At 39.1% G+C, this 72,089-nt stretch overlaps 2 pseudogenes; one reads left to right on the top strand and one right to left on the bottom strand.

The window, feature by feature from the left end:
- Positions 1–33,610: 33,610 nt before the first annotated feature.
- LOC150019104 (MAP kinase-interacting serine/threonine-protein kinase 1 pseudogene) lies at positions 33,611–54,205 on the bottom strand (annotated as a pseudogene).
- Positions 54,206–54,644: 439 nt separating this feature from the next.
- LOC150019103 (histone-binding protein RBBP4 pseudogene) lies at positions 54,645–55,864 on the top strand (annotated as a pseudogene).
- Positions 55,865–72,089: the final 16,225 nt, after the last annotated feature.

Raw genomic sequence — 72,089 nt, 5'->3', positions numbered from 1 at the left:
AGTCTGGAACAGTGGGAGCAAGAGTAGTGATGCCAGAAAGAGAATGTGAGAGATACAGCTGGAGAGAGGCAGGAGCCAGACCAAGTTTGGCCTGTAGGATGGTGATTTTATTCCACGAGGATGGAAAATTTTTGGAGAGTTTTATGAAGGTGATTATATAAAAAGGTTAGCATTTCTGGAAGATAAATCTGAGAGCCTTGTGGAAAATGGATTGGAAGAGAGTGAGAGTGAACACAAGGGGAAGAGCGAAGAGGTTCTCAGAGTAAAAGAAAGGGGTGGGGGAGTTGTTGCAGTAAACTGATCAAGAAGTTATCCTAATTCTAACAGTGATGTTAGCAAAGAAAATGTAAATAAATGTACAGATTCAAGAGATATTTAGAGTAAAATACTAAAACTCCCTGATTGATTGACCATGAATGAAAGTAAAAGAAACAGTAATAATAACCATGGAAAGCACACTGCAACATAATACCTACCATATTGCAAACATAGTTCTAAGTGCTTTGCATACATTATTTATTTATTAGTACCTCCATTTTACAGATGAAGACACTGAGACACAAAAAAACTAACTTGCTCGAGTCCAGAACGAGTAAATGGTAGAGCTGAAATTTGAACTCATGCAGCCTTCAAATGTGATCTAAAGAATGCAGCCATGAACTTCCAGCAATAATTCATATGGCGCATCAAAAATCCAAACATGCTCTGAAGAAGAAATACCCACTGAAAATGATCTTTATTATATAACAACCTTCAATGTGCTGAGCTGAGGTTATCTGCTTAACCAATTATGTCCCTTCTCTTCATAATCTAGAACTGTAGAGTTAAAAAAAAAATGAGTACATGCACTCCAAACATAACCACATATACATATATGGAACAATCTCCAGACATAATGGTAAGTGAAGAAAAGCAAGGTGTAGGACTTTCTAGTCAGTTTACCAACATTCATGTCATAAAAATGGAAAGGGATATTTAGAAATATACTTGTACTTATACATAATGTCTCTGAAAAAAAAATGCAAGAAACAGACTAGTTTTCTCCAGGGAGAGGAACCATGGTCTTGGAGATAGGAGTAGAAAAATAATTTAAGTTTTGTTCAAATATTTTACCCTGCACATGTATTAGGTAATCAAAAATTCATTAGTTAAAAGTTTGAACCACCTTAGTACCTAGAGTGCAAGAGGCTGAGGGTAATAATAATTTTAGAAATTCCCATAAGTCTTCAGAATTTTAAAATTTCTCTTATACTTCAAAATTACCCAGAAAGTTTAACTTATTTTATCCAAATCAGTATCAATTTAGCCACACAGAATTTGGTTTGCAAAAATATTTATACAAGAAATTAAAATGTAATTAATAACCTTCACCATTTCCACATCACTACTAGCAGGTATGTTTTGTCAGTCTCCATTAATATCACCTTAACTTAGAGATATATTGTTGTACTTCTGTTTGCTTGCCAAATTTTATTTATTCATCATTCTTCAAAACATTTGCACGACTTACTTTATTACTATCTATAGTAGAGAATAAGATATTGTATTAAATATCTTATTAAAATGAAGTCATGACACGAAATTGGAATCTAAAGATTTGATTTTCTGTCAGTACCATTAAAATGCATAGCCTTGAAAATGAACCAGACTTTCCGAATATCAGGCTCCTGACAAATGTTCATTAAACATGTACCACACAGAACACAGTGTAGGAAGCACATTGTAAAAACTTTGAAGTGTCGTTTCTCCCTACCCAAGAAAAATGTCTTTGGGGAGATATGAGATGTGTATACCCATGAAAATAATTATATAGAACAGAGATTCATGAGATTAATTCAAGTGAATAATATGGTCAAAATATGTAAAGATAACTAAAAATTTTTCTGGCTGGGGAAAAGTTTTGTTGAGATAAAGTTTAAGCCAATGGATAATGTTTTTTCAAAAAAAACAGATAATCCATTTAATTAAGTATGAAATAGTTTACACAAGTCTATCATGGCCATGTTATTGCATTCACTTTAATGGTCAAATTAAATCAATCACCACCAGTTACCATTTTATAGCAAGAAATTACTAGGCAGCCCTTCCCTCACCTCCACTCATCACTCTTTTCTTTCCCTGCCCACACTCCATTTCTTATTCTCCTTTTTATCCTCTCACCCCACCCACCAGATAAATTATTGCTATCTTTACACGTTCTATCACAAGTGTTTACATAAATCAATATATAGTTAAAAGTGAAACTGCATGTTCTACACAACTTCTACATTTTGTTATAGAAATGGGATTTTTTTAATGCTGAATTTCACAGTAATGTCAGCTTGAGTTCTTCCAAGTTAACATGGAGAAAAGAACCTAGAAGAGGGCCTTTCCTTCACTTGTCTAAAAATGTTATTTTAAAAAACTCCCAGGGATCTGCTTTCACACATTTTCTCTCAGCCTCACATGTCCCCAAAGAAGGTGCTATGTGGAAGCATGGAGATGTATAGTTCAAGGGTCCAGTGGAGAAACAGCCTTTAGTAACATCAGAGATAGTGGGGTGCCAGACAGAACACCACAAATCCCTCAACCTTCTCAAAAGATGTTTTTGTTTTCTTAAAGTTGTAGTCCTTCATCCTGCTTTCCCAGAGCAACTGTTCTTTAGTTAAACAGATTCCTTCTAACTCTAGTTGCTGCCTGTCCCGAGGACCATTTCCCAAAACATGGGCAGCTGTGCTGCATTAGACCTCATGGCATTTCTGCTCCCAACTCAACCACATCAATTCAGCATCATATAATCATTATCCATTTATTAGTAGAGTTTCAAAGGGGACACATGGTCCCTTGTTGAAGAAAAGCTGTCACTCCAGAAACTTCTTGGTGGTCTTTTATCCTGTATTTGTTTACGTATATTAACATGCCTTGGGCTAATGCTGAAGATGTTTTGTCCAGAATTGCATCTGCTACTATAATGGTTCTCAAACTAGCGATCTTTTTTGGTTGTTTGAACACTAACAACACTTTTTTACAAATACTTGGGATGAGGGGTTATGGTGGTGATAAATGATAGTAGAGCTAAGAGCAAGAAATGCTGAGACTCTGACTAGCCAATCACCTCTTTTATGGTAAAAGTCACAAGGAATTTCTTTCACAAGGAGCTCTAGACAATTAAGGATACCCGAGCGCTCTTATTACTATTATCTGGGTTGGAACCCCACACGCCAAGGTTGGGCCTCTCTGCTAACCCAGGCTGGACCTCCAGGGTCAGGCTTAGGCTCAGGTCCAGGCTCCACAAAGGGCCTTTCCTCTCTCCTCCTAATTCCAGTCTTGCAATCAGAAGGTGACTGACCACAGCTACAAGCAGCATTCCCAAACACAGAAGCCCACACTGCAGAAGCAAAAGCAAGCTGTATGTGCAAGATGAGACTGAGCCTAGTGACCTCCAACCAAGAGAAGGTGGCACAGGGTCCTTACCTTTTGAAGCATGGTGACCAGGTCTACTTTAAAGTAGTCTACCCAGGTCTTAGAATGTGGTCAATTCATTACTGACACCACAGTTGGGAAAGAGGACTGAGGGGAAGGCAGAGACTCAGAATTTTTCTCTCCCTATATGACTTACAAATACCTTGGTGTAACATGTAATTTCTCCCCCATGAAATCACAAGCTTCTTGATAGCAAGAGTCAACAAATGTTGCTTGAATTTCTTTGAATCCTACCTCCAGGAACACTTGCACAGGCCTGGCTATAAAAGCAAACACTTACTAATCAGATTCCTTGATAAGCATGTGGTCTGGTTGCCACCCAAGGCGTTCCTGATTTCAATTTCCCCTTCCTTGTGTCCATGCTTCACTTAGTACACCCTGCTAAAGTTGTAGAGCCCTACAGTAGTTTTGTCAGAGTGGTCTTGGGCTGAAGGAGTCTTTCAGAACACAAGGTGGTACACAACCATTGCCTTCTTCTGTTCCTGCCCATGTGCGAAAACAGGTGGGTCTGCAAATCCTCTGGAGCACATGAGACTAGGCACTGGGATCTCTTGTTGCCTTCAAGGAACAAAGGCATACAAGGAAGATTTAATGGGGCAACAATTTTAGATATTTTAAATTTAAAAACAGATTAAGGCAAGGCACCAACCATTGATTTACCCAAAATCATCACAAGTCTAAATCTATTTAGCAGTGTAGAGAGATTGCTCACTGGCGGGGCAATGACCCATGTTCTAGTTCTTACTCATTCACTAATTAGCCCTTTGATCTCAGGTAACTTGGCCCATTTGGGCCTTCATTCCTCATCTGTAAATGATGAGGCACAAAGTAAGGTCACTTTTAACCTGACAAATTTAATAATGTTGAAGATATTTAATACTTTTAGCTTAAAGTATGATAAAATAATTTACTTTGTGCTTTTCTTTATTTATCTATTTTTTATTCTTTTTCTATTACAGTTGTCCCACATTTTTCCTCCATTGCCTCCCCAGCCCACCCTTTCTCCCACAGTCAAATGCCACCTCGATGTACCTGTCCATGGGTTATTTATACTAGTTCCTTTACTAAACCCCGCCCCTACATAGCCCCCTTCTCTTCCCTGCCGCCCCCCTGGTAACTGTTACTTTGTTACCTGTTTACATGCCTCTGGTTTAATTTTGCTCATTTGTTTGTGTTGTTCATTAGTTTCCTATATTAGGTGATATCATATGGTATTTTCCTTTGTTGCTTGGCTTATTTCGCTAAGCATAATTCTCTCTAGTTCCATCCATGTTGTTGCAAATGGCAGGAGTTCCTTCTTTCTTTCTGCTGCATAGTATTCCATTGTGTAAATGTACCACAGTTTTTTTAATCCACTCATCTACAGATGGACACTTAGGCTGTTTCCAGCACTTGGCTATTGTAAACAGTGCTGCTATGAACATAGGGGTGCATAAGTTCTTTTGAATTGAGGTTTCAAGATTCTTCCAGTAAAATCCTAACAGTGGAACTGATGGCTCAAAAGACAGTTCCATTTTTAGTTTTTTTGAGGAAAGTCCATACTGCTTTTCATAGTGGTTGCACGAGTCTCCATTCCTACCAACAGTGCACTGGGGTTCCTTTTCTCCACATCCTCACCAGCACTTGTTTGTTGATTTGTTGATGATTGCCATTCTGACTGGTGTAAAGTGGTTTTTATTTGCATCTCTCTGATGGCTAGTAATGAGCATTCTCTCTTATGCCTCTGGATCCTCTGTATGTCCTCCTTGGAGAAGTGTTTGTTCAGGTCCTTTTGCCCATTTTTTAATAGGGTTGTTTCTCTTTTTGGTGTTGAGATGTGTGTCTTATATATTTTAGAAATCAATCCCTTGTCTGAGGTATCGTTGGCAAATATGTTTACTCATATGGTTGGTTCCCGTTTCATCTTGCTGATGGTTTCTTTGCTAAGCAAAAACACTTTAGTTTGATATAGTACCATTTGTTTATTCTTTTCTTTATTTCCTTTATCTTAGGAGAAAATCAGTGAAAATATTGCTATGTGGGATATCTGAAATTTCCCTGCCTATGTTTTCCTCTAGGACTTTTATGGTGTCACAGCTAACATTTAAGTCTTTTATCCATCTTGAGATTAATGTGGTGTAAGTATGTGGTTTAGTTTCATTTTTTGCATTTCCCTGTCCAATTTACCCAAAAGGATTTGTTGAAGTTTTTCTCACTCTATTTTATGTTCTACCTCCTTTGTTGAATTTTAGTTGACCATATAGACCCAGGTTTATTTCTGGGTTCTCTATTCTATGCCATTGATCTATATGTCTGTTCTTATGCCAGTGTCAGGCAGTTTTGATTACAGTGGCCTTGCAGTACAGTTTGATATCAGGTATTGTGATTCCTACCACATTCTCCTTCCTCAATATTGCTGTGGCTATTCAGGATCTCTCTGTGTTCCATGTAAATTTTTGAAGTACTTATTCTAGGTCTGTGAAATATGTCATTGGTATTTTAAAACAGATTACATTGAATCTATAAATTGTTTTGGGTAGTATAGACATTTTAATGATATTGATTCTTCCCATCCATGAACATGGTGTATGCTTCCATTTATTTATATACTCCTTAATTTCTTTCTTCAATGTTATGTAGTGTTTTGAGTATAGATCCTTTGTCTCTTGGTTAAGTTTATTCCTACACATCATACTCAATGGACAAAAACTTAAAGCATTCTCCCTGATATCAGGAACAAGACAAGGAAGTCCACTGTCTCCACTCCTATTGTACATAGTCTTGGAAGTTCTAGCTACAGCAATCAGACAAAAAAAGAAATAAAAGTCATCAAAATTGGAAAAGAAGAAGTAAAACTGTCATTATTTGCAGATGATATCATAGTGGACATAGAAGATCCTATACTCCACTTAAAAACTACTCAACAATATAAGTGAATTTGGCAAAAAATCAAGGTACAAGTCAATATTCATAAATCAAAGGTATTTCTCTACATCAACAATAAAATATCAGAGATAGAAACTAGAAAAAAATCTCCTTACTATAGCAAAAATAAAAATAAAGTCCCTACAAATAAACTTAACCAAAGAGATATAACACCTGTACTAGGAAAACTACATAACAGTGAAGAAAGAAATTAAGGAAGATATAAATAAATGAAAGCATATACCATGTTCATGGATGGAAAGAATCAACATTATTAAAATATCCATACTACCCAAAGGAATTTACATATCCAACGCAATCCCTATTAAAATACCAATGACATATTTCACAGACCTAGAACAAATACTTCAAAAATTTATATGGAACCAAAAAAGACCACGAATAGCCACAGCAATATTGAGGAAGAAGAACACAGTAGGAGGAATCATAATACCTGGCACAAAACTATACTACAAAGCTATTGTAATCAAAACAGCCCGGTACTGGCATAAGAACAGATGTATAGATCAATGGAACAAAATAGAGAACCCAGGAATAAACCTGGGTCTATATGGTTAACTAAAATTCGACAAAGGGGAAAGGAACATATAATGGAGTGAGAGAACCTCATCAACAAATGGTGCTGGAGAACTCTACAGGGACATGCAAAAAAATGAAACTAGACCACCAACTTATACCACACACCAGAATAAACTCAAGATGGATCAGAGTCTTAAATGTAAGCTGTGACATCATAAAAGTCCTAGAGGAAAACAAAGGCAGAAAAATTTCAGGTATCTCACATAGCAATATTTTAGCTGACATATCTCCTAAGGTAAGGAAAATAAAAGAATAAACAAATGGGACTACATCAAACTAAAGAGTTTCTGCTCAGCAAAAGAAAACATCAGCAAAATGAAAAGGGAACCAGCCATATTGAAAAACATACTTTCCAATGATACCTCTGACAAGGGATTTATCTCCAAGAACTTATATGACTCAACACAAAGAAGACAGACAACCCAATTAAAAATGGGCAAAAGACCTGAACAAACACTTCTCCAAAGAGGACATACAGAGGGTTCATAGACATGGGAAAGAATGCTCAACATCACTAGCCATCAGAGAGATGCAAATAAAAACCACAATGAGATACCACTTTACACTAGTCAGAATGGCCATCAGCAACAAATCAACAAACAAGTGTTGGTGAGGATGTGGAGAAAACGGAACCCTAGTGCACTGTTGGTGGGAATGCAGACTCATGCATCCACTATGGAAAAGAGTATGGAATTTCCTCAAAGCCTAAAATGGAACTGCCTTTTGAACCAGCGATTCCACTGCCAGGATTATACCTGAAGAATCCTGAAACCTCAATTCAAAAGAACTTATGCACCCCTATGTTCATAGCAGTGCGATTTACAATAGCCAAGCACTGGAAACAGCCTAAGTGCTCATTTCTTGATGAGTGGATTAAAAAAAAGTGGTATATTTACACCATGGAATACTATGCAGCAGAAAGAAAGTAGGAATTTCTGCCATTCATGACAACATAGATGGAACTAGAGAGAATTATTCTTAGCGAAATAAGCCAGGCAATGAAAGAAAAATACCATATGATAGCACCTAATACAGGAGAATAAAGAACAACACAAACAAATGAACAATATTGAACAAGGAACAGAATAACTGATATCTTGGGGAAGGGAGGGAGGGAGAGAGAGGGGTAATACGAAAAGGGCTAATAAAGGAATAGTATAAATAACCCATGGACATGGACATGGACAATGGGGTGAGGAATGACTGGAGGAGAAGAGGTGGGCTAGGTGGGGTGAAGAAAAGAGGGAAAAATGGAACTACTATAATAGAAAAACAATAAAAATAGATTTAAGAAGTTAATTCCTATGTATTTTATTTTTCTTGTTACTATAGTAAATGAAATTTATTTTCTAGTTTCTATTTCTGATTTTTTATTATTGGTGTACAGAAATGCCATTGATTTCTGAATATTGAATTTGTACCCTGCTATTTTGCCAAATTCACTTATTAGATCATGTAGTTTTTTAGTGGGCTCTATAGGGTTTTCTATGTATACTATCATATCATCTGCAAATAATGACAGTTTTACTTCCTTTTTTCAATTTGGATGCTTTTTATTTCTTTTTCTTGTGTGATTGCTGTGGCTAGAACTTCCAGCACTATGTAGAATAGAAGTGGAGAGAGTGGACATCCTTGTCTTGTTCCTGATCTCATGGGGAAAGCTTTCAGTTTTGTCTATTGAGTGTGATGTTGGCTCCAGGTTTCTCGTATATTGCCTTTATTATATTGAGGTATGCTCTTTCTATTCCCATTTTGCTAAGTGTTTTCATCATAAATGAGTGTTGTACTTTATCCAATGCTTTTTCAGCATCTATTGATATGATCATGTGATTTTTGTCTTTCATTTTGTTTAGGTGGATTACTACGTTTATTGATTTGTGAATATTAAACCATCCTTGCATCCCTGAGATGAATCTCACTTGATCGTGGTGTATGATCTTCTTAATGTGTTGCTGGATTCGGTTTGCAAATATTTTGTTGGGGGTTTTAGCAACTATGTTCATCAGTGATATTGGCCTGTAGTTTTCTTTCTTTGTTGTGTCTTGACCTGGTTTGAAATTATGGTAATACTAGCTTCATAGAAAGTGTTTCAGAGTGTTCCCTCTTCTTGGAGTTTTTGGAATAGTTTGAGAAGGATAGGGGTTAGTTCTTCCTTAGATGTTCATAAAATTCACTTGTGAAGCCATCTGGTGAAGGGCTTTTGTGGTGCCAGGAGTTTTTTGATTACTGCTTCAATTTCACTTTTTGTTATTGGTCTGTTCAGGCTTTCTGCTTCTTCTTAATTCAGTTTTGGAATATTATGTTTCTAGAAATTTGTCCATTTCATCTAGGTTGTCAAGTTTCTTGCCATACAATTGTTTGTAGTAATTTCTTACAATCATTTGTATTTCTGTGATATTGGTTGTGATTTCTTCTCTCTCATTTCTGATATTGTTTATTTGCATCCGCTTTTTTTTCTTTCATAAGCCTGGCTAAAGGGTTGTCAATTTTGTTTATCTTTTCAAAGAACAAGCTCCTACTTTTATTGACATTTGAATTGTTTGTTTAGTCTCTCTTTTATTTAATTCTCCTCTGATTTGATGACTTCCTCTCTTCTGCTCACTCTGGACATTGTTTATTGTTATTCTAGGTCTTTTAGCTATAGGGTTAGATTTTTTATTTGAGATTCTTCTATACTTTCTGGTAGGCCTGTATTGCTATGAACTTTCCACTTAGGACTGCTTTCGTTGTGTCCCATAGGTATTGGGCTATTGTGTGTTTATTATCATTTGTTTCCAGAAGCTTTTTGATTTTTTCCATGATGTCATTGTTAATCCATTCATAATTTAATAGTATGTTATTTATTCTCCATGAGTCTGAATGCCTTTCAGTTTTTTCCTTGAGGCTGATTTCTAGTTTCAAGGCATTGTGTACTGAGAAGATGCTTGATATAATTTCATTTTTCTTGAATTTGTTGAGGCTTGTTTTGTGGTCTATCTTTGAAAATGTTCCATGTGCACTTGAAAAGAATGTATATTTTGCTTCTTTGGGGTGAAAAGTTCTATATATATCAATTAAGTCCATTTGCTATTGTTCGATGCTACAATATCCTTGATGTTTCTTTGGTTTGAAAACCTTTTCATTATTGATAATGGGGTGTTGAAGTCCCCTCTTATGAGTGTGTTTCTGTTGATATGCTTCTTGTAGTCTTCCAAGATTTTCCTTATATATTTGGGTGCTCCTATCTTGAGTACATATATGTTTATCAGGGTTATATCTTCTTGATGGATTGTTCCCTTAAGTATTACAAAATATCCTTCTTTGTCTCTTTTTATGACCTTTGCTGTGAAATCTGTTGTGCCTGATAGAAATATTGCTACCCCAGATTTTTTTGTGTGTGTTCATTTGCTTGGAATATTTTTTTCCATCCCTTCACTTTCAGTCTGTGTATATCTTTCATTTTGAGGTGTGTCTCTTTTAGACGGCATATATGTAGGTCATGTTTTTGTATACATTCTGCTACCCTATGTGTTTAGATTGGAGCATTTAATCCATTTACATTTAAGGTTATTATTGACAGGTATTTACTTATTTCCCTTTGCACCTGTGTTCTTCTCCCTCTCTCTTTTTATTCTTTCTCTTAAAGCAGTCCTTTTAGCATCTCTTACAATGCTGGTTTGGTAGAGATGTATTCTTTTAGTCTCTCTTTGTCTGGGAAATTCCTTATTTCACCTTCCATTTTGAAAGAGAGCTTTTCTGGGTAGAGTATTCTTGGTTGTAGGCCTTTGTTTTTCATTGCTTGAAATATTTTTTGCCATTTCCTTCTGAGTTGTAGCGTTTCTGTTGAGAAATCAACTGATAGCCTTATCAGAGCTCCCTTGTATGGTATTTGCTGTTTTTCTCTTGCTTCCTTTAGGATCTCTCTTTGTCTTTGAATGTTGCCATTTTAATTGTGATTTGCCTTGGATTGGGCCTCCTTGGGTTTATCTTCTTTGGGACTCTCTGTGTTTCCTGTGTTTGTGAGACATTTTCTCTCCTCATGTTCCAGAAGTTTTCTGTCATTACTTTTTCAATCAGCTTCTCTACCCCTTGCTCCTCTTCTTCTCCTTCTGGTACCCCTATGATATAGATATTGTTGCATTTAAAATTTTTATGAAGCTTTCTTACACCCTCTTCATACATTTTCATCCTTTTAATTTTGTTGCAGTGTCTGGGAGTCTTTTTCTCGTTTTTCCTCTAGCTCACTGACTGGTCCTCTATTTTAGTTAATCTGCTTTTGATTGCTTCTACTGTGTTCTTAAGTTCAGAAATTGTATTCTTCATTTCTTCCTGGCTCTTATTGATATGTCCTTTTTCATGCTGGTGAAGTTCTCAGTAAGTTCTTTGTAGTTTCCCTGGAGTTCTTTGTAGTTCCCCTGGAGATCTTTGTAGTTCTGCTGGAGTTCATTGTAGTTTTCTCTAAGTTTGTTGAGTTCATTGAGGTTTCTCATTACCATTGCTTTTAAATCCATGTCTGATAGTTTGCTTGCCTCTATTTTACCTATCCTTCCTTCTGGGAATTCCTCCTTTACTTTTGTTGGTGTGTTATTTCTCTTTATCCTCATTTTGGGTGGCTCTTCTTGTTGTTTCTGTTCTTAGACTGACTGGCTTTAATTTCCTGTCTTTGTGGTGTCACCTTCTTGTATACAGTTCTTGACATGCTGCCTCAAATTGATGACACTTTGAGGGGAGTAGTCTGCTTAAGAGATTTCTCCCATAGCATTGGGGATGCTTCTGTACTGGGATCTAGTCCACTACTCTCCCAGCCCCTTCTCCAGAGCTAGTGCCCACAACTTTTTACAAAGTACCTCTAGTTCACCTCACCCTCCTTTGGCCTCAGCCAGGGGTGTGCGCATTCACTTGCACAGGCCAGGGGTGAGTTGGCTGGTTGCACACCAGGGAGGGTGGGTCACAGGCTCTTCTGTGCACCAGCATGGAACCAGCAGTGGGTGGACTGGTTGTGTATGGGGTGGGAGAACCACCGGTGCTTCTGCCCACTGGATAGTGGGCCGGTTGCATGCCTGGGCAAACAGGCCTTGGCTGTTTCATGTGCACCCTCACACGACCCGGGGGGGGGGTAGCGGTATGGGTGAGTGTGCTTCAGCACCTGCATTCCTCAAGAATCTTGCCCCAACCCGTCTTTCTTCCCTTGTCCACAAAAAAGAAAAGAAAAACAATGAAAAGAGATAAAAAAAGAGAAAAACCCACATTCACACACACACACACACACACACACACACACACACACACACACACATGCTGTTCCTTGCCTCTCATAGCCAGATGCCACCTGGCCCACTCCTGACTCCTCTCAGGGGAAACCTGTGATCACTAAAAAATCTTTTCACACTGCCAGCCACAGCTTGGGGAGCCAAGCCATCCAGAAACCTTTCCATTTCATCCCTTTCTCCTCCACTATCCACAGCAGACAGGTTGCTCCCAGACAGACTTCTCTGAGCCAGCAGCACCGAGGCTCAACTCCTGCCAGTATCATGATGATAACTGAGATATTCTGTCCACAATTATCCTAAACTACTGACAGGCCTCTGGAGCAAACAGGCGTAGCCTCCCCTCACTCCTCCACGATCTTTGATTACTTTGTGCATTTCAACAATTATAAATGTAAACAGATCTTTAAGGTGAAGTCTTGGCTCTAGGAGTAAACAGCTTCTTCCATCATTTTCCTCATATGAAGTTAAAGACATTCAAACTCTTCACAAGACAATTTTATATGAATAGTTTTGACTTATTTTTTTCTTTCTTTTCCTTTTAGGAAATTAAAGAAATAAAAAACAAACAATGGGAAACACTGGCAATGCAATAGTAAAAATAATGCCAATAACATTATAATTCTTACTGTGACTTTAAGTCACTGACAAGCCATGTAAGCTTCTCATTAGAAAACACAAGAAGCATTATATGTTTTATGCAATGATGGACATTCACAAAAATTTGTATGCATATTAACTTCTGAATTTTACCATTGGTGAGATTATTTAATATACCTGACATACTGTATTAATTTAGAGGAAATTACATTTGACAAATGTACTTGTATAACATGTGTTTGGAGAGATTAGTGTGGGTAAGACTGGAAAATGGACTTTCTAAGTGTTATTCCAATAGAGAATGTTATCACATTCTGTCCTAAAGAAGTGTAAATTAACAGGTTTAATCCACAACAAAAATTATTAGGCCTCTATCTAAAACAGATTTTTAAAAATTATATGTCTACCTTAAACACTCTCCAACCACATCTTCCAGTGACAAGTGAGGTACTGTGAGGTACTTTGGGGGAGTCTAGGAGTCACCTGTAACCTTTATTCCACTGTCTTCTTCAGCCAGAGCCATTGCCTTCAACATTTCTGATGTATTTCTATCATCGCTGCAGGAGGAAATCATGAAATGCCATCAAAAGGGGTTTGGGGAATGCAAAGTGACAGCAGGAGGAGCAAACATTGTCACACAAGCCTAGAAAGGCAACCAGATCTTCAGGAGTTGAAAAGTTTTAGAAACTTCTCCCTTTTTAATTGAATTTATTGGGGTGACACTGATTAACAAAATTATACAGGTTTCAGGTGCATAATTCTACAACACATCATCTGTACACTGTATTATATGTTCACCATTCCAAGTAAAGTCTCTGTCCATCACCATTTATTCCCCCTATACCTTCCTCCACCTGCCCCTACACCGCCTTCTCATGTCTGTGTCCCTGAGCTCTTTCTCTTTTTTAAAATTTTTGCTCAATTCCTCCACCCACCCCATCGAGCCCCACCCACACCCCCAACAGCTGTCAATCTGCTCTCTGAGTCTGTCTCTATTTTCTTTGTTAGTTCAGGTTGTTCATTAGATTCCACAAGTGAGTCAAATTATATGGTACTTGTCTTTCTCTGACTAATTTATTTAACTTAGCATAATATTCTCCAGGTCCATCCATTCTCTCACAAAGCGTAATATTTCCTTATTTTATGGCCAAGTAATATTCCATTGTGTAAATGTACTGCAGCTTTTTTATCCACTCATCTACTGATAGGCATTTGAGCTGCTTCCAAATCTTGGCTATTATAAATAATGTAATGAACACAGAGGTGCACATATTCTCTTGAATTAGTGTTCCAGGTTTCTTTGGATAAATTCCCAGAAGCAGAACAAGACCAAGAAAACAAACAATCTAATTGAGAATTGGGTAAAGGACCTGAATAGACACTTCTCCAAAGAGGACATACAGATGACTAATAGACATATGAAAAGATGTTGAACATCACTAATTATCAGAAAAATGCAAATTAAAACCACAATGAGATATCACCTCACACCTATCATCAATAAACCAACAACAACAAAACAAATGCTGGGAGGATGTGGGGAAAAGGTAACACTTTTGCATTGTTGGTGGGAATGCAAACTGGTGCAGCCCCTGTGGAAGGCAGCATGGAATCCTCTCCTCTTTCTAATGTTGCACCTGCCACAACTAAGAGGTACTGATTTATTAGTAATTAAGTTGTTCTCTCTATATCTCTGCTCTTTCAGGTCACAGTAATGCTGGGGGATTATTTTGAAATTTTATCTCATCAGCAAACTCTGGGGAAGGCAACTAAGTAGACAAGAGTGGCTTCATGCAAAATCTGCACAATCAATAAGAAAAAAGGACAATAAGGCTGAGACAACCCTGAGAAAATGTTCAGTTAAAGGGTATAGAAACAGAGTGAAAACTGTCTCATCTTTCACTGTGCAGTGAGCAGTGGGAGTGTGGTTGGCAGCCAGCTGGTGGTCCAGTGCACACCCGTGGTGCTATGCACGCATGGATGGTTTAATAATATCTGCAATAAAAAGGATGTCAGAGAGTCCAGCTTTATCTCGCATGTTTTTCTATTTGCCGTACAAAAAGAACCTACCTTGGAGATCCAACAACTATGTAAAGCATAGTATAATGAGAAAAACTAGAGCTTAGGCATTAAGACACATACATCAGTGTTCAGATATTTCCTCCAAACTTTTGCAGGAATGCATAACTAGGGTTGTTATTCTCCCAGGGACACCCTTGTTTTTTCTAATAAGTAAGGGCCTGATTTTCTGAGGTTTTCTCTTAATTTTCCCATTTTGATCTCTCAAGCATGTGAAATTAATCTTAATGGGAAGAGAGCTGCTGCAGACTGAATGATGAACCTATTTTTAAAAATCTTTTAATTGTTGTTCAGTTGCAGTTGTCCCAATTTCCCCCCCTTGTTCTCCTCTGCCCTGCCCACCCCCTCCCCCTACTCCCACAAAGGACCCAGGGACATGGACAACAGGGTGAGGATTGATGAGCCTTTTGAAAAACTGCCTACCCAGGCTGGGGCTTTGATAACAGAACATCGGGCTGGAAACACAGCCTAAGAGTGAGCTCAGCTCCTTCAACCAAGCTGGGCCTCTGTCCAGTCTTCAACAATCTAAGAACAAGGTCCATCAGCCAATGGATATCCACTTCGAAATAATCCTTTCCATGTCCTCATCAGAGTCCCCAAGTGCCAGTCCTGCAGGGTACCTTTCAGAGGTCAAAGGACCCACACCTTGGGCTGAAAGACCACAGCCACTGGCTCAGTTCCTGTTACTCTCCTTCTAAGCATAGGTTGATGGGGTAGTGGACCCAGGAAGGAGAACTATGCTTTCCCCATGCTCTGCCTTTGGCCAGCAAATAGAGAAATGTCTGGTTTCACAGAAATGTTTGTCATAATAGCTCATAGCCAGCCTAGCCAAGTCACAGAAGGGACTTTGGATGAACATCTCTTGCAACTGTGGCTACTCTCCACTTTTAAGGTTTCACCTCCCCTTTTCTGTACTCCCTGTTCCCAGACTAAAGATATTCCCAGGAGAGCCTTTCATGATCATTCCCAAGCAAGTCTGACCCTGGGTATGTTCTCCCTGAAAGCTTTCTCATATGTCTGCCACATTGACTGACCCCATCAGACAGTGTGTTCCTGGAATCAAGGTTGGAATTATATTTTCTCTGAATCTTTGCACTTGGCATAGTTCCTGAATTAAAAATTATTATGTATCTCATATGTAGCTGACATTGTATGCATATAAAGCATTATTCTGAGTGATCATGTAAGTATTATTATCATCACTTTGTTACTTGGGGAGACCCAGATGAATTAAGTAATTTGTGTGAGATCATGCCAGTAACCTGTGACTACTTCCAGAGTGGGATGTTCCATTAACATCTGTAATTTACACATGTTAGGCACTACATAAATGATTGATAAATTAAAAAATAGATGCATATATGTGTTTAAAAATTATGTACTGAATCACACAGCACTTCATTTAATTTTTTTAACTTTAGGAAAATGTGCGAAGAGAATGGAATTACTCAGATATGGTTACATAATCACTTTTAATAATGACAAATATAAAGAGTGTTTTCCTTAAGACAATGCTGATGAATAGCTCCTTCTCACAGAAGAATAAAAAAAGTGGTAACACTTGTCAAATGAAGAAGGAAAAAGTCCTCTGCTGTGAGAGTGCTTAACCACTGAAAAGTGTTATTTTGGAATCTCCATCTCAAGAGATTTTCCAAGGCACAAATGAAGAAACCAGCATCCTGGATGAGCTGCCGTCAAGCTGGCTATGTTCACGGGGCTCAGCATTGCTCTCCCTTGGAGAGCTGCTGGTTGTCACTTCTCATCAGTGTCTGAAGCCTGAGAGAGCAGGTTCTTCTTTGAAAACAATGGGGCTTCTTGAGAAAGTGGAACTTTTCATTTGGAACTTCACACTCAACCACAGACCATGCCTGGTCACCATTATACAGGTTGGTTTGGGACAAAATTAACACATAGCATTTTGAATTTGTTTTATGATGTCAGTCTATTGCTGTGCCCTCCTCTTTTCCCTCACCTTTTTTATCACTCTTTTCTGCAATCCTCATAAGCAGTGTACATAATTTTTCACAGTACCTGCCTTTTAAATACCTGCCTTCCAGAGCTTCCCTGGCCTTGGGTCACCCACAGCTTCTTTTAGCACCAAGAAGCATTTTCTGTGATTGAGGATTCTTGCTATGACCACATTTTGTCACTTTAGAGTCAGCTTCCTAGAGATGACAGCAGCCCATGCACTCTAACACCTCACACATAACATAACCCAGCACTTTGTCACACCTAAGAAGAACAAAACCACATTCACTTTGGTAACAATTTCATTACCAAGGCAATTTTTATTTATTTAATCTGCATTTTTATGAATAGCACCTTACATGAATTATCATGCAGGGTCAGTAATCCAATTTATAAGAAAATATATAGATAACCACGGAGAGACAGAAAAGGCCGCTACATCGCAACGTGACCAGTAGGGAGTGCAGAGGCATGGAAGGGCTGACTGGGCTCCCACAGGTGGCAGCTGAAGGGACTGAGAAACAGTTCAGCAGCCAAGGGTTCCCCCTGAGAAGGGCAGGGTCTAAACCCCCAGCTGGGCTTCCCAGCCTACAGCAACAGGGTGGAAAGTAAAAGAGCATCCAGCTGTGAAAAGCAAAAAGTCACAGGGTTTCTTGCTGGCCTGAGAGAAACAGCTGAAGAAAAACAGCTCTTAAGTGGATCACATACAGAAATATTTAGGCCCCCACTTACCCTGGGGAGACACTTGGGGAGAGTTTGGCACGGTGGCTTTGAGGGAAGAACTTGGGGAGCAGCCAACTGGTCCCAGTGCTGACTCATCCCCAGTACTGCAGGCACACCATTCCCCTCCAAGTGGCATCAGCCTGAGGGGAAGAAAAAGCCCTGCCTAGAGGAATTAAGTTGCCACACCCACGGTCCTTAAGCCTGACAGCTAATCACAGATTAAATAGATTAACAACTAAAGAAGATAGACAAAGGCAGTAGATCCCTGGAAGTCTTCAACAGGCTGCCAAGGGCCAGACTGGTACACGATCTGACGATCTGACGCCACCAAAGGCAGATCCAGGAAGTGCAGATCATTCTAAGAAGCACCAACAAACAATAGGAGTCACAAAAATGGGGAGAGAGAGAAACAACCCCCCATCAAAAGGAAAGGTAGAATCCCCAGAAAGAATGCTAAGTGAAATAGAGTGCAGCAAACTATCAGATATGGAATTCAAAATGTGGATTATGGGAAAGATCAATGAGCTCAGCGGAAACTACAAAGAATTCCAGGGAAACTACAGGGAACTGCAGAAAAACTACAAGGAACTTACTGAGAATTACACCAGCGTGAAAAAGGACCTAGAAGCTATCAATAATAGCCAGGAGAAAATGAAGAATACGATCTCTAAATTAAAGAACACAATAGAAAGAATTAAAAGCAGGCTAGAGGAAGCACAAGATCGGATCAGCGAGCTGTAGGACAATGTAAACAAAAACTCTCAGACAGTGCAACAAAATGAAAAAGACTGAACAAGACTGAAGAGGTTCTAAGACAGCTGCAGAACAACATGAAACGTAATAATATTTCTATCATAGGAATTTCAGAAGAAGAAGAAGAAGAGCAAAGGATACAAAACCTCTTTGAAAAACTAATGACAGAAAACTTCCCTCACATGAGGAGAGAAAGAGTCACGCAAGTCCAGGAAGCACAGAGGGTCCCAATGAAGAGGAACCCCAACAGGCCCACTTCAAGACACATCATAATTAAAATGCCAACATTCAAAGACAAAGAGAGAATTCTAAAAGCAGCAAGAGAGAAACAACTCATAACATACAAGGGAGCTCCAATAAGGCTATCATCAGATTTCTCAGCAGAAACACTACAAGCCAGTAGGGAATAGCAAAAAAATATTCCAAGCAATGACAAACAACGGCCTACAACCAAGAATACTCTATCCAGCAAGACCCTCATTCAAAGTGGAAGGTGAAATAAGAAGTTTACAAGACAAAGGAGGCTAAAAGAATAAATCTCCACTAAACCAGCATTGCAAGAGATGCTAAAGGGTCTGCTTTAAGAAGATGAAGCAACAGAGAGAGACAGAGAGGAACACGAGTACAAAAGAGGAAAATGACAATGAATAAGTACTTATCAGTAATAACCTTAAATGTAAATGGATTAAATGCTTCAATCAAAATACATAGGGTAGTTGAATGGATTAGAAAGCATGACCCACATATATGCTGTCTACAAGAGACCCACCTTAGAACAAAAGATCTACACAGAATGAAAGTGAAGGAATGGAAAAAGTATTTCAAGAAAATGAACATGAAAAAAAAAAAGCTGAGGTAGCAATTCTTCTATCATACAAAACAGATTTCACACAAAGGCTATAAAAAGAGACAAAGAAGGACATTTCATAATACTTAAGGGAAAAATCCATCAAGAAGATATAACCCTTATAAATATATGTGCACCCAACTGAGAAGCACCCAAATATGTAAGGAAAAATTTGAAAGACTCCAAAAAAGATATAGACAGCAACACACTCATACTAAGGATTTTAACACCCCCATTGTCAACAATGGACATATCTTCGAAGCAAAGACACATCAAGGATATTGAGGCACTGAACAACACTCTAGATCAAAGGAACTTAGTCAATATATAGAGAACTTTACACCCCAAGAAGCAAAATATACATTCTTTTCAAGTGCACATGGAACATTTTCAAAGATAGACCACATGATAGGACACAAAACAAGCCTCAGCAAATTCAAGAAAATTAAAATTATATCAGGCATCTTCTCAGATCATAATGGCTTAAAATTGGAAATCAACCTCAAAGAAAAAGCTCAAAAACATTCAAACTCATGGAGAATGAATAACATACTATTAAATAATGAATGGGTTAACAATGACATCAAGGAAGAAATCAAAAAGTTTCTGTGAACTAATGATAATGAACACAACAACCAAAAACCTATGGGATATAGCAAAAGCAGTCCTGAGAGGAAAGTTCATAGCAATACAGGACTACCTAAAAAACCTAGAAAAATATCTAATAAAAAATTTAACCATACAGCTACAGGAACTAGAGGAAGAACAACAAGCAAAGCCAAGATCAAGTAGAAGGAAGGAAATCATCAAGATCAGAGCAGAATTAAATGACATAGAGAATAAACTAACAATTCAGAAGATCAACATAAGTAGAAGCTGGTTCTTTGAAAAGATAAACAAAATTGACAAGCCTTTAACCAGGCTCATTAAGAAAAAAAAAGAGAGAACCCAAATAAAATCAGAAACGAAAGAGGAGAAATCACAACCAATACCACAGAAATACAAAGGATTGTAAGAAATTATTACAAACAACTGTATGGCAAGAAATTTGACAACCTAGAGGAAATGGACAAATTCCTGGAAACATATAGTCTTCCAAAACTGAATAAAAAAAAAAAAAACAGAAAGCCTTAATAGACCAATAACAAATAGTGAAATTGAAGCAGTAATCAAAAAACTCCCAGCACACAAAAGCCCTGGACTGGATGGCTTCACAAGTGAATTCTACAAAACATTTAGGAAGGAACTAACTCTTATCCTTCTCAGACTATTCCAAAATATCCAAGAACAGGGAAGACTCCCAAACATGTTCTTTGAAGCCAGTATTACCCTAATCCCAAAACCAGGTCAAGACACAACAATATCGCTGATGAACATAGATGCTAAAATCCTCAACAAAATATTGACAAACAGGATCCAGCAACACATTAGAAAGATCATACACCATGATCAAGTGAGATTCATACCAGGGAATGCAAAGCTGTTTTAATATTCACAAATCAATAAATGTAATACACCACATAAACAAAATGAAAGACGAAAACCACATGATCATATCAATAGATGCAGAAACAGTGTTTGATAAAGTACAACAGCCATTTATGACGAAAACTCTCAGCAAGATGGGAGTAGAGGGGGCATAGCTCAACATAATAAAGGCCATATACGATAAACCTGGAGCCAACATTATACTCAATGGGCAAAAACTGAGAGCATTCCCCCTGAGGTCAGGAATAAGACAAGGATGTCCACTCTCTCCACTCCTATTCAACATAGTCTTGGAAGTTATAGCCATAGCAATCAGACAAGAAAGAGAAATAAAAGGCATCAAAAATGGAAAAGAAGAACTAAAACTGTCCTCATTTGCAGATGACATGATAGTGTACATAGAAAACCCTATAGACTCCACAAAAAACTACTCGACCTAATAAGTGAATTCGGCAAAATACCAGGGTAAAAAGTCAATATTCAGAAATCGAAGGCATTTCTGTATACCAACAATAAAATCTGAGACAGAAACTAAAAGTAAAATCCCATTTACCATAGCAACAAGAAAAATAAAGTACCTAGGAATAAACTTAACCAAGGAGGTAAAAGACCTGTACTCAGAAAACTACGTAACATTGAAGAAAGAAGTTAAGGAAGATACAAATAAACGAAAGCATATACCATGCTCATGAATGGGAAGAATCGACATCCTTAAAATGTCCATATTACCCAAAACAATTTATAGATTCAATGCAATCCCTATTAAAATACCAACGACATTTTTAACAGACCTAGAACAAATATTTGGAAAATTTATATGGAACCAAAAAAGAGCCCGAATAGCCACAGCAATTTTGAGAAAGGAAAACACAGTAGTAGGAATCACAATACCTGATATCGAACTATACTACAAGGACATGGTAATCAAAACTGTCTGGTACTGGCATAAGAATAAACATATAAATCAATGGAACAGAATAGAGAGCCCAGAAATAAACCCAGGCCTCTATGGTCAACTAATATTTGACAAAGGGGGAAGGAACCTAAAATGGAGTGAAAAGAGCCCCTTCTACAAATGGTGTTGAAGGACAGGACAGGGACATGCAAAAATATGAAACTAGACCACCAACTTACACCATACACCAGAATAAACTCAAAATAGATCAAAACCTTAAATGTAAGCCGTTACACCATAAAATTCCTAGAGGAAAAAATAGGCAGAAAAATTTCAGATATCCCACGTAGCAATATTTTCACTGATATATCTCCCAAGGCAAGAGAAATAAAGTAAAATAAACAAATGGGACTACATCAAACTAAAAAATTTCTGCTCATCAAAAGAAAACATCAGCAAGATGAAAAGGAAACCAACCATATGGGAAAATATATTCGCCAATGAAATCTCAGACAAGGGATTGATCTCCAAAATATATAAAGAACTCATATGACTCAACACCAAGAAGACATACAACCCAATGAAAAAATGGGCAAAGGACCTGAACAAACACTTCTCTAAAGAGGACATACAGAGGGTCCATAGACATATGAAAGAATGCTCGACATCACTAGCCATCAGAGATGCAAATAAAAGCCACAATGAGATACCACTTTACACCAGTCAGAATGACCATCATCAACAAGTCAATAAACAATTTGTGCTGGCGAGGATGCGGAGAAATGGGAACTGAACCCTGGTGCCTTGCTTGTGGGAATGCAGACTGGTGCAGCCACTGTGGAAAACAGTTTGGAATTTTCTCAAAAAACTAAAAATGGAACTGCCTTTTGAACCATCAATTCAATTGCTAGGATTATATCTCAAAAATCTTAAAACACCAATTCAAAAGAACCTATGCACCCCTATGTTCATAGCAGCACTATTTATAACAGTCAAGTGCTGGATACAGCCTAAGTGCCCATCTGTAGATGAGTGGATCAAAAAACTCTGGTACATTTACACAATGGAGTACTATGTAGTAGAAAGAAAGAAGGAACTTCTACCATTTGCAACAACATGGATGGAACTAGAGAAAAATACCTTATGCTGTCACCTATTACAGGAAACTAATGAACAACACAAACAAATGAGAAAAATTGAACAAGAGGTATGTAAACAAGGAGTAGACTAACAGTAACAAGGGGGGAGGTGGGAGGGAGAGAAAGGGGTAAGAAGGGGAAGGGTCTAGTCATAGAACATGTATAAATGAATCACTGACATGGACAACTGAGTGGAGACTGAATGTGGGAGAAGTGAACGACCGGGTGCAAGGAATCAAGAGGGGAAAAAAAGTGGGACAACTGTAATGGAAAAACAGAAAAAAAATTTTAGTGGGGAAAAAATGAAAATATGAAGAATGGAAATGCCAGTTCAGTGAATATTAGAAGGACAAGAATTTTCCTTCACACTGTATATTTTTCTTTCTATCTGATCCCTCCAAAGTTTGGCATTCTAAAGAAGTAAATAATGACTTCAGTTTCTTTGCATAAAAGTATAATACCAGTTGTTAATATAGGTTTTTTTGACCAAGACGTTGACTGGGATGTTAAGCCTAAAGGAGACATGCTTGGGCTCTGGTTGTTACCAAAAAGCCCTGAGGAACTGGGAATGACTTTCGAAGGTAATAAAAGCCCACGAGATAAATGGCCTGATACAGTGGTTGGTTGTGCGGTCCACAGCAATCTTTTCAGGGAAGGAATGAAGTTGTTTTCCTTAAAGATGGCTAAAAGGGACATTAAGGCACAATGGAAAACCAGAAGGACTTGGAAAAGACAGGTGTGTACAGGCAAGGCTGAATGCCAGGTATGTGGCTCAGCTTCTGTGCCCTGAAGAGCAGACTGAAGGTCACCCTAAATGTTCCTTGTGTGAGTTCCAGCAAAGCAGAACTAAAGATCATAAGTGATCATTTTCTGCTCTTGTTGTGTTTATGCAAGTGAATAGGATAAATTAAAAATGGACTTAATGCAGTCCCTTTAATGACAAGGAGGGTAATCTTAGGGAGAAAAATTGTTATTCAAGGAAAGTCACAATGATCAGTGGCAGACTATAAAGTAGTGCAGCTAAACGTCTTTAAAGTTTCTTTTCATTTAAATATGTTTTCATTTGAAAGTTAAACTATGTCTGTGGTATCATCAAAGATGTTTAATTTACAGGCAAGAAGAATGTCAAATGCTTTGCAACTGGATGTCTTTCCAATAAGACAGTCTTAGAGATTTAGAGACTAGTTTGTGGGTTATGTTACATAAATTAACATGTGTTTTCTGTTTTCAAAGGGCATAAGCCTATGATCTCATTACTTGAGTGATTGTCTGTACGTATAGGCCTCACTTAATCCTGTCTGCAGCGCTTCGTCCTGAGACTCAACTTTTTGGCTGAACTAAGTGGTTGGGTTGGTGAAGAATGGGGTAGTCTGTGGGCTTCACTTTAAAACTGGTTTCTCAGCGTTGGCCTGCGAGCCAAGTGTCACTGGTTCGATTCCCAGTCAGGGCACATAACTAGGTTGCACGTCAGGTCCCCAGCTGGGGGTGCAAGTGAGAGGCAACCATACAGTGATGAAAATAAATAAATAAATAAATAAAACTGGTTTCTCTTTTCTATCCTAATGGCTTGACTGAAAGGGCCCAGAGGTCTGAGAGGGGAAAAACCTAAAATATTTCCCTCAGCCCAAACTAAGTATAATGGGCAAAAAAGCTTTGGACAGGTGAGATGTGCCTGGCCCACCTTTCTCCAAAGAAGACCTTCTTTTCCCCTAATGTGGGACATTGAAAAATTAATCCCTGCCTTCTGTTATCTAGTGGTTATGGATTGAATGATGTCTTTTAAACCTGTTGCCAAATCTTTTACCCCCAGAATACAACAAGGATGCCAGCCTGTTAAACCAAGCACGCCATTTCCAGGGACAGCCAACTGACCTGGAGTCTGCACGATCCTATCCCATGTGGGAAGGCCATCCTCCCCTCCACACCCCAACTCTTATTAGGAATTTCTGGACCCAAGGGTAGGTAGGACGACGACCATGTCCTGCTCGAAGCACCTAGAGGGGCTCAAGACCTTCGCTCATTGTCCTTTAGAAGATTATAAAGGGTCTTAAGTCTGAGAGGGAGGAATTGTTATTTTTTATTGTTAAAATAAATAAATAAATAAATAATTAATTGAAGAAGAAGAAGAAGAATATATGAAAGGGTGAAGCAGGAGAGCTTGTATGTACGACCCATGGGCATGGACTTGGGCGGGATTGCTGGGGGAGGGGGGGTGCTGGGGGGAGGGGAGCAAAGGGGAAAAAATTTGAACTATTGTAACAATATAATCAATAAAATATACTTAAATAAATGTATATATATATTTCACCAGAAGTTTTTATTCTGTGCTGAAATCTTAATGAAGTGCTACCACACAAATAAGTGGTTTGAGATTGATCTGGCAACACCCGCGCTCCTGTTTTGAGATAAATTTCTCTACTGATGACTTATTATATTTTTTAAGTATAAAAGGTAAGAAGTGTATCTGCTGCTGCAAACAGGAGCCACACTCAGAGAGAAGCCTAATTTCGATTGTTGCTGCAATTTACTCTGCATAGGACCTCACTGGAGTTAGTAGGCTCAAGTGTCACTGTAGCCACACATTTAGAGGACCAGTGTGAGAAAGCACTACAAATGTATCTAGAGCTCAGCCAATGGCTCTGTGGCCACCAACCACATCAGGACTGAGCAACAAACAAGACGAGTGGCAGCACAGCCCTAGAAGCTGCTGGTTATTAGGCTCAGCAATGATAAATCACTTGTTCTGTTGTTACTGTTATGGCTTTGAATTTGTAACATCTTTATACTGGCAAGTCCCAGCTAGTACCAGTTTAATTATTTAGAGCTGCTGCTAGATTCACCTTTTATAAGACTTGAGCATATGTAAAATTATACTATAGTCAATGAAGTAAGATAATATTAGGTAGAATATAATGCAAAGGGGCTTTATTACAGTATAGAGAGTAGCTTTTTTGAAATTTAACCAACTGTCGGTTGTCAACTACTGAGTCTCACAATGTTTATCTTCCTAGTACAGCTATGGCCCAACATGAAAGAGTTAGTAAAAACATCTGGCAGCACCAATGAAACAAAGCACATAGATGAGAGCAGAACAATGTACAGGATTTTTGCGACAACAAACCTGGTAGTACTCTCCTGAGTCCCCATTACTGCCTGAAATGGCACAGCTGATTCTTTCAACTGAATCAATCTACACATTCAAATATCTAAATAACGGGTTCTTGTTTTTCATTCATTTATTAATGTGCTATGTGAATCTTCAGCATTGTTTTCAATGGTCATTGAGCATGCCTGATTATGCACTCTATGTATGCTACTATATCTAAAAAAATTTTCTGAAAGGGGTAAACATCATTTCATTTAGAAGTTCTAGTTTGAAACGAATGGGGAAAAATGATTACTGGTACTCAAACAGCATTACTGATTCTTGGGAATGAAATGGGATAGGTACCTATTTAAAATGTCATTTAAGTTGGTAGTATCCCTATTGTTAACTTTTCACTTTTTAAAATTGTTACATTTAATCTCTTTAATCTGTGACTAGGCCCAAAACCTAGAAAAAGAGTAAACACTCTGTTAGTTGATTGATTAATTTTTTTCCTTCAACAAATATTCACTGAGAATTTACTATATGCAAGACACTCTGCTAGACAATGATGGGACAGAAATGCATCAGAACTGAGAAACCTAAGACATAAAAATAAGGACTTAAAGAAATAATTGTATACATTGTCACAGAAACATGTGGAGAAAGCACCACAAGGACCGCAAAGAGAAAATATTTAGCTCATGCAGGGTATCCTACTGGAGGTAATCCTATTCACCTGGAAGACAAGGTTGGGTGAGTCAGTCCAATGAAAAGACATGCATGAGAACTTGCACTGAAAGTTGGAAGCTAGAACACATATGCAAGGACTGGAAAGTGTGTGCCCATGAAGAGTCACATTTCAACAATAAAGTAACAAAAGGGAAGAAAGGCAGCTATGCAGGGCATACCAGCCAGACATTAGGTCCTTAACTCTGAACAGGAAGGGAGTCTATTCTAGATTGTAAACAGAGTAGTAGAATACTCCCTTTTGCATTCTAGCAAGGAGGGGCAGATGACAGTGTTCAAGGTTGACTAGAGTGAGTGAGACAGAGAGGGAGACAGATTGGAGCTCAGATGAAAACTAAAAAGGCTCAACTAAAGGTCAAAGCAGAGGTGATGGCAAGAAGAGGTGGAACCAAAGGACTCATTATTACTCAGATATTCCAAGAAAGTGTAGCTCCCTTAATTTTTCTATGACTCATGAGTTACAACCTGTGTAGGAGGGACAATGAACTTTTAATTAAAAACGACACAGACTCTTACAGTGTAAATTCAAGAATCAACTCTTTGTCAGCCCTGGTTTAGATAGTCTCTTTTAGAGAATTCAATCCCTTTGGATATATACTCAGCTTTCTTAACTCTTCAAAGTAGAGTCTGGGTAGATGAGAGGAACCTCCCCATGGCAGAAGACAGAGATCTTGAAATTCCCTGGCCAGCTGCCCACATAGCCTTTGCTGGGTGCTGCTCATCAGGTCACATCACCTGATCCCCTCTGGCTTTTCAAATCATCTGCTTCCTCCACCTCTGCAGCTCTGGCCAATTGTCTTTTTGCAACAGAAGGAAAGACATGGTTTACTGATCCAGATGCAGATGTGGGGAGCAGACAAAATGAAGAGCAGTGAAATAAGAAGCAAGATTATCAGTTGAGTGAAAATGGCATGAGAGGGAAGAGGGTAGGAAGAGTCATGAACAAGGGCTAGGAGAACTGATAGACCAGAGGAATATAGTCTGATGGCCACATGAAGTGAAGGTCAACCAGGGGCTCATGGTCATAAGTTAAAGTTAGTCTGGTCAGCCTGGGCATATGTTTTTCCCTGGCCACATTTAGCTACTTGGTGCAGGTACAGAGTAAGTGGAAAAGAGATTTAATAAGTGTTCAGGTTTTTGCAAGGTAAGTCTGATTAAAAGAGATGGGGAAAATATTGGAGGTGATTGAGAGAAATTATTATAATGAGGAAGCTGGAATCTAAGTTGTATGGAGGGGAAGGATACATATGGAGATGAGGGACAATGAAAGAGCAACAGGATAAATGAGCTGTTGGGCCAAAGTATTGTTGAGGAAGGAGTAATAAAAGATACAATAAGAGTAAGTGAAAGGAGAGTGTCACTGGAGACTGAGATGTTTAAAATGGAGGGTTTGGAGTTATAATTATTGTATGGGGTGATGCAGAGTAAGAGACTGAGGTTGTGTCTAGCATAATGTTTTTGGAGAAGAGGTCAAGGAACTGAGAGATCATAATATTGAAAGGATCATATACATGAATATTTTAATTACCAAAAATTAAGGTAATACAGTAGTTGTGTTGAAAAGCCCAACAGTAAGCCACAGTAGCAACCCTGGGGTCATGCCATTTAAATTCAGGAATTCTGGAGAAGAGGAAGGATGAAGGGGAGAGTCTAGAAGAGGTGATGCAAGAGAAATAAGGAAATCATCTACCCCATTCATAGGCTCAACATTAAGAGTGTAGGAGACAGAAAGTTGCTTTTTGAAAAGGCAGCAACAAATTGAAGCATTAACTTCCAAGCTGTGAAATACAGCATTAGTACCAAGAAATTTGTTCTTTATTTGAGACATTTCTTCCCTCTCAGCAGACTGCCTTTCCCATTATTTGTAAATATTTTTAAAAGAATGCTGATTCTGAGGCCAAAAGGCAAAACATGTTAAATGTTGGCGTTGTGAAGGAGGGTGTTATCCTAGCTTATAGCAAATGTGGGAGTCTGTTAATGCTATACTCTGCCTGTTGTATTTGGCTTCAGAGGCAAGAAATCTAGAATGACAGATCTGAGTTTTTTATTATCGCTCACTTTAATCTTTGTCCTGAGGAAATAAATAGGCAGCTCAGAACAGTGTGCTATTGTTCATATCATATGGGCGGGAAGATTAAGCTCTTAATTAATCAGGGAATGGGTAATTGATAATTGTGAGTACCTGAAAGTAGTCACATCACCTATAAGTCTGTGAAGTTGATAATTGCCTTTTTTCCTGAAAATGGTCATGAAAATGGCCATGAAAATGGCTTATGAATTATTTTATAATACATGCTGAGTCATTGCCACTCATCAGGGAATGGTGATTTGGTGGACATCAGGTTTTTCTCAATGTGGAAGCCTTCCCACTATTCATATTAGGCTCTTTTTAGACAGGTATTATCAAATTTAAATATACCTGGAAGAATAAATGGACAAGAAGGGGGGGGAATTACAAAAAGAAATCAAACTTTCTGAGCAAAAGTGATTTGAATTCAATGCATAAGGAAATCTGGTGGCAAAATTACTTTATGGATAAGAATTTGGAATCACAGTGTTAAACAGTGTTCCTACTCTTCCCCTCAGCACCATCTTTCTAGGAAAGTATGAAGAGGAAGGGAAGTAATTACAAGTATGAATATAGAATAACTGCCAAAAAGATTTTTAAATTCACTTTCATTTCCTGGATCTAATCATCTCAAATTAAGGATTAACTTTATCCATGTTCTTCAAGTTATTGTTTTCCCAAAATTCTTTCTTGGCTATATTGAGTCAAGACCAGCCATTGCCCTGGTACTGAGAGCACCATATAAATCAACATGAATGAATGCAAGCACGTATTTTGCACACACAGACACTCCCAGTTATGTCATAGAGTGAAATGTAAAAATAAAGGTTCATGAGGAGAATCTTGATTAGCCACTGTACAAATGTTTATTCAGACGGATTTAGGAGGAGAATTACTTTTACAGCCAACAACACTTGCCTTCTTGGTCAGGCAGCAGTTATCTTGCATTGTGTGAGAAATTAGAGGGGTCTTCAGACTAGCCTGATCTGATAAACTAGACCTCTCACTGCACACAGCAGATTCCCCATGCTTGGTAGGGATCAATGCAGCTGTGCCCAGCAAACCTGATACAATGCAATAATGATTGACAGAGCAGATGCAGTCAAGTGATTCCTCACTTGATAATACAATGACAAACAATTGCTTCATTTATCAGAAATAAGTCATCACAACAGCTCTTTAAATAGTAACTTCTAAAGCAACTCAAAGTAGTTTTTATTAAAATTTTATCATGAACAATAAAGCATCCCTGTAACTAAGGATTAATCTGCCTTCACATCCCCAGTCTCACTTAACCCCCATTTGGGATCAGAAGTGACTTGAAACAAAGGTTGAATTTCCTTGTCTCCCTGTCTATGAACACAAGAATCCTTTATTTATACAAATACTTATCTAGTTAACACCATATAATCTTTTCACGTAGGTTTTGTTCAAGAATATGTTTTAAAAGAGGAAATATTTGGTTTGGGTGTCCCTTTTGCCTCTCTCTCTCTTTCTCCCCCCTGCTTGCTGCCCTTCATTTTGTTACAATTCCTTCACTTCTCACAGCTCCCCTGAATCCACCTACCCAATCACAGGAATTCCCACACAGGTCTGCCCCCTCTCGTCCCTGCCCAGACCCATGCTGGTCCTATAAAAATTATTAGTTATCTGCCTTGGTCAGTGTAGGTCAGTTGTTCAGAGCTTTATCCCATACACCAGAAAGGTTGTGGATTCTATTCCAAGTCAGGGCACATACTTAGGTTGTGCTAGGTTGTGGGTTTGATACTGACTGGGAACACGTATGGGAGGCAACCAATTGGTGTTTCTCACATCTATGTATGCCTCTCTCTCTCTCTTCTCCTCTTCCTCCTCCTCCCTCCCTCTCTCTCTCTCTGTCTCTCTCTCTCTCTCTTTCCCTCCCCTCTTCCATCCCTTCCTCTATCTCTCCCTAAAAAAAATTTAAAATAAACATCCTCAGCTGAAAATTTAAAAAACAAAAACTTCTTAGTTCTGTCAAATTCTTCCAGCTCCAGAATCTCTAAGTCTAATTTTGAAAACAAGTCCATACCTAGGCATTATTGTACAATGATTTTCTTATAACATTGACTCTTTTGTAATATATTTGCATTAAATTTGACTTGAAGCCAAAGAGCTGAAATCCAAACATCCTTCACACACATACATACACACATACACACACACATATTGCTATATTTCTTTCTGAGTTGTGTGCTCCACGTCAGAATCTGAAGCTGGTGGGCACATGTCATGGGTCATATGCAATGTTTTCATGGCTCCTGTACTCAGTAATGCCCACTCAGCTGTTATAGAATAAATATTGACATAATTCTCCTTATCAGACTGGTGACTCCAGCTCAGATGAATGATGATTACTTCTTAGGAAGCAGCCACCCTGAGACCTCTCTTCCCAAAACAGTTTCTCACATATAACAGTAGAATGGAGCATTAAGGGTTAGAAATTCAAAACAATTCCAGAGACGTGGTTTTTTTAAAAGAGATTGTGAGGGGAAGATGAATAAAAAACTGCTAAGAAAGTTCTAAAGAGGTCTGATCAAGGTGGTTCTGTGTGAGAGAAAGTCGATGTTGGAGGACAGATGAAGCCAGGTGGAGATCAGGATAGACTTCTCAAGAAGTTATTCCCTGAAGGACTGCTGACACCAGAAACAGGAATTCAAACCATGTAATCCAGAGAGACAGGTGATCAATAGAAACTCAGATGCAGAGCCAAAAAGGAAAAGGTGAGGGTGGTAAAATCTATAATAAAGAATAGGAAAGCTTATTCATGTTGGCTATTCAATCATTCATGTATTCAACAAATATTTCGTAAGCACCTATTATATATACAAAATTGCTTTAGGACTGCATATCATGATAAGCCCCTACTCTTGGCAAACATGATTTACCAAGGAAGATGCATAATAAAACAAGCAATAACATAAAATAGACGTACAGGTTACTCCATAGAATTACAAAATAAAAGCACCTAGCACCTCCATAGTAGGTAGGAACATATAAGCTCAGAGATTTAGATCAATAATTCTCAACTCAATCAGACCCAGTGCCCTTTTTGCTACAAATAGCTGCTAGCATACTCTTTATTATCCTGAAATGAAATCACAGGTAATGTAACCTTCCTATAGGTACTATAGGAGACTAAACTATAACAAATAAAAGAGAAAATATAAATTATTTATAATAATATGTAACTCAGTGTGCAAATGTATTGCTCATTTAATCAAGAAGTCATAAAATCACCATAAAAGTGACAGCCTTAAATCTAATTCAGGATTAAAGACCCAAATCCTGTGAAAGCATTGCTGTTGTTAAAGTAATTTTTATAGGTAATGAACAACTCTTGATAAAGTTCAAAATAAAAACAATAGTGTTGTTTGATATAGTAGTTGTATTTTTGGAAAATTCAATATATATTAAATGTTGAAAATAGAATACCTTGTATCATATATAAAAAGGAGGCTCCTAACAGAGAATGGTTTTCCCCTATAAAATTATCAGGAGGGACATTAGAAAGTCACAAAATGGGAACTATCAATAAATATGAAATTAGAGAACAATTATTTAGAATATCTTTGAGTGACATATATGGAATCGAATGAACAAACTGAACTAACAAGCAAAATAGAGACAGACTCATAGATAGAGAGCAGGCTGACAGCTCAAGGTGTGGTGGGGGTTAGGGGCTGGAGGGGTCCAGAAAAAAGGATGAAGGACTCATGGACATGGACAAGTGTGGTGAATGCGGGGGTGGGAGGGAAGGAGAGAAGGGGGATGGAGGTGCAAAGGGTATAAGGGGGATAAATGTGATGAAAAATACAATAAAAATAAACTATTAAAAAAATAAAGTCACACAAATACGCAGAACTCTTTGTTCTCTGGGACTGAACCATATGTTGCATTTATTTCTAGACTTCCAGGACCCCTCTCACTACATGTTAGCTGTGTTTCCCACCTCAATTAAAATCACTGCTCTTAAATACTGTCATTCCAAAATGAGATCGTATAACCTATGGCAAGTGTGTCTATAGTCCAGAGGCAGGCTTCATGGGCAGGTTTGTTCTATAAAACCCAGGCTCATTAGTTTAGGTGTGGCTGAACCCCTGCCCAATTCTGCACCTTTAGGAGAGCACAGAACTAAGGCCTCACCAGGGTATCCAATTTGCTCCTCATAGCAGGTGACTCGAGGATGGGGTTTGAAGTCCATAAGAAGCCTCTCCTAGATGCCTGCTTGGATTGTTGGAATAAAGTGCCTTCTTTTCTCTGTGAATATGAGTTGTAAGCAAAATGCAAAGCATTCTCATACCAAAGAAAACATACTTCTTGAGTCCATGACAAATGTAATGCCTTGAACATGGGTTCTCTTTCACTAAAATTTGTTAAGTTGACTCTACAGTGGATACAAAAATGTATGTGAGAGGAGGTCTGATTCTTCTTTTCTCCTGATTTTCCTTTCAGGAGGCAGAACTACACTGGTTGACTCTTTTTTTTTTTTTTTCATAGTCAAGTGCATGTCTTAAAAAAAGATTATTAGGAAAATTCACTTATAAAGCAAGCAAGTCTCAAGAGTCATAATTACAGTATATTGAGTATGTACAGAGATGTTTTAGGAAGAAGTGGCTCCCAGCAACACCATCTGGGCACAAAGTGTGAAGTGAGAGAAGCAAGAGGACAACTTAGCCACATGAGCCATATGCAGAGAGGCCAGGACCTGAATTCTCGCGGCAGAGAGACCACACCCTCCACCCTCCATCACAAGGTGATGCGCCATTACTTCGGCAGTGGAAATAGGACTCTTAGAGCTATCACGTGCTCATATGCCAGAGGGCTGGCCCCAGAGTGGTGTCTGTCTACCTGGATCAGGATCCAGGGCTTGGCCTGTTCTTACAGATATAATTCGCCTCATCACTGGCTGAGGACCCATGCCAAGCTAGAAGCTCTAATGTCAGTTTCATTAGTAGTTAAGCACTGGGGCAGGGAGGATGTTATCAGCACAAAGCAGTGAGCCAAATGACAATGCAGGCAGCAGGAAGAGGTGTAGATATGCTCGCTTCTCCTTTAGCCCTCTGTTCTAGACTCCAGAGCTTTGGATCAGGAGCACTCCAAATATACAGAAGCTCAGACGAAGGTGGCACAGGGTGTCCAGCCATACATACTGGAGTGGTCAACTCTGGCATGGTTATGGGGGTGCAGGAGTTATTCAGTTTCACCCCACTACCCAAGTCAAAGTCACATATTTTCACTGGAGACATCTTTTCTGAAGATTCACACAATATATTTTCTGGCTTCAGATCGCGGTGAGCAATGCCTTTAGTGTGCAGGAAGTCAAGGGCAGTAGCAACATCCCATACCACTCGGCTGGCTTCTCCCTCCCTCATTGAAGTGCTTCCGCTTCTGAATGTGGGCCAGGATGGAGCCTCCTTGTAATTTCTCAAAGACCAAGTAAAACCTTGTCTCATCTTCAAAGAGCTCAATCAGCTCCAAAGTGTTCTTATATCCTTGACACTGATAGAGCATCTCCACCTCTCGAAATACCCTACTCCGACTATGCCCTGCTTGTTTTTCAATGAGTTTGACAGCATACTCTTTGCCATTCTGCAGGCTCACGGCCCCTTGAACTTTGGCAGTGGCTCCCTCTCCAAGCAATTCAGAGGTCAGCTTGTACATATCTTCAAACTTTCCAGGCAGAAAGTCAGCAGCCTGGGCCTTTCTTTTCTTCTTCCTTGTGTCGCCCTCTGCAATGGGAAGGGGTTCACTGCTGTCCCTCTCTATAGTTTTGCCCAACTCTTGGAAAGAAAATCCTCTGTAAACTTGAAATTTCAAAAATAATGCTTCGGACAGAGGGTTGATGTCTTCCAGCCACAGGAAGTATGTCAGTGGTCTCTGTATGTGGCAGACATTCTTCAGTTCTCCTCTGCTTCAGGTCAGCTTCTGCTTCATCAAATCTTGCTGTCTTGTCTTTCCCTCAGCGGATTCACCACAGGAGCGACCGCGCGCTCCGGGACTTGTAACCAGCTCCACTGAGAATGCGGAAGAGGCGTTACTAGCTGGTTGACTCTTTGTACTTCTCTCTGAGTCTTTGCTTACTTTGTTCCTGGGGAGAGTGGTGCTCTGGAACTGATAATTAATATCAGGCAAAACCTGGCATATGCCTCTTCATCTTGGTGAGAAACACCTGTGCTCAGAGAGTCTGTGTTCTGTGTTCAGTGCCATAAGCTATACTGAGACCCACTATTATAGTTTGAATTGTGTTCTTCATAAAAAGATATGTTGAAATCTGAATTCCTACTACCTTGTAATGTGACCTTAATTGGGAAATCAAGCCTTTTCACATGTCATCAAATTAAGATGAATTCATTAAACTGGACTCTTAGTCCAGTGTGACTAGTATCCTCATAAGAGAGAAATTTGGACAGGCAGGAGAATAGTGAGAAGGTCATGTAATGATAAAGGCAGAAATTGTAGTGATGCAACTGCAAGCCAAGGACTGACAGCCACCATCAAAGCTAAAATGAAACAAGGAAACCCCGACAGGTTTTAGAGGGAGCATGGCCCTTCTGACATTTTGAGTTCAGACTTCCGGCCTCTGAAACAGTGAAACAATACATTTCTGTTGTTTTTCTACCCAATTTGTGACACTTTATTACAGTATCCCTAGCCAAGTAATACACTCACTCTCTAGGGAAATCTTCTTCCACAAGTGCTGCCCTGAGTGGTGAGTAGATCAACCTGCCTCTAGGTTCAATACTAGCAAGCTCACTTAGCTACCAGGCCTAAAGCCACATTTTCAAACTTTGCTCTTTTTAACTTAATATTTTGGCCCCCATATGTAGATCTTATTTTAATTTTTTAAATTTTTTAGACCTCAGCAATGTTGAGAGATGACAGTTATTGGGAACCCTTCAGAAACACCAATCACCCATAAGTAAAAAAGGTATACCACAAAAATCCACATTGTGGAAAATTTCTTTAGAGACAAAAATTACCATTTCAAGAGCACATTTCTTGTCATCATATAACTTCCCTGGGTATTCCATACATAGTTACAACAGCACTGCCAAATCGGAAGCTGTTGATAGATATAAAGTTATTAAAATCAATGAGCTGTTGAAATAAAGAACACTGACCACAACTGCTGTACTATGATATCTAACTACTTTTAGGCTGAATTTATTATTTTAACTGGCATTTGGGTAAAAGAACTGGACATACCAAAGTGTGTGAACCTTGAGGCCAAAGTTCAGTGCATTGTGAAGATCGCAGAGACAGCAGCAGAACTAGAGAGGAGATAGGCACTCCTACAATCCAATATGACACCTGCTTTTAGAGATGAGAACATAAGAGTCCCAAATATAGTAAAGAGCAGAGCTCATTTTCTGATCCTAAGGTTAATTACCTTTCTAAACCTTCACCCTGTGAAATGTTTCAATAACTTTAATGGAAATGGTCACTTCCCAGATTTTCCTGCAGCCTCAAAAAATGGTAGGAATGGTTCTACTCAGGCTCGCCATTAGGCCAAAGCAACAGATAGGGGCCAAGGAGAAAGATGCGGAATCAGCAGCCAGCTTCAACACTGACACACAGAAATAAATCAGCAGGGAAATGTGAGTCTACTAGTCTTCTTCCAGTGTTTAAGACAATATGTGCTTCTTCAAAAGCATCTCCCTTAGCAAACTGGGAAAAACGGCAACTCATTACTCTGCCCACAATGGCCCACCTTTGCAAGTAGAGCTCTGCAGCCTTTCCCATATACAGCAGAGGGGCTGATGTGTGGGTGACCTTAGAACAATTTTATTCATCCCCAAAATCTGCTCTTCTGTCAACAGAATTACCCTGAGCTCCTAGGGAGTCACAACAAGTGCATTTCTCTACTTTTCTGTTTCCATCATAAAAAATTATTAACAGCATCACATACAAACATATAGTTCAGTTTCAGAGCTATATAGATTTTACAAGCAACCTGAGAACACACTTTCTGGGTTTTGTATACTCCATATTTTAAGAGCAGATATCCTATCAAATAAACAATTGTTTGTTCAACTATTTGGGAGTACTCAATTTCTTGAAAGGGAAAAAAGCACCTATAATTAAAGTCAAATATGCATTTTGCGTCTCTCTCACTGTTTCCATCATTCCCTTAAACCAGAGAGATTTGGGAGAACCAAATGCTTCTCCAGTAAACCCATGGCCCCAGTCCCTTCATTGTCCAATGGTTACAAATAGAGCTCATAGTGTCAACAGCTCATCTCCACATGCATCTTAGTTGGAAGCTGGAACATTCTTTGAATTCAGACACATCTTGGTTTGAGTCCAGCCTCCACCAGTTGTGAACTTATGTGATATTTAAGCTTTCTGCATTTCAAATTTTTCATCTCTAAAATGTAAATAATACATATTTCCAGGGATTATTATGAAACTAAATAAGATGTCTAAAAAGCACCTACCCTTTGTGAGTGAATTTGTCAAATGTAACACTTGTTTTCCCATGCTATAGCATCCTTGGAGAATAATAAAGCATACAGATTGATGATGATGATGATGCTAAATGATTATGTAGCATTTAGCACTGTCCTAAACTCTCAATGTATACTATAATTCATGTAATCATCACAATGACCCCAAAAGGTGTTTTGCAGATAAAGAAACCAAGACCCAGGGAGATTAAGTCACTTGCCCAAGGTCACACAGCTAGTAAACAGTAGAGCCAGGGTTCCAATCCAGACAGCCACTGGAATTCATTGCAGGTAGTCATTCCCAGTCTGTGATCTTGGTCCCTACCTTATGTTCCCTCTTGCAGTGTGATGACATTCACAGTGGTCTTTGACTCCCAGTTTTCCCTTATACATAAGGTTCTTTAGTCTTCCTTGTTGGATTGGAGATGTTCTTGCAGTTTTCCATGTCTCTTGCAATTATTGCTCTTTCTCCAAGAGTTTGAAAGGTCTCTCCTGTCTCTTTTTCCTTCTAATAGTACAATACTCCCTTCCCTCTCTGCACTCCAACCACATTGACCTTCTTTAGGTTCCTCACACACAGTACACTCCCTTCTCTGCATGGAGCACTCTTTTCTCTCTTTTTTTCTTTAAATAACCAAATTAATTCCTCAGATATCAGCCCAATTGTTATCTCCCCAAGAAAGCCTTCATGAATCTCCCTGACCAAGTGGAATATGCCTAGCTCCATAGACCTCTCTTGAACAGCACCCATCTGTGAGAATAGGGACCATGTACCTATCTTATTTTGCTTACTTTGTGTTCATAAAGTATGTACAAATGTGACTCACATAGTAGGAGCTCAGTACACATTTACTTAATGAATGAATGAAACTACTCTATGGTTAAAAGTGACCAACAATGTGATCCCTCCCATAGCTTTTCCTAACTTGCCCTCTACTGCTTCCACTGGTCTTGGAAAGTTTCAGAAGTAGAGATACAGAAATTATTCTTCTTTTGCAGTAGAGGACCCAGGAGTCACCTCTCTTTAATTATTCAAAATATAACTCAAAATATTATTAGTCGTGACCTTTAAAGAATTATAATAATAAATATTTAAATGGCAACATGCACATACATAAGAAGCTATACCATTCTTATCTGTGGCCACATGGTAATAACTACATTTTTGCCCGACATTCAATCACAATTGTTCTGATTCAAAATTAGTTGAATATTTGCAAATCCTCTACAGGAGAGTTCCCTGCAGGCTTATATTCTCCCCCAATTTGTACCAGAATACTATAAATTTCAAGTCTCCTAAGCATGATTTAGCTTGTAGCAAGGCAGCTTTCTCTTCTGGTCAAATGCATGCCAAGAAAGAGATGACATTCCAGTTAAGAAAGTATTATAAATTTTTGTCTTCTTATATTTATCATTCTCTTAAATTGGGCATCTTCAACTTGAAGTTCTTTGTTTGTTTGTTTTTTTACCCTTTGTGACTATCCTTTTTCTGAACATGTGGTAAGTAATTTTCTTATTTAATCAAAAGACATGTGGCATATAAATGTGTTAATACTTTAATTAATTTTACTCTATTATGCTTGTTCTAAGGTTCTCTAGACTAAGAGTAAAACATGTTAGCTCTAAAATAGAAAAACTGTCCCTAAGTGAGAGAGACTCTGGGTTCCTAGGAATGGATGAAGAAACTACTCAAGACACTCACCATCTGAGGAAGGAAGGGAGGGTTTTTTTCTGAGAAGAATCACCCCTGCTTCTTTATTAGCTAGGGTTTTATCTACTTTTGAAATGGGAAATGTATAAGAAAAAAATGCAGCCCTTCACCAAATGGTTGGGAGTAATAACAAAGGGAAATGCAGATCAATACTGGGTTGAAATGCCCAGGTATTTTACACAAGTTCAAAAATATTTACTCTTACTTAATTGTTCCATTTTTCACATCCTACTGACAAGAATTTGGGGATATTCTGAGAAAAACAGAGCAGGTTCCCTTTTCTATTCTATCTTTAAAATCCCCTGGAGGGTGAGATTCATAGCAAGCATGAAAGACAAAAACCCAGCTGACTAAGGCCCAGGGTGGGCTCCACACAGCAGTCAGTTTTTTGAACCATGCCTGCCTGTCTTCCACACCTAAGTGGGATCATTTTCAGTTTTAGAGCAAGGAAGCTACATTATTGTGACCAAAGTGGCACAGAACATCTCTGTACAGCTCATTCTAATGATAATTGAGGCTCCTGGCTCCAAATTAGCAATATCTCCAGAACACATACACACACATACATACAGAGTTAATGCCTGCCATCACTCCTTTTTTTTTTTTTTTTTTTTAAATTCTTAAAGTGTTCCTGGCCTTTTAAAATACTACTCAAAGGTATTAAGCCTTATCAGTTCACAGCTTTATTATCAGCCAGCACCAGCTGAGAGCTTGCCACAAATGCGAAATAAATAGGTGCTGGGTCAGGGAGAGGGGAGAAAGAGTGTCAAGAGGGAGAAGAAAAGTGCTGTGGGAAGAGGCGAAGTCTAGTGACAGCACGGCATCCTGGTGCAGGAGGCAGCAGGCCTTGCTTCTATCTGGCATGCCCTGCTTCGTGCCAGACTTCAGCTTCCAGCCTGGGAACTTGAGTTGATGGAAGGAGGTGTGGTTGGAGGCAGACCTGATTGGAGAAAATTCACACAGCTAAGGGCAAAAATTCAGACCCTGCTGCAGTCACCAGACAAATAGCTACTCACCCTTCTCAGACTATATAAATACCCTTGGCAATGCACACATCTATATCATCAATATAAACCAGCTAACAACTGTTAATATTACTACATCTGAGGCACCATTCTGAATGATTTATGTGCGGGGTAACAGGCTATGTGATTGGTCATCTTCTACAGATCAGAACTGAGGTTAAAAAAAGTAAAGTAACTCACTCTAGAACACACAAATAGTACGGAAGAAGTAGGACTTAAATCCAAATTTGTGTAACTACAAAGCCTAAGATTTTAACCACCATGCCTTTTAACTCCTTTCTGTTTATAAAGCACTCTTTAAAAGCCATTCTTTTACTTATTATCAAAACATCCTGAGAGATACGGAGACTGTGCATGCTCAGTTATTTTCATTTTAGAAATAACTATGCAAAGACACTGGAAGGCTCTAGATCTGCAGTCAATTTCACTGTGGATAGAAATAGGTTAACTAGGGTATCATCTAAGACTTCTTGTAGGAGGCAGCATATTTTCCTTTATCTCCATCAGCAAAGCACATTGTATTTTTACTTGTTTGCTTCTGTTTTAGTATTTGTTCTGCATCTACAATCAAGAATGTCTTTGCCAGAGATAGCCTCCATTCTAAAACTTGATCTAATCAATTCGTTTGTAGACCCAACTTGTGCCTTTTGAATGCCATTTAGGTAAAAATTATTACACTGGGAAGTTCTAATCAGTGTAAACAGCATAACCCTTAATTATTATAAGCACTCCTAAAAAACCCTTTCAGAATCATCAAAAAGACTCAAGAACATCCCATGAAGAAATGGAATAGAGGGCCCACAAAGTGGCTGCCAACAAAACCTTTCAGAAGTTTTAACAAACAGCCATAGTTTGTTATTGATTTAAAGAGGAATTGGGTCAAAAGGGAAATTCCAATAAAACTGTAGGTAGACCAAAAGTTTATTTCTGTTTCTATAGATTAGTTCTCACACATTTCCTATTACTAGGTTTTTCTTTGGTAATATGTAATTTAACCACAAACCTAACATTAAGCAATGAGTACCAAGTCTATTTTCTCATGAACCCAAGGAAGGTCAGAGGTTAATTGGGCCATGCCTGATTAAAATTAATAAGCTTGAAGGTACAGCTTCTCACTTCAGCACAGTGCATTACAATGTTACACAAACCAGGGGCAGTTCAGTAGTTTAGTAACAAGTAGACAAAGCAATGTCTTAGCCTCACAGAAATCATTCTAATTTTGTTTTAATTGTGCTACCCTAAATAAATGACTCAAACTTCCTGAAACCTTAAGTCAACACAAAAGGCTCCTAATCTGAGATTCAGGGCTTCACTGATATGACCTATATCTCTACTCTCAACAAACAGAAGCAACTGAAATTTAATACTCATTAATTATACAGAATCAGATCTGTCACCAGGCTTCAGAGCTGAATTTTGGAAAATGAATAATATATATTAACAAAAGTCTGAATGAGAATTAAAATAGGTGAGAGAAAAATTACAGAAAAAGGTTACAAAAAGCCCTGGCGTGATCATAGATTTGGACTGGAAAATGAATTCAAAATAAGTCACAGCTTTGATCTGAAAATTCAGTCAATGCATCTAAAGAGTCAAAATGAACAATTTTTCTGAAACACAATTATTATTATTATTTTTGTTTATATGTTAAGTGACTTTATTGGGGAATGTCACTTCATTGTGGTTTTTGTATGTATTTTCTTTTAATTTTTATTTTTGGTTTTTCAGTTGCAGTTGTCCCATTTTCTCCCATTGCTCCCACCCACCCAGCCCACCCCTTCTCCCACAATAATATCCCCCCTGTTGTCCATGTCCGTGAGTCAATTATACATGTTCTTTGAATAAACCCTTCCCTTTCTTATCCCCCTTCTCTTCCTCCCCCCTCCCCACTACCCCCTAATAACTGTGATTCTGTTCCTTGTTCTACTTAGTTCATTTGTTTGTGTTGTTCCTTAGGTTTCTGTATTCAGTGATATCATATGGTATTTTCTTTCTCTGCCTGGCTTATTTCACTAATCATAATTCTCTCTAGTTCCATCCATGTTGTCGCAAATACCAGGAGTTACTTCTCTATTTTGGCTGCATAGTATTCCATTGTGTAAATGTACCACAGTTTTTTTATCCACTCATCTACAGGTAAGCACTTAGGCTGTTTCCAGTGCTAAGCTATTGTAAACAGTGCTGCTATGAACATAGGGGTGCATAAGTTCTTTTGAATTAGGGTTTTAGAATTTTTTGGGTATAATCCTAGCAGTGAAATCGCTTGTTCAAAAGGCAGTTCCATTTTTAGTTTTTTGAGGTAATTTCATACTGTTTTCCATAGTGCCTGCACCAGACTGCATTCCCACTGCAGTGTACTATGGTTCCCTATTCTCCACATCCTCGCCAGCACTTGTTGTTCCTTGATTTGTTTACGATGGCCATTCTGACAGGTGTAAGGTGGTATCTCATTGTGGTTTTTATTTGCATCTCTCTGATGGCTAGTGATGTTGAGCATTTTTTTATGTGTCTACAGACTTTCTGTATGTCCTCTTCGGAGAAGTGTTTGTTTAGGTCCTTTGCCCATTTTATAATTGGGTTGTCTGTTTTCTTGATGTTGAGTCGTAAAAGCTCTTTATATATTTTGTTTTCTTTTTTGTTTTTTTGTTTTTTTTTATTATTTTTTGGTTATTCAATTACAGTTGTCCCCATATACGTTCCTTGACCTGACCCTTCCCTTACTTATCCACCTTCTCTCCCTCCCCCCTCCCCCCTACTGACTACTATTCTAGTCTTTGCCTATTTAGTTCGTTTGTTTGTGTTGCTCTTTAGTTTCCTGTATTGGGTGATATCATATAGTATTTTGCTTTCTTTGCCTGGCTTATTTCACTAAGCATAAATCTCTCTAGTTCCATCCATGTTGTCGCAAATGGCAGGAGTTCCTTCTTTCTTTCTGCTACATAGTATTCCATTATGTAGATGTACCACTGTTTTTTATCCACTCATCTACAGATGGGCACTTAGGCTGTTTCCAGCACTTAGCTATTGTAAACAGGGCTGCATGAACATAGGGGTGCATAAGTTTTTTTGAATTAGGGTTTCAGGATTTTTCTGGTATAATCCTAGCAGTGGAATCACTGGTTCAAATTGCAGTTCCATTTTTAGTTTTTTGAGGTAATTCCATACTGTTTTCCATAGTAGCTGCACCAGTCTGAATTCCCACCAACAGTGCAGTAGGGTTCCTGTTTCTCCACATCCTCGCCAGCATTTGTTGTTTGTTGATTTGTTGATGATGGCCATTCTGACAGGTGTGAGGTGGTATCTCATTGTGGTTTTTACTTGCATCTCTGATGGCCAATGATGTTGAGCATTTTTTCATGTGCCTATGGACCTTCTGTATGTCTTCTTTGGAGAAGTGTTTGTTCAGGTCCTTTGCCCATTTTTTAATTGGGTTGTTTGTTTTCTTGATGTTGAGTTGTATAAGCTCTTTATAAATTTTAGAGATCAGTCCCCTGTCTGTGATATCATTGGCAAATATGTTTTCCCATATGGTTGGTTTCCTTTTCCTCTTGCTGATGTTTTCTTTTGATGAGCAGAAACTTTTTAGTTTGATGTAGTCCCATTTGTTTCTTTTATCCTTTATTTCTCTTGCCTTAAGAGATGTATCCATGAAGATATTGTTACGTGTGATATCTGAAATTTTCCTGCCTATGTTTTCCTCTAGGACTTTTACGGTATCACGGCTTACATTTAAGCCTTTAATCCATCTTGAGTTTATTCTCGTGTGTGGTGTAAGTTGGTGGTCTAGTTTCATTTTTTTGCACATCCCTGTCCAGTTCTCCCAGCACCATTTGTTAAAGAGGCTCTTCTCACTCCATTTTATGTTCCTTCCTCCTTTATCAAAGATTAGTTGACCATAGAGGCCTGGGTTTATTTCTGGGCTTTCCATTCTGTTTCACTGATCTATATGTGTGTTCTTATGCCAGTACCAGACTGTTTTGATCACAGTAGCTTTGTAGTATTGTTTGATGTCTGGTATCGTGATTCCTACTGCTGTGTTCTTCTGTTTCAAGATTGCTTTTGCTATTTGGGTCTTTTTTGGTTCCATATGAACTTTTGGAGTATTTGTTCTAAGTCAGTGAAATATGTTATTGGTATTCTAATAGGAACTTCACTGAATCTGTAAATTGCCTTGGGTAGTATGGCCATTCTGATGATGCTGATTCTTCCCATCCAAGAACACGGTATTTGCCTCCATTTATTTGTATCTTCCCCAATTTCTTTCCTCAATGTTGCATAATTTTCAGTGTACAGGTTTTTTATCTCTTTGGTTAAGTTTATTCCTAGGTACTTTATTTTTCTTGTTGCTACAGTAAATGGTATTTTCTTTTTTGCTTCTATCTCTGATATTTTATTGTTGGTGTATAGAAATGCCTTAGATTTCTGTATATTTACTCTGCACCCCGCTACTTTGCCAAATTCACTTATTATATCAAGTAGTCCTTTAGTGGAGTTTATAGGGTTTTCTAGGTATACTATCATGTCATCTCCTCCGCTGCCTTGCGGCATACCTCTTCAGGGGAAAGGCTAAGGGAGTAAACCCTGACAGAAAATCTGGAGCCGGAGTCCCTAAGGCGGTTTGACGTTGTAGTCAACACCGGCAACTCCTGCGGCGCACCTGAAGCCAAGCTGTATTGACTCCGTCTTTCCCTTGGATCCTTCAGCTGTGAAGAGAGGGGAGGTCTGCTGCATGGGCAACAGCAGACCTTCCTTATCACCCTGCCCAGGCTCTGTAGCTTCAGCTCCACTGGAGAGGACACTCCAGCGTCATCGCAAGATGTAGATTCAACACGGGAGGAGACAGATACCATGTCACTCCCGAGTCGGACTGCACAGCCATTCTCGGCGGTGCAGATAGACTCTTAAGAAGCTACACCATCGTCTCTTGAGACGGACGGCTGCCGACGATATCATGTCATCTGCAAATAGTGATAGTTTTACTTCTTCTTTCCCAATTTGGATGCCTTTTATTTCTTTGTCTTGTCTGATTGCTGTGGCTAGGACTTCCAACACTATGTTGAATAGAAGTGGGGATAGTGGACAGCCTTGTCGAGTTCCTGATTTCAGGGGGAATGCTTTCAGTGTTTGCCCATTGAGTATGATGTTGGCTTCAGGCTTCTCATATATAGCCTTAATGATGTTAAGGTATGCTCCCTCTATTCCCATTTTGCTGAGTGTTTTCATTATAAATGGGTGTTGTACTTTATCAAATGCTTTTTCTGCATCTATAGATATGACCATGTGATTTTTGTCTTTCATTTTGTTTAGGTGATGTATTATATTTATTGATTTGCGAATATTATACCATCCTTGCATCCCTGGGATGAATCCCACTTGATCATGGTGTATGATCTTTTTGATGTATTGTTGGATCCTGTTTGCCAAAATTTTATTGAGGATTTTAGCATCTATGTTCATCAGTGATATTGGCCTGTAGTTTTCTTTCTTTGCTGTGTCTTGACCTGGTTTTGGGATTAGGGTAATACTGGCTTCATAGAAAGAGTTTGGGGTTTTTCCCTCTTCTTGGATTTTTTGGAATAGTTTGAAGAGGGTAGGAGTTAGTTCTTCCCTAAATGTTTTGTAAAATTCGCCTGTGAAGCCATCCGGTCCAGGGCTTTTGTGTGCAAGATTTTTTATTACTGTTTCAATTTCATTCTTTGTTATTGGTCTGTTGAGACTTTCTACTTCTTGATTCAGTTTTGGAAGGTTATATGTTTCTAGAAATCTGTCCATTTCTACTAGGTTGTCAAATTTCTTGCCATATAGTTGTTTGTAGTAATTTCTTATAATTGTTTGTATTTCTGAGGTATCAGTCGTGATTTCTCCTCTTTCATTTCTGATTTTGTTTATTTGGGTCTTCTCTCTTTTTTTCTTAATGAGCCTGGCTAGAGGCTTGTCAATTTTGTTTATTTTTTCAAAGAACCAGCTCCTAGTTTTGTTGATTTTTTGGATTGTTCGTTTAGTTTCTATGTCATTTAATTCTGCTTTGATCTTGATGATTTCCTTTCTTCTTTTTGCCCTAGGCTTTGTTTGTTGTTGCTGTTCTAGTTCTTGTAGCTTTACGGTTAGGTTTTTTATTTGAGATTCTTCTAGCCTTTTCAGATATGCCTGTATTGCTATGAACTTCCCTCTTAGGACTGCTTTTGCTGTGTCCCATAGGTTTTGGGCTGTTGTGTGTTCATTGTCATTAGTTTCTAGAAATTTCTTGATTTCCTCTTTGATGTCATCATTAACCCATTCGTTATTTAAGAGCGTGTTATTCACTCTCCATGAGTTTGTGTGTCTTTGATTTTTTTCCCTGAGGTTGATTTTTAGTTTCAAGGCATTGTGGTCTGAAAAGATGCTTGATATGATTTCAATTTTCTTGAATTTGTTGAGGCTTGTTTTGTGTCCTATTATGTGTTCTATCTTTGAAAATGTCCCATGTGCCTTTGAAGAGAATGTATATTTTGCTTCTTTGGGGTGGAAAGTTCTATATATATCAGTTAAGCCCATGTGGTTTAGTGTGTTGTTCAATGCCTGTATATCCTTGGTGTTTCTTTGCTTGGATGATCTGTCTATTGTTGATAATGGAGTGTTGAAGTCCCCTACTATGAGAGTGTTGTTGTTAATATCCTTCTTGTGGTCTTCTAGTATTTGCTTTATGTATTTGGGTGCTCCTATGTTGGGTGCATATATGTTTATCAGTGTTATATCTTCTTGATGAATCGTTCCTTTAAGTATTATGAAATGTCCTTCTTTGTCTCTTTTTATTGCCCTTGCTTTGAAATCTGTTTTGTCTGATATGAGGACTGCTACCCCAGCTTTTTTTTCAGGTCCATTTGCTTGGAATATTTTTTTATATCCCTTTACTTTCAGTCTATGTAAATCTTTTGTTTTGGGGTGTGTTTCTTGTAGACAGCAAATATGTGGATCCTGTTTCCTTATCCATTCCGTTGCTCTATGTCTTTTAATGGGAGCGTTTAATCCATTTACATGTAATGTTATTATTGACATGTATTTATTCATTTCCCTTTTGTATCTCTGTTCCTCTACTCTTTTTTTGTTTTTTTCTCTTCCTTTTTCTTAGAATATTCCCGTTAGCATCTCATGCAATGCTGGTTTTGTGGAGTTGTATTCTTTTAGTCTTCCTTTGTTTGAGAAACTCCTTATTTCACCTTCTATTTTGAATGAGAGCCTTGCTGGGTAGAGTATTCTTGGTTGTAGGCCTTTGTTTTTCATTGCTTGAAATATTTTTGACCATTCCCTTCTGGCTTGTAATGTTTCTGTTGAGAAATCGGTCAATAGCCTTATTGGAGCTCCCTTGTAAGTTATTTGTTCTTTTTCTCTTGCTGCTTTTAGGATTCTCTCTTTGTCTTGGAATGTTGCTATTTTAACTATGATGTGCCTTGGAGTGGGTTTTTGGGGGTTCCTTTTTATTGGAACTCTCAGTGCTTCTTGGACTTGCATAACTTTTTCTCTCATCAGGTTCAGAAAATTTTCTGTCACTATTTCTCCCATCCGTTTTTCAATTCCATGCTCCTTTTCTTCTCCCTCTCATATTCCAATGACCTGATATTATTTTTTTTAATGCTATCCTGTAATTCCCTTACATCTTGTTCATCTTTTTTCAATCTTTTTTCATTTTGCTGTATCATTTGAGAATTATTACCTACGTTATCCTCTAACTCACTAATCCGATCCTCTGCTTCGTTTAGTCTGCTTTTGACTGATTCTACTGTGTCTTTCAGTTCAGAGATTGCATTCTTCATTTCTTCCTGGTTCTTGTTGATAGTTTCTATGTCCTTTTTTATGGTGGTGTAGTTCTCTGCAAGTTCCCTGTAATTTTCTTGGAGCTGTTGGTAACTTCCTTGGAGGTTGTCATAGTTGTTTTTGAGGTTTTCGAGCATATTGAGCTTCTTCACCATCGTAGTTTTGAATTCCATGTCTGACATTTGGGCTATGTCTATTCTATCTACCTCTCTTTCTGGGGATTCCTCTTTTCTTTTCATTGCGAGGTTGTTTCTGTGTCTTACCAGGTTGGATTCTTCTTGTTTGTTTTTGTTATTTGGATTTGTTTGCTTTGCCTTCCGGCCTTTGTGGTATGAGATTTTTTATGGTAGATCTGGGGGTTTCAGTGGTGCAGTCTCTTTGATCTTCTGAGCCTGATGTTCTTGGGGTACCTTTTATATCGTTTGTTTATGCTGTCTGGTTATATTTCAGATTTTTTTGTTAGGATCTTCCTTCTGGCTTGTTGATTGAGAGTCACTCTATCCACTTTATCTCGAATTCTTTTGTGGAGATGTTCATTTTAGCCTTGGTGTGTCGCCTTCTTTTTCTGCGTCCACAGCTGGTCTAGTGTGGCGGTTCAGAGGTTCTTGTTTCTTGCCGCAATGGTGCGCGCCCGCTGTTGCCGGCACAGCACGCTGCCTTGCTGCCCGCTGGAGCCAGTTGAGGTGTCCCTGCGCGCGTCCCTGCATGCGCGCGAGTGGACTGAGAACTTGCCCCGCGGTTAGCGCCTATTCTACCTGGGCTGAGGTGTTTTCGTGCTCGCGTGCCTGTGCCCTGAGTCCCGCTGAGCCGAGCTCCAGGAGTTGGTCTCTCGCCTCTTAGGGCGGGGCCGCGGACACTTGTGCTCAGTGGAAGTGAGCGTCTGTGAGTCGCTGCTGCCCGCTGTTCCGGCGCCGCAGCCGACTGCCTTCCCTCACCCGTCTGGGTCGGCACGAACAGAGCCTGAGCTAGTGGTCTGCTTTCTGGCCTGGGGCCCGGCGCTCACAGGAGCTGTCTAGGGGTATCTGTGCACGGTCCTCTGCCTGTTCAGTGTACCCTCCCTTTGCCCATTGGGGCACTGATCTTATGTCCATTGGGGAGTGTCCGAGGGACTCCTGGGCTCACGCCCCACGCACCTGGGCCAGTGAGTGAGAGCACTTCCCTATGCGCGTCCCCGTGAACCAAGGGGAGGGTTGGGGAGTGGATGAGCGCACCACTGCACCTGCGCTCCTCAAGAATGGCCTACCACCCCCAAACTTTCCTCCCCTCTCCACCGTCCACTAGAGAAAAATATAAAGGAGAATTATGTTCTCACTTTCCCAGCAGCACGCTGTCTCCTGTCCTTCAGCGCCAATGCCACTTGGTCGAGTCCCATCTCTGCCAGCGGGCAGAGATCCGCTCTCCTCCCAACTCCTCTCCTGGGTAGCCTGTGGTCGCCAAAAAGCCTTTGTGTACTTCCAGCCACAGCTCGGGCAGCCGCCCCAGTCAGGAATCCCGTTTCGTCCCCTTTTCCTCCGCTATCCTCACTAAACAGGTTGTTCCCAGATGGATTTTCTATAATCCAGCAGTGCCTTGGCTCGACTCCTGCCAGTGTCCAGCTGCTCACTGAGATGTTCTGTCTGCAATTAGCCCAAACTGCAGACGGGTCTCGGAAGCCTGAAACCGCAGCCTCTCCGCACTCCTCTGCCATCTTCCCCTCCTGCTGCCACTCTTATTGATCGTTTTTATGTCCTTTTTAATGGTGGTGTAATTCTCGATAAGTTCCTTGTACTTCCCCTAGAGTTCTATGTAGTTTTCTTTGAGCTTGCTGAGCTCATTGAGCTTCTCTAAAATCCATATTTTAAATTCCATGTCTCATAGTTTGCTTAGCTCTATTTCATTTAGCACTCTTTCTGGGAATTCCTCCTTTTCTTTCTATGGGGGGTTGTTTCTCTGTCTCCCCATTTTTTGTGATTCTTCTTGTTTTCTTTTTCTTCTGAGATTGATCTGCACTTCCTGGATCTGCACCTAGAGGCATCAGATCATGTTCCAGTCTGGGCCTAGGCAGCTTGTTGGAGATTACCAGAGATCTACTGCCTTTATCTCTCTCCTTTAGTTGTTAATCTATTCAATGTGTGATCAGGGGTCATGCTGAAGCACCAAGGTAGGGCAGATTAATTCCTTGGGCAGGGCTATTGCTTCCACTCGGGCTGAGGCCACTTGGAGGGGAGTGGTTTGCCTGCAGTATGGGAAATGAGTCAGCACTGGGACCTGGTCGGCTGCTCCCTCAGTTCTCTTCTAAAAGCCACCACCCAAAACTCTACTTAAGTGTCTCTAGTCCTCTCTGCCTTCCCTCTGCTGGAGCCTAGGGTAAGTGGGTGCCAATATATTTTTTAAAGTGATCTTTTTAAGAGCTCTTTGTCCCCAGATGTTTCTTTCAGGCCTGCAAAAAAAAAAAAAACAAAAAAAAAACTGTGGCTTTTCACTTTTCAAAGGTGGATGCTATCTTATTTTCTTCTCTGTAGCTGTAGGCTGGGAAGCCCAGCTGGGGGGTTAGACCCTGCCCTTCCCAGGAGTATCGCCTGGCTTCTGAGCTTTTCTCAGTCCCTTCAGCTGCTACCTATGGAAGTCCAGCCAGCCCTTTCACATCTCTATACTTCCTACCAGTCATGTTTTGATGAAGAGGACTTTTCTCTCCAGTTAGTGTTCAGTTGGTTATTCCAGATGATTTCTCCACAATTAAGTTGTAATTCCAGATTGGTCCTGGGATGAGGTTAGTGTAGCCTCCAGTTACTTCTCTGCCATCTTGGATATCTCTCATTTTCTATTTGGATTTAAATAGCAACTCTTCCTCACTTCTCCTGTCACACGCATGTGGTCCTGTAAAGACACCAGGCAATGTTTTCAGTCAAGAATCATTATGCCATGCACCTTCAGTCTCTGAAATTTCTGTTCTCACACACTCTCCTTCCTTAGGTTTCCTTCATCACGGTAGCCTAAAGGACAGGCTTCTAATTAAACACATCTAGGTGCAGACTCTTGCATGGATGCAGGGTGGCAGGGTACTAACGCAACCACAGTTTTCCCTCTCAAGAGTATATTTTCAATAAGTGAAAAATCAATTTAACATTTGTCAGTGTGTTTCAGGTCCCTTCCTCAGCCAGGCACTACTGCCATTTTGCACAAGGTAATTTTTGGTGGCCGTGGGAGCCGTTCTAGTCTTTATGGGATGTTTAGCAGCATTCCTGGCTTCTACTCACTAACAGTCAGTAGTACCCCCTGGTTTGGGGAAAAAAAAAATGACTCCAGACATTTTCCCCTGTGGGGATAAATTACCTCCTGTTGACTCATAGTTCTAACACAGATCTAAAATGAGTTATAGAAAATACAATGGAAGAAATAATAAGCAGCAAGATAGAAAGAAACAATAGCTGAAAACTTTTCAGTAATGAAAGTGCAAATAAAAAATACATCCCAGGTACTCATAAGGAAAAAATAAAGAAAATATAAACATTGGCACATTATGATAAATATTAAAAAAGCATAATTATAAACAAAGAAAAATCTCAAAAGCCACTAACAAAAAAGACAAATTACCCAGAAAGAAAATAACTAGACTGACATCAACAGATTTTAAAAGAATGCTGTAAAATACATGAATAAAGCAAATCTCAATTTAGAATTTTATACCAAATGATCACTCAGAATTAAGAACAAATTAGAAGTATTTCTAGATATGCAAAAACTAAGAGAGTTTAATTTTCTTAGAGCCTAACTTAATAAACTTCTAAATCATATAATAAATAATAATCAAAATGGTAAAAACTAAAAGCATACTAATTAATTTAATTCAACTTTAGTCAAAAAAAATGAATTTAACTATTTTTAGATTATAGGAACACACAAAAACAAACTCCAGGTGACAGTCATGAAAGAGGGAGATTCCATTATGGCTACAGAGTAGGTGAAAACTATACTCATCTGCTTCAAGCACCAAACTGGATTTATAGAGCAACCAAACTGAATAACAAACTGAAGGCTAGTTAAACTAAAATGTTATAACTAAGGATTTATAGAAGCCACTTAGAGATTGGTAAGAATGGCAGAGACATGTAAAAAGCTGGCTGGTGCCAGCATCCACATTCAGCAATTAAAACAGAGGGATATCTTGGCTATAAAAATGCCCCTACAAGGAGTATGGGGTCTCAATCCCACAAAGGGATCCCCAAAGCAGAGCAACAGAGTCCTGCAGAGAAGTCTTCAACAGAGACCTTTGGGGTGGTCTTTTTCTAGAGAAGCTCTTGGCAGAGATTCAGACAGTGATTGAACTGTCTAGCTTTGGAGAAAAGATCATTCTCCTCTGCATTGAGCACAAGCCAGTGTCCCGCTCACCTGTTCAATCACTTGGCCTGCCCCACCATTCTGTAGTCCCGCCCTGCTGATTTAATGCATTCAGGGGGATTGGAAAGCCATGAAGATCTTGCATTTTCAGAGCACATCACCTGGGAAGGCTTTTATTCAGGAATCAGAAAGGCATGTGGGTGCTGGGTTTGTGGTTACATCACAGGGTGGGAAGAACTCATTTCTCCCCTGCCAGCTCAGCTTATGCTATCCTGGGAAGAGAAAGAAGTGCCCACCCCTCTCCTACAGGCTTATCAGCAACACCCCCAACAGGGTACTATTTGGATCTTCCCTCCCAAGTCCCAATGATCTTACTCTTCTGAGCTCAGTTCTGCAGATGAAGAGTGTGCTGCTCAGAGCTGGGACATTCAGAGTCTGTCTCCTGTAGAAGCTATTGTCTGGGGCCGGGATAGTGTTTGGCCCTTTCCTGAAGGCTCAGCAAATACCGTCCCCAATAGGAGACTCATTTGATCTGTGCTCCCAAGCCCCAGTGGCTCTGCCTTACTGAGCTTGCTCCTGCAAAGGGAATGGATGGCTGCACCCATTCTGAACTTGTGGCACATTTCCCCTGAGTGAGCTAGAGTTGGAGACTCTGGCAGAGAATGAGTGGTTTGGTTCTGGAGTCACGGCCATTTCCCATCACTGAGTACTTGACTACACGGCCCCCAAATACAGGACTCACAAGCCTTGTCCTCCCAACACTGATCACTTCACTCTACAAAGCTTGCAACTTATGGAAGGGTCTGTGGGTCTCAGTCAGCCTGAGACTACTTTACACTCTTTATCTGAAAGGCCTTGAAGGAAGACCAGGCAAATTAATGGTAGGTACAGTAGCTGGCAGGTGGATGCAAGCTTCAGAAAGCCTCATTCCTTTTATAGACCTGCCCCCTTCTTTAAGCTGGAGGAAGCCGAACCTTGTACACAGATTGGCTGATCCCATGCACACCTAGGCTCAACAGACATGTAAACAAATAATGAATATCATGGTAGTTCCAAAAAAAAAAATATCCTAAGGTTGGTTACACATAATGTCTGACATTAAACTGTATCTTAACCCCACCCAAATGGACCCAGAACCAACACAACCAGTGGTGTGCCTCAAACCATACCAGAGCTCGACCCAACTAGCCACACAAGCAGCACACCCAAAGAGGGATTCCAGCATATAACAGACCCTGCTGGGAACATCTCTGCCTTGAGTGGGGAGGAGTCCCTGCACAGTGACTCATATACGTTGATCAAAATTTCTCCTAGTTACCCAGCCTAAATGATTAATTCCAGCCACAAAGGAGCCTACAACATTTAGGACTCATCTACAACAGGAAGGTACACATAACCACAAGAAACACTCTTGGAGTATCAAGCTTAGGTGATCTGAAAGATTATGCCACTGAACCCAATAAGACACCTACATCATAAAGATGCCATAACAAGTTTGGTAGTCATAGTAGATCTACCTAATATACAGAGACAAAGAAATATACCCCAAATTAAATGACAAAACAAATCCCCAGAAGAATTAAAATGGAAGCAACCAAGATACCAGATGCAGAGTTTAAGATAATGGTTATTATGATGCTTAAGGATTTTATAAAAAGAATGAATGATCTCAATTACAACTTACATAAAAAGATAGTGAGCATTAGAAAGGACATCGAGATGATAGAAGAAAAAAGGTCAGAGGACTGAGTGGAGGCTGTGCTTGCTTGCTACCAAGACTGGTCTGGAGTTTCAGCTAATTGTGGAGAAAGCATTTCAGTTACCATTGGGATACTGGCTGAAATAGGGCCTTTTGGCTGCTGTTTGGCAGAGAAGGCCACCTTGAAGCTACCTGTCTGGTAATGATCATAGAGGAGACATGGCTCCCTGAGTAGTGGCTTGCTGAGCAGAGAGATTAGTCAGTGCCCCCAAGGGTTCCCCCTGAGAGGAGTCAGGGGTGGCACTCGACTCTGGAAGGAAAAGAGTGAGTGTTTCTTTGCGTTTTTTTAAATATTTTTTTGTTTTATTTTGTTTTTTTGTTGTTGTGTTTGTTTTTTGCTGATGAAGGAGGAATGGCTGCATGCAGGACAACATTCTTGAGGGGATCGCTTGCAAGAGAGCATTCACACCCACTCACCCCGGGCTATGCACACAGGAGTGCAGTCACACCTGCTCACCCTGGGCTATTTGCACAGGAGCATAGGAGTGCCCGCTCACCCTGGGCTGCTTGAGCAGAAGTGTAGTCATGCCTGCTTGCCCTGGGCTGCAGCTGAAAGAGGGAGAAGTGAACTAGAGGTACCTTTGGGAAAGTTTTGGGTACTGGTTTCGGAGATAGAGCTGAGGGAGTAGAAGACTGGATCCCAGTGCTATAGGAGAAAACTTTTAAGCAGATTACTCCCCTCCAAGTGGCATTAGCCAGACAGAGAGTAGTAGCCCTGCTCACAGAGATTACTTAGCCCCACCCCATGGTGCTTAAACCTGATTGTAGATTACAGAGTGGCTAGAGCAAAAACAACTGAAAGAGACAGACACAGGTAGTAGAACAGTAGTAGGCTCAAACAGGTTGCCTAGATCCAGACTGGAACATCAGGGGAGGATTCATAAAGAAAAGAAAGTGGCAAAAACAAGATACTATGGAGACCATTTAAAAGGGCATAGGGGGATCCCCCTGGCTTGCCTGCCTGCCATGGCTGACAAAGAAGCAGTAGAAGAACGTGATCAATGAAGAGTACAAAATATGGAAAAAGAACACCCCTTTTCTTTACGATTTGGTGATGATCCATGCTCTGGAGTGGCCCAGCTTAATTTCACAGTGGCTTCCAGATGTAACCAGACCAGAAGGGAAAGATTTCAGGATTCATCAACTTGTCCTGGGGACACACACGTCAGATGAACAAAACCACCTTGTGATAGCCAGTTTGATGCTTCACACTATGACAATGAGAAAGGAGAATTTGGAGGTTTTGGCTTTGTTACTGGAAAAATTGAAATAGAAATCAAGATCAACCATAAAGGAGGAGCAAATAGGGCACGTTATATGCCGCAGAACCCTTGCATCATTGCAACAAAGACTCAATCCAGTGATGTTCTTTTTTTTGACTGTACAAAACATCCCTCTAAACCAGATCCTTCTGGAGAGTGCAACCCAGACTTGCATCTCTGTGGACATCGGAAGGAAGGCTATGGGCTTTCTTGGAACCCAAATCTCAGTGGGCACTTAGTGCTTCAGATGACCATACCAGCTGCCTATGGGACATCAGTGCTGTTTCAAAAGAAGCAAAAGTTGTGGATGTGAAGACCATCTTCACAGGGCACACAGCAGTAGGGGAAGATGTTTCCTGGCATCTGCTTCATTAGTCTCTGTTTAGGTCAGTTGCTGATGATCAGAAACTTATGATTTGGGATACTCGTTCAAACAATACTTCCAAACCAAGCCACTCAGTTGATGCTCACACTGCTGAAGTGAACTGCCTTTCTTAAAACCCTTATAGTGAGTTCATTATTGCCACAGGATCTGCTGATAAGACTGTTGCCTTGTGGGATCTGAGAAATCTGAAACTTAAACTGCATTCCTTTGAATCACGTAAGAATGAAATATTCCAGGTTCGATTGTCACCTCACAATGAGACTATTTTGGCTTCCAGTGGTACTGACTGCAGGCTGAATGTCTGGGATTTAAGTAAAATTATAGAGGAACAATCCTTGGAAGATGCATAATATGGGCCACCAGGGTTGCTGTTTATTCATGGTGGTCACACTGCCAAGATATCTGATTTCTCCTGGAGTCCCAATGAACCTTGGGTGAGCTGTTCTCTGTCAGAAGACAATATCATGCAAGTGTGGCAAATGGCAGAGCACATTTATAATGATGAAGATCCTGAAGGAATTGTGGATCCAGAAAAATAGGGGTCTTAAATACATCTGCACTTTTGATTTTAGACTCCCCTTTATTCCTTTCAATATTGATACTGATTTAACACTGGTTTTGAGACACAGACCTTGTTCATCTATCCTTCTATAATAGGTACCATCAACAGTGCTATTAGCCCAAACTGAGGGTGTTTTTTAAATATTAACTGGGGGGTCTTGATTCAGCAAAGTCATAGACATATTTAAATTTTCTTCAGGAATTTTCTAGTAACAAAGATCTAAATTAGCTACCAAAAGGGGACTGTTGTGTGTGGTTATTTTATTTTTCTTCTTATGCTATATCCCCAAGTTTTTCAGACTCATTTAAGTAAAGGCTAGAAGTAAGGAATAGAGCCAAGTGAGATATGTGTCTGAGCCATGAAGTATAAGTAATACAAGATATTTTTTTTTTATTTCAGGAATTAGGGGAGATTCAAGTCATATAAGTTGCTACAAAATAGTCACATCTAACTTTCCAGAGTGCAGATTTTCCTCTGTAGGCCAGTCTCCTCTCAGTTTCTTAAGTCATAACTACATGTTCCTCTTTCCCTGTTTATTTTTGATTGTTAGTGTATTTCTTGAGAATTTTTTATATTATTTCTTCCCTTCCTGTGAAATGGGTCTTTTTAAAAAACTTGGGACCACCAAGTTATAAAGATGTATGTTTTTACCTGACAGTTATACCACAGTTAGACTGTCAAGTTGGGAAGAGTGAATTGATAGCTTGTATTTGTTTCTAAAATTAAATTAATCCTGGATAAGAGTTGCCTTTTTTTTAAGGAGTTAGTCCTTGAACATTAATTTGATACCATCTGTTTTGGGTGACCTGTTTCACCAGCAGGCCTGTTATTCTCCATGACTGACTGTGTAAGTGCCTATAATGGAATAAATTGCTTTTCTACATTAAAAAAAGGACATATAATCTATCAATAAGAGCCAAGAAAAAGTGAAGAATAAAATTTCTGAACTGAAGAACACAGTAGAGGGAATCAAAAGCAGGATAAGTGAAGCAGAGGATAAATCAGTGAGCTAGAGGACAACATAGAAATAAATTCCCAGAGAGTGAAACAAAACAAAAAGAATGAAGAGGTTTTAAGAGAGCTGCAGGACAACATGAAACATAATAATACCCATATCATAAGTATGCCAGAAGGAGAAGAAGAGAAGCAAAGGATAGAAAACTTGATTGAAAAAGTAATGGCAGAAAGCTTCCCAAACATGAGGAGAGAAAATGTCCCACCATTACAGGAAGCAAAGAGGGTTCCAATGAAGAGGAACCCTAATAGGCCTACTTCAAGATACATCATAATTAAATGGCAACGTTCAAAGATAAAGAGAGAATCCTAAAAGCAGCAAGAGAAAAACAGCAAATAACATACAAGAAAGCTCAGAGAAGACCATCAGATGATTTCTCAACAGAAACACTGCAAGTTAGAAGTGGACAAGGAAAAAAAATCTTTCATGCAATAAAAAACAAAGGCCTACAATCAAAAGTACTCTTCCAAGAAAAGCTCTCTTTCAAAATGGAAGGTAAAATAAGGAGTTTCACAGACAAAGGAAAACTAAAAGAATACATTTTCACCAAATCAGCATTGCAATATATTCTAAAGGGACTGCTTTAAGAAGAAAAAGAAAGAGAGAGAAGAACACAGGTACAAAGGGAAAAAATAAAAATGAATAAGTATCTATCAATAATAACCTTAAATGTAAATGGCTTAAATGCTCCAATAAAAGGCATAGGGTACTGAATGGATAAGAAAACATGATCCACATAGAGGCTGTCTACAAGAGACCAACCTCAGGACGAAAGATTTACACAGACTAGGAGTAAAGAGGTGGAAACAAGTATTTCAAGCAAGTGGACATCAAAAAAAGCCTGGGTAGAAATGCTTATATCAGGGAAAAAATTTTCACAACAAAGGCCATAAGAAGAGACAAACAAGGTCATTTCATAATGCTTAAGGGAATAATCCATTAATTAGATATAACCCTTGTAAACATATATTCACCAAACATAGGAGCACCCAAATATATAAGGAAAATCTTGAATCACTTCAATAAGAATATTGACAGCAACACACCTCATAGTAGGAAATATTAACGCCCCACTGTCAACAATGGACAGATCTTTGAAGCCAAGAAACACCAAGGATATAGAATCATTGAACAACACTTTAGATCAAATGGACTTAATTGATATATACAAAATCTTTCACCCCAAAGGAACAAAATATACATTCTTTTCATGTGCACATGGAACATGTTCAGAGATAGACCATATGGTAGGACACATAGCCTCAACATATTCAATAGAATGGAAATTATATTAAGCATCTTCTCAGATCACAATGGCTTGAAACTGGAAACAAGTCAAGGAAAAAGCACAGAAGCATTCAAATTCATGCAGTATAAATAATATGCCATTAAATAATGAATGCGTTAACAATGACATCAAGGGAGAAAACAAAGGTTTCTGGGGAAACATGATTATGAATACACAACAGCCAAAAAGCTATGGAAACACAATGAAAGCAGTCCTGATAGAAAAGTTCATAGCCATACAAGCCTACTTAAAAAGGACAAAAGAATCTCAAAAAAAATTCTAACCCTACAGCTAAAAGAACTAGAAGAACAAGAATAAACAAAGCTCAGAGCGACTAGAAGGAAGGAAATCATCAAGATCAGAGCAGCATTCAATGACATAGAGAGTAAATAAACAATTAAAAAGATCAATATGATCAGGGGCTGGGTCTTTAAAAGATAAACAAGTTAACAAGCCATTAACCAGTCTCATCAAGAAAGGGAGAACACAAATAAAATCAGAAATGAAAGAGTAGAAATCACAACCAGGAAGATGGAGGCTTAGATTGACACGCTCGGTCTCCCTCTACAACTAGAAAGTAATACAACTATCTCAAAACAAAAGATAACTAGAAATTCCAGAAAATAAAACTGCATGAAAGCCCGATGTACAAAGTTATAAACCAGCGTTGTTCATCGGACAGGTAGGAGGGGGGAGAAACCGGGTGGCACTGTTTGCGATAGCTCCAGGGACAGAGGCAGGGAGAGTAATCCCAGCTGCAGTCAAGCCCTGGCAGCTCGTGTCTCCAATGCTAGGAAAGGCAGCCCCCTCATTGCCTCGGATGGTGAGGCCCACAGGGCGGGAGGATGAATCCCGCTCTCCCAGCGGAGAATAACGGCAGGAATTCATCTTGGCCCCCCGCCCCCACACAAAGTGCCACAGCACAGCACAAAAGATAGCGGATCGCTGCCAGTTGCCGGGTTGTGAAGAGTACACGGGCTCTGCTCCCTATAGCATGCCCAAGAAGCAAAGCAAAACACAAATCTGTCAAAATTAGGCAGACAACAATTGAAATCCCGGTGACGCAGCTTATAAGGCAGCAGATGAAGAATCTGACAGATGAACAAATAAGAAACCTTTCAGAGGCTCAATTTAGAGCAATAGTCATTAGGTGGCCTACAGAATTAACAAAAGATTTGGAACAAGACGAGAAAGGATTGAAAGCCACTCATACTGAAAAGAATGAAAACACATATGAGACAAGTGGTGAGGAAATAAAATTGAGAGATCAAATCAACAAACCAGAACATAGGGAAGGAACAAACAATCAACCAGTGTGGAACGAGGAAACAGAAAGCAAGAAAAGTAATGAGAGGATCAGAAACCTCTTGGGACAGCTATAAGAGATCAAACATGTGGATTATGAGATTGCCAGAGGGCAAAGAAGAACTAGAAATTGAAAAATTATGTGAAAAAGTAATGAAGCAGAACTTCCCAAATTTAGGGAAGGAAATAGACTTACAGGTCCAGGAAACACAGAGAGTTCCAGAAAAACTGGACCCAGGGAGAACCACTCCAAGACATGTTATCAAATTGTCAAAAACTAAAGATAAAGAGAGAATCTTAAAAGCACCAAGGAGAAGAAAAGAATCATATACAAAGGGGTCCCAATTAGACTATCAGCTGACTTCTCAAAGGAGACCCTGCAGACAAGAAGGTACTGGCAAGAAATATTCAAAATAATGAAAATCCAAAACCTACAGCCACGAATACTTTATCCAGAAAAATTGTCATTCAGAATAGAGGGGCAGAGAAAGTGCTTCCAGGACAAAATAAAACTGAAAGAGTTCATTAGATCCAAACCACTGTATATGAGATGTTAAAGGGACTGGTTTAGAAAAAGGAGGATCAAAACTATGAACATTAAAATGAAAACTGCATCGCAAGAACCAACAACAGAAGCTAGGGAATTGAAACAAAAGGAAACTAAATAGGCAACAAGAGAGGATAAAGATCTATAGGCATGGGGAAAATATTGGGGGGAGGTCAGCAGGGAGGGAGAAAGGGGAGAGGGAGGGAGATTGTACAGGAATAAAGAAGCATAGTAGGAGGGAACGGAATATACAGGAAGAGTCTGAGAAGAACTATATGCACAACCAATGGACATGGACTAAAAGGAGGGGACAACTGGAGGGGGGGCCACCTGGTGGAGGGGAACAGAGGGAAGGAAAATTGGGACAACTGTAACAGTATAATCAATAAAACATATTTAAAAAAAGAAATGACAACCAATATCACAGAAATACAAAGTCTTAGGTTCAGTAAGAGCCTCAAAACCCCCCACATAATAAGTTGATTAGCAGGAAGTAAAAACCACAAACAATGACTATTGAGGAATCCAGTGAAAAGTTCCTCAAATCTTGCAAAACACCAGTAGGGGGTAGAAAACTTTTTACTCCCTAATTCTATTCTTCTCCCCAGCAACAATCCCAATAAATCACCAAGTGCCCTCTCCCCAGCAACATACCCAACAAAACAACAAATACCTCGTTGTTCCCATCATTGTGCCTGCCTTTACCCCCAGACCCAACCCATTGTTCCCCCCATTACCTCCAGACTCAACCCATTGCTCCTGCCGTTATGCCCAGGCCCAACCAATCACTAGGCACCCCAATACCCTTGTTCCAGTCATTTCTTATCCCTCCCTTTAAAACATTGTAAGCCTGTACGCCAGCTGCTGTTCTCTCCTGTCAGACAGCCCGGCAGCTTCCTCTTAACAAATCTTGCATCTCAGCTTCCTTGGTTTCGGTTTTTATTATTTCTAACACAAAGGATTGTAAGAAACTACTATGAACTACTATATGACAAGAAATTTAACAACCTGGATGAAATAAAAAAATTTCTCTAAACATATAGTCTTCCCAAACTGAATCGAGAAGAAGCAGAAAGCCCAATGGACTGAAAACAATTAGTGAAATTAAAGCATTAATCAAAAAATTTCCAGTACACAAAAGTCCTGTACTGGATGGCTTAACAGGCGAATTTTACAACATTTAAGGAACAACTTTCTCCTATCCTTGTTAAACTATTCCAAAAACTCTAAATAGATGGCAGATTCCAAAACTCTATCTATGAAACCAGTATTATCCTAATTCCAAAATCAGGTCAAGACACAACAAAGAAAGAAAACTATAGGCCAATATCACAGATGAACATAGATGCTAAAATCCTCAATTAAAGACTGGCAAACTGGATCCAGCAACACTTTTAAAAGATCATACACTACAAGTAACTGGGATTCATCTCAGGGATGCAAGGATGGTTCAATATTCATGAATCAATAAACAATACACGACATAAACAAAATGAAAGACAAAAACCACCTGATCATATCAATACATGCTGAAAAGGCATTTGATAAAGTTTATCATGCATTTATGATGAAAACACTCAGAAAAATGTAAATAGAGGGAGCATATCTAAACATAATGAAATATACAAGAAACCTGAAGCCAACATCATACTCAATGGTCGAAAACTAAACGCTTCCCCCCTAAGATAAGAAACAAGACAAGAATGTCCACTCTCTTCACTTCTGTTCAACATAGTTTGGAAGTTCTAGCCACAGTGATCAGACAAGAAAGAGAAATAAAAGGCATTCATATCGGAAAGGAGGAAATAGAACTGTCATTATTTGCAGACGACATGATAGTGTACATAGAAAACCCTATAGACTTCACCAAAAAACTACTCAAACTAATAAGTGAATTCAGCAAAATAGCAAGGTACAAAGTCAATATTTAGAAATCAGAGGCATTTCTTTTACCAACAATGAAATATCAGAGACAGAAAGATGAACAAAATTCATTTATTATAGCAACAAGAAAAATAAAGTACCTAGGAATAAACTTAACCAAGGAGGTAAAAGACCTATACTCAGAAAACTACATAATATTCAAGAAAAAATAATGGAAGCTACAAATAAATGGAAGCATATATTATTATCCTGGATGGGAAGCATCAACATCATTAAAATGTCCATACTACTCAAAGCAATTTATAGATTCAATGCAATCTCTATTAAAATACTAATGACATATTTCACAGACATAGAAAAAAATTTTCAAAACTTTATATGTAAACAAAAAATACCCTGAATAGCAACAGCAATCTTGAGAAAGAAGAACACAGCAGGAGGAATCAGAATACCTGATATCAAACTATACTACATGGACACTGTAACCAAAAGAGTCTGGTACTGGCATGAGAACAGACATACAGATCAATGGAACAGAATAGAGAGCTTGGAAATAAACCCAGACCTCTATGGTCAACTAATATTCAACAAAGGGGGAAGGAACATGAAATTAAATTAAAAGAGTCTCTTCAACAAATGGTGTTGGGAGAACTTGACAGGGACATGCAAACAAATGAAACTAGAACACCAACTTACAACTTACAGCAAAATAAACTCAAAATGGATATAAGACTTAAATGTAAGCTATGACACCATAAAAGTCCTAGAGGAAAACATAGGCAGAAAAATTTCAGATATCTCACATAGCAATATTTTCACTGATGTATCTCCTAAAGCAATGCAAGTAGTGGAAATAATATACAAATGGAACTACATTAAATTAAAGAGTTTCTGCTCAGCAGAAGAAAACATCAGCAAGATAAAAAGGGAACCAATCATAAGGGAAAACATATTTGCCAATGATACTTCAGACAAGGGATTAATCTCTAATATACATAAATAACTTATATGACTCAATACCAAGAAAACAGACAACCCAATTAAAAAATGTCAAAGGACCTGAACAAACACTTCTCGAAGGAGACAAACATAGGGTCCATAGGCATATGAAAGAATGCTCAACATCACTAGCCATCAGAGACATGCACATAAAAAATGCAATGAGGTATCACCTCACAGCAATAAGAATAGTCATCGTCAACAAATCAACAAACAAGTGCTGATAGGATGTGGAAAAAAGGGAATCCTGGTGCACTGTTAGTGGGAATGCATACTGGTGTAGCCACTATGGAAAACAGTATGTAATTACCTCAAAAAAACAAAAGGAACTGCCATTTGACCCAGCAATTCTATTGCTAGGATATACCCATAGAATCCTGAAACACCAATTCAAAAGAGCCTATTCACCCCTATGCACCCCTATGACTATTTACACTAGTAAAGTGCTGGAAAAAGCCTAAGTGCCCATGAGTGGATAAAAAAACTGTGGTACATTTATACAATGAAATATTATGCAGCAGAAAGAAAGAAGGAACTCCTGCCATTTGTGACAACATAGATAGAACTGAAAAGAATTATGTTTAGCAAAATAAGCCAGGCAGTGAGAGTCAAATACCATATGATATCACTTAATACAGGAAACCAATGAAAAACAAAAAATAAATGAGCAAAATGGAACCAGAGACATGTAAACAAGGAGTGGATTGACAGTGACCAGGAGCAAGAGGGGATGGGGAAGAGACGCAAAATAAGGGGAAGGATTTAGTCAAGGAACTAGTATAAATGACCCATGGACATGGACAACAGGGTGGTCATTGACTGTGGAAGAAGTGGTGGGGGTGGTGGGGGAGTAATCGGGGAAAAAGTGGGACAACTGTAATAGAAAAAGAATAAATACATATATTTATACAAAGGACATAGAAATCATAAAAAAAGAATGAGTCAGAGATGAAGAATACAATACCTGAAATTAGGGGGTGGGTGGATTGAGCAAAAAGGAGAAAGAATTTATGTACATGGACACCAGTGTGGTGATTATGGGAAGAAGGGGTTATAAAGGAGATAAATGGTAAAGGAAAAGCACAATACAAATACATTTTTTAAATGGGAAAAAGGAAAATGATGAATATACTAGAAGGAATCAACAGCAGGTTAGATAAAGCAGAGACTCAAATCAGCAATTTAGAGGAGAAGGTAACAGTAAGCACCCAAATGGAGCATCAAAAGATAAAAGAATTTTAAAAATGAGAAAAGTATAAGGGACCTCTTGGACAACATCAACCACAACATCTGCAGCATATGAATATCAGAAGAAGAGTTCAAGCAAAGTATAGAGAACCTGTTTGAAGGTATAATGGCTGAAATCTTACTAACCAGGTGAAAGAAAAAGTCACACAAATTCAGGAAGCACAGCATCCCAATCAAGATGAACCCAAAGAGGCCTACACCAAGAGACATCATAATTAAAGAAGCTAATGTTAAACAAAAGAGAAACACTTAAAAGCATCAAGAAAAAGACAATTAGTTACCTACAAGAAAGCTCTTATAAAACTGTGAGCTGATTTCTCAATGGAAACACTGCAGCATAAATGGCATGAAATATTCAAAGTGATAGAAAGCAAGGTCCCACAAACAAAACTACTCTATCCAGCAAAGTTATCACCTAAAATTGAAGTGAAATTAAAAGATTTCCTAAACAACAAACAAATTCAAAAAAATTTTTTTCATTACCACTAAACCAGTAATGTAAGAAATGCTAAAGAGAGTATTTGAAGAAGAAAAAAGTAATTGAACAAGAGAAACATAGGTAAGAAGAATAAAATGGCAGTAAAGAAGTCCCTATCAACTACAACCTTAAATGTAAAGTGATTAAGTGCTCCAATTAAAAGACACAGGTTAGTTGAATGGATAAAAATAACGTGACCTATATATATGCTGTCTACAACAGACACACCTCACAACCAAAACCACATGTAAACCTAAAGTGAAAGAATGACAAATATTTCTCATGCAAAGAGAAACAAAAAAATGCTGGGGAAACAATATTTATATCAGACAAAAAAATAGACTTCAAAAAAAGAAAAGACCAAAGGATATTAGGAGATCCAAGATGGCAGAGGATAAGTGGAAGCTACACTAACCACCTCCCCGGACCAGTCTGGATTTATACCTTAATTGTGGAGAAATCATCTGGAATAACCAACTGAACACTAGCAGGAGAGAAGTCTTATAACCACGGAGAGACAAAGAAGACCACTTTATCACAATATGACCCGTAGGAAGTGCGGAGACATAAAAGCGCTGGCTGGGTTCACACGAGTTGCAGCTGAAGAAACTGAGAGACAGTTCAAGAACCGGGAGTTCCCCCTGAGAAAGGCAGGGTCTAAACCCCCAGCTGGGCTACCCAACATACAGCAACAGAATGGAAATGAAATAGTATCCAGCTGTGAAAAGTGAAATGCCACAGGGTTTCTTGCTAGTAGGAGAGAAAAAGCTGGAGAAAAAAAGCTCTTAAGCGGCTCACGTACAAAAATATGTTGGCCCCCCCTTATCCTGGGCTCAAACAGAGGGAAGGCAGAGAGGAGTAGAGATGCTTGGGGAGAATTTGGGGCAGTGGCTTTGAGGGGAGAACTGGGGAAGCAGCCGACCGGGTCCCAGTGCTGACTCATTCCCAATACTGCAGGCAGATCATTCCTTACCAGTGGCATCAGCCTGAGGAAGCAAAAGCCCCGCCTATAGGAATTAAACTGCCTCACCCTCGGTCTTTAAGCCTGATGGCTAATTGCAGGTTGAATAAATTAACAGCTAAAGGATAAAGACAAAGGCAGTAGATTCCTGGTAGTCTCCAAGAGGCTGCCTAGGGCCAGTCTGGTACAAGATCTGACACCACCAGGGGCAGATCCAGGAAGTGCAGATCAATCTAAGAAGCAGCAAAAAACAATAACAGTCACAAAAATGGGGAAACAAGCCCTCCACCGAAAGGAAAGGAAGAATCCCCAGAAAGAGTGCTAAATGAAATAGAGGGAAGCAAACTATCAGATATGGAATTCAAAACATGGATTATGGGGAAGCTCAATGAACTCAAGGGAACTACAAAGAACTACAGGAAAACTGCAAAGAACTCCAGGGAAACTACAAGGAACTTACTGAGAATTACACCAGCATGAAAAAGGACATAAAAGCTATAAATAAGAGCCAGGCGGAAATGAAGAATACAATTTCTGAATTTAAGAACACAGTAGAAGGAATTAAAAGCAGTCTAGAGGAAGCAGAAGATCGAATCAGCAAGCTGGAGGAAAATGTAGAAAAAAACTCCCAGACAGTGCAACAAAATGAAAAAAGACTAAACAAGAATGAAAAGGTTTTTAGACAGAAGCAGGACTACATGAAATGTAATAATATCCATATCATAGGAATTCCAGAAGGAGAAAAAGAGGAGCAAGGGATAGAAAACTTGTTTGAAAAACTAATGACAGAAAACTTCCCTAACATGATGAGAGAAAGTGTCACACAAATCCAGGAAGCACAGAGGGTTCCAATGGAAAGGAACCCCAACAAGCCCACTTCAAGACACTTCATAATTAAAATGACAACATTCAAAGACAAAGTGAGAATACCAAAAGAAGCAAGAGAGAAACAACTAATATTATACAAGGGAGTGCTAATAAGGCTAACATCAGATTTCGCAACAAAAACACTACAAGACAGAAGGGAATGGCAAAAAATATTCCAAGCAATGAAAAACAAAGGCCTACAACCAAGAATACTCTACCCAGCAAGACTCTCATTCAAACATTCAAAATGGAAGGTGAAATAAGGAGTTTCCAGACAAAAGAATGATAAAAGAACACATCTCCACCAAACCAGCGTTGCAAGAGATGCCAAAGTGTCTGCTTTAAGAAGATGAAGAAATAGAGAGAGACAGAGAGGAGCACAAGTACAAAGGGGGAAAATGACAATGAATAAGTACCTATCAGTAATGACCTTAAATGTAAACGGACTAAATGCTCTAATCAAAAGACATAGGGTAGCTGAATGGATTATAAAGCATGACCCACATATACACTATCTACAAGAGACCCACCTTAAACAAAAGATCTACACAGACTGAAAGTAAAGGGATGGAAAAAAGTATTTCAAGCAAATAGACATGAAAAAATAGCTGGGGTAGTAATGCTTATATCAGACAAAACGGATTTCACAGCAAAGGCCATAAAAAGAGACAAAGAAGGACATTTCATAATACTTAAGGGAAAAATCCATCAAGAAGATATAACCCTTGTAAACATGTATACACCCAACTTAGGAGTACCCAAATACGTAAAGAAATTTTTGAAAGACTTCAGGAAGGATATACAGAGCAACAGACTCATAGAAGGGGACTTTAATAGCCCATTGTCAACAATGGAGAGTTCTTCAAAGCAAAGTAACACCAAAGATATTGAGGCATTGTACAATCTCTAGATCAAATGGACTTAGTTGATATATATAGAACTTTTTACTCTAAAGAAATAAAATATACATTCTTTTCAAGTGCACATCGAACACTTTCAAAGATAGAACACATGGTAGGACAGAAAACAAGCCTCAACAATTTCAAGAAAATTGATTTATATCAAGCATCTTCACAGATCACAATGGCTTAATATTGGAAATCAACCTCAAGGAAAATATTCAAAAACATTCAAACTCATGGAGAATGAATAATATGCTATTAAATAATGAATAGCTTAACAATGACATCAAGGGAGAAATCAAAAAGTTTCTGGAAAAGAATGATAATGAACACACAAGAACCCAAAACATATGGGATACAGTGAAAGCAGTCCTGAGAGGAAAGTTCATAGCAATACAGGCCTACCTAAAAAGGATAGCAGAATCGCAAATAAAAAACCTAACCCTACAGCTACAAGAACTAGAACAACAACAACAAAAAAAGAAAAAATGCCCAGAGCAAGTAGAAGGAAAAAAATCATCAAGGTCAGAGCAGAATTAAATGACATAGAGACTAAACAAACAATTCAAAAGATTAACAAAAGTAGGAGCTGGTTCTTTGAAAATATAAAAAAAAAAATTGACAAGCCTTTAGGTTCATCAAGAAAAAGAGAGAGATGACCCAAATAAATAAAATAAGAAACAAAAGAGAAGTCACAACCGATACCACAGAAATACAAAGATTGTAAGAAATTATTATGAACGACTGTATCACAAGAAGTTTGACAACCTACATGAAATGGACAAATTTCTAGAAACATATAATCTCCCAAAACTGAATCAAGAAGTAGAAAGTCTGAACAGACCAATAACTAGTGAAATTGAAGCAGTAATCAAAACACTCCCGGCACACAAAAGCCCTGGATTGGATGGATTCATAGGTGAATTTTACAAAACATTTAGGAAAGAACTAACTCCTATCCTCCTCAAACTATTTCCAAAATATCCAAGAAGAGGGAAGCTCGCAAACTCATTCTATGAAGCCAGTATTACCTTAATTACAAAACCAGGTCAAGACACAACAAAGAAAGAAAGAAAAGTACAGGCCAATATGGCTGATGAACATAAATGCTAAAATCCTCAACAAAATCTTGGCAAACTGAATCCGGCAACACATTAGAAAAATTATACAGCACGATCAAGTGGGATTCATCCCAGGAATGCAAGCATGGTTTAATATTTGAAAATCAATAAACATAATACACCAACAATAAAATTTCAGATACAGAAACTAAAAGAAAAATCCCATTTACTATAGCAACAAGAAAAATAAAGTACCTAGGAATAAACTTAACCAAGGATGTAAAAGACCTGTACTCAGAAAACTACATAAAACTGAAGAAAGAAATTAAGGAACATACAAATAAATGGAAGCATATACCATGTTCATGGATGGGAAGAATCAACATCACTAAAATGTCCATACTCCCAAAAGCAATTTATAGATTCAATGCAATCCCTATTATAATACCAATGACATTTTTCACAGACCGAGAACAAATACTTCAAACATTCATGTGGAACAAAAAAAGAGCCCAAATGGCCACAGCAATCTTGAAGAAGAAGAACACAGTAGGAGGAATCACAATACCAGATATCAAAGTATACTACAATTCCACTGTTATCAAAACAGTCTGGTACTGATATAAGAACAGACATATAGATCAATGAAACAGAATAGACAGCCCAGAAATAAACTCAGGTCTATATGGTCAACTAATATTTGACAAAGGGAAAAGGAACATAAAATGGAGTGAGAAGAGCCTCTTCAACAAATGGTGTTCAGAGAACTGGACAGGGACATGCAAAGAAATGAAACTAGACCACCAACTTACACCGTACACTAGAATAAACTCAAGGTGGATCAAAGACTTAAATGTAAGCCAAAGCACCATAATAGTCCTAGAGGAAAACATAGGGAGGAAAATTTTAGATATACCACATAGCAATATTTTCACTGATATATCTCTTAAGGCCAGGGAAATAAAGGAAAAAATAAACAAATGGGACTACATCAAACTAAAGAGTTTCTGCTCAGCAAAAGAAAACATCAGCAAAATGAATAGGGAACCAACCATATGAGAAACTATATTTTCCAATGGTACCACAGAGAAGTAATTGATCTCCAAAATATATAAAGAACTTATATGACTCAACACTAAGGAGACAGACAACCCAATTAAAAAATGGGCAAAGGACCGAAACAAACACTTCTCCAAAGAGGACATACAGAGTATCCATAAACATATGAAAGAATGCTCAAAATCACTAGCCATCCAAGAGATGCAAATAAAAACCACAATGAGATAACAACTCACACCAGTCAGAATGGCCATCATCAACAAATCAATAAACAACTTGTGCTCACGAGGATCCGGAGAAAAGGGTACCCTGGTGCACTGCTGGTCGAAATGCAGACTGGTGCAGCCACTATGGAAAACAGTATGGAATTCCCTCAAAAAAATAAAAATGGAACTGCCCTTTGAACCAGCAGTTCCATGGCTAGGATTATATCCGAAAAATCCTGAAACCCTAATTCAAAAGAACCTATGCATCCCTATGTTCATAGCAGCACTATTTACAATAGCCAAGTGCTGGAAACAACCTAAGTGCCCATCTGTAGATGAGTGCATAAAAAAAACTGTGGTACATTTACACAATGGAGTACTATGTAGCAGAGAGAAAGAAGAAACTCCTAGTATTTGCAACAACATGGATGGAACTAGAGAGAATTATGCTTAACAAAATAAGCCAGGAAACGAAAGAAAAATACCTTATGCTATCACCTATTACAGGAGACTAAGGAACAACACAAACAAATGAGCAAAAACGAACCAGAGGGCATAAGCCTCTGATCTCATTACCTGAGTGCTTGTCTGTACATATAGGCCTTACTTAATCCTGTCTTCATTGCTGTCTCCTGAGACGCAATGGTTTGGCTGAACTAAGTGACTGGAATAAAACAAGAATGCCAGCCTGTTAAACCAAGTACACCATTGTCTGGGGACAGCCAACTCACCTGGAGTCTGCAAGATCCTTCACCATGTGGAAAGGCCACCCTCCCCTCCACACTCCCACTCTTATTAGGGATTTCTGTACCTAAGGGTAGGTAGGACAATGACCATGTCCAGCTTGAAGCAGCTAGAGGAACTCGAGACCTTCTCCCATTGTCCTTTATAAGATTATAAAGGGTCTTAAGTCTGAAAGTGGGGGGTTGTTATCTTTTATTGTTAAAAAAATTAATTAATTAATATTTTTTAAGTATAATATAGAAAAGGGTGAAGCCAGAAAACTTGTATGTACGACCCATGGGCATGCACTTGGGGGGTGAGGGTTTTCTGGGGGGGGTGATGGGGAGAGGGGAGCAAATGGGAAAAAATTGGAACTATTGTAACAATATAATCAATAAAATATACTTTAAAAAGAGAAAACAGAAGACCATAAAAAGAAACAAAGAAGGTCACTACATAATACAAAGGGATCGATCTAATAAGAGGATACAACTCTTGTAAACATATATGAACCCAACATAAGTACATCTAAATATATAATGAAAATCCTGGCGGACATAAAGGAAGAGATTAACAGCAATGGAATTATAGCAGGGGGTTTTAACATCCTACAGATATCAATGGATAGATCTTTCTGAACAAAAATAAATAAATAAATAAAGACAACAGTAACCTAAATTGACACACAGGATCAGATGGATCAAATAATGTTTAAAGACCATTTCATCCCAAAGCCACAGAATACAGATTTTTCTCAAGTGCACAGGAAATATTCTCAAAGACAGTCTACATGTTAGAATACAAAATAAGTCTTAATAAATTAAAAAAGACTGAAATCATAGCAAGCATCTCCTCTGACCACAATAGCATGAAACTAGAAATCAAATACAATAAAAAACTGAAAAATATTAGAGGGCAAGATGGCGGAGGAGTGAGGATAGGCTGCGGTTTCAGGCTCCGGAGACCCGTCTCCAGTTTGGGCTAACTGCAGACAGAACATCTCAGTGAGCAGCTGAATACTGGCAGGAGTGGAGTCAAGGCACTGCTGGATTAGAGAAAATCCACCTGGGAACAACCTGTTTAGTGAGGATAGCGGAGGAAAGGGGGACGAAACGGGATCCCTGACTGGGGCGGCTGCCCGAGCTGTGGCGGGAAGCACACAAAGGCTTTTTGGGGACCACAGGCTGCCCCGGCAGAGGAGTTGGGAGGAGAGCGGATCTCTGCCCGCTGGCAGAGACTGGACTCGACCAAGTGACATTGGCGCTGAAGGACAGGAGACAACGTGCTGCCGGGCAAGTGAGAACATAATTCTCCTTTTTATTTTTCTCTAGTGGACGGTGGAGAGGGGAGGAAAGTTTAGGGGTGGTAGGCCATTCTTGAGGAGCGCAGGTGCAGTGGTGCGCTCATCCACTCCCCAACCCTCCCCTTGGGTCACGGGGGCGCGCATAGGGAAGTGCCCTCATTCACTGGCCCAGGTGCGCGGGGCTGCGCGTCCAGGGGCCCCTCGGACACATGCCAACAGACATAAAATCAGTGACCCAACAGGCGCAGGGAGGGCCCAATGGACATGCAGAAGACTGTGCGCAGTCGCCCCTGGCCATCCCAGTGGGCGCCAGGCCGAAGTACCAGGCAGGAATCCAGAGCACAGAGCACTTGCCC

The sequence above is a fragment of the Furipterus horrens genome, unplaced genomic scaffold (genome assembly GCF_987537825.1).
Source record: "Furipterus horrens unplaced genomic scaffold, mFurHor1.1.pri manual_scaffold_2, whole genome shotgun sequence".
In the NCBI taxonomy this organism is placed as follows: Eukaryota; Metazoa; Chordata; class Mammalia; order Chiroptera; family Furipteridae; genus Furipterus; species Furipterus horrens.
This window is presented reverse-complemented; position numbering and strand designations above follow the sequence as displayed.